Genomic DNA, 72,089 nt, shown 5'->3' with positions numbered 1-72,089 from the left:
TAAAGTGTGGGCCCCATTAATGGGTTGTCCTATGGCTACATATGTTTGCATATATACAGTAAAGAAAGCTTTAACACACATGCTGTTGAATTGAAGATGCTTAATAAAGAACTTTAATGTTGAATTTGCAATGCTTATTATTATTTTGAAAGCTATTGATAATTAATAATGTGCATATTTATGTAAAAAATTGTAGAATGTTAACACATGAAATGTGGTTGTTTTACTAATTCAGTGCCACCCTAACAAGACCAGTAGGCTTGCCTTATGTCTAATGACACTTCTTACATTGTGATGTTGCATGCGGTATGGGCGGGGGGTGATTAGCGGATTCAGGACCCACGAAATGTGAAATGTGATATGAGGGTGCCACCAAAGGTATTTCCACCTGCCGCATGCATATATTTGAAATGCAATGCTTAGTAATTTTTAGTGCCTGCAATAAAACTACTATTCCTTTTTCAAGAAAAAGCACTGATTGGACAATAATTTATTGGGTGTTGTTTTTGCATGCCAGCAAAATGTGATTGCTAGCCTACACCCCCTTCCCTGAGTAGGCCTTGGAATGCTCTACTTGGACTGCCCTGCTTTGAAATAGTCAAGGGCTATGACGGGGTACTTAGTTCACTGAATTTTTTGCATGTATCATAAGAGAGATATTAGGAAATGTATATGTTATTGTTTACACCTATGATTTACAGTCAAATATAACTTGAGGCTGCATCTTAACAGAGACCAATGCAATGTGGTTCTTTGTAGTCAGGATGAAGTCTATTCTGGAATGTGCATTGTGGCTTGAAGAATAAAATGTGAACCTGTTTATTTGGACTGAAGTGTCACCAGGAGTCAAACACCCAAAAGAAGACCTAATATGTTGGAGTGCAGTTGTGGGTCAATCATATTCAGAAAGAATTTTAAGGATTGCTGGGCTGAATTGTGAGATCAATATTACAACGTATGATAAAAGAAACCTCACAAAGAGATGGCTCAGGTAAAAGTTGTTGAAATACTGAGGGATAGTCACTGTTGAGTGCACAGATATTGCAAATTGTAAAGGAGCATGTTTGTTTTATTGGTCGAGCTACATAGTCCATCTACAGTGATTATCATATTTTAATTTTCAGCATAGTAGTATTATCCTTAACCAACGGGGCAGCCACTCAAATTGGAATGTCTTGTGTTAAGATTCCAATAATTGTAAAAAACAATTAAACCAATTTATCTGCCTCAATTTGTCTAAGGTGGGTCTCATGAAAACACAGAATCTCAGGGGGATAGACCACATCTCTCCTTCTATTTTGCATCTCTTATTACCAGACCATGAGCCACTGACTTCTTAGAATTCTCAGAATTCTTAGATAGCTTAAATGACCATTTCTTCCTTCTTCAAAAAGCATGATAGCTGAAGCCCAAAACAATTATTTTTTGCTGCAGAGCCAAATCTTGATCACTGTGACCGTTTTCTGTGTGCATACCCTCACCCAATCCCCTCCCTTTTTTCCACAATCATCCCAAAATGTTGCCTTTCTGTCTCTCTTCCTTCAAACCAATTGAGCGCCTATCAGGGACAGCATGAACTCCCCAATTAATTCACTTAAGAGGTACAGGGAGTAGGGGTGAGCGCAAAATCCGTTCCGCTCGCGGATTTTGCGAATTTTCGGTAAATTCGCGATCCGCGAACTCCTGCGAATTTACCGAGAATTCACAAATCCGCGAGCGGCGGATCCGGGGGCAAAAGTTGAAGCCTGGCCTGTTGTAACTATTTTATGATGGCGCCGGCAAGCTGCCAGCACCATCCTAAAATAGTTACAAATTAGCTTCAACAGGAAGCTCTTATAGATAAAATAAAGCAGGTGCTCGAGCAAAATTCGCCCATACCTAACAGGGAGTACAGCACCCTGCGAAAAGATTAATCCAACAATAGCTGCTGAAGAACCATCTTTATCCCGCCTTCAAACCTTCTTGTGAGAGAACTCCCCTCTCATTCCCTCTTTATCTGTCACCCTACATCTGAAAAATTTCCTTTTGACCATTAGTGTAGAAGCTATCAAACTTTCATGTCCATTTTGCAAATATAGGTTTGAGAATCATATCTGATTTTCAGTTTGTCTCATTCTAGGAGAAACATCTGGGCCCCTATAGACTGAAGAGGAGGAATCAATTTCTGTAGATTCCATTGGCATTTTACGATACAATGGAATAAATTTAGCCCCCTGTTTTTATAGGCTGGACGGCTCAAACAGCGTGATAGACTAGTTGATCAAAAATAAAATTAACAATATCAATAGGAGTAGCATGTAGGTAAGATTTGTCTTGAGTGAAAATTAGCTTATAATAAGGGGGAATTATGTGCACACAGGGTTTCTCAATCTATGTCCCAATCATTTGTCTCTTGGAAGGTCTTCTGAAATAGCTGAACAATGCCTCAATGTGAATCATGCCCATCAACTGCATTTGGTAACCTCAGCACCTGAAGAGTGTTATGACAGATTCAGTTCTCCAAAGATTCCATTTTTTCAGCTAGATCACTTGTCTTCTTTTTCTGTTCAGTTATCTGCTGTTGCATGTTATAGCTGAGATCTTCTAGCTTTCTGAGGTATTCCTCAACTTATTGGATACGAATACAGAGGATAGTCATTAGTTTAAAGCCATTATGCACAGCCACTTGCATCTTGAAATAGGCTATACTATTCAATTAGGCTATTGCAGCACAATCCTTTGTCAACTCTTTCCCAAAAGGCCTCTACAGTTCACACAAATAGGTGAGTATCAGTTGTGATCCGGCCCCTACATCCTTTACACCTATTACCTGACATAGTTGTAACTTATCACAATTAGACTTTGTTAGAAATGGGAGTCTCCAGTTGGCACAGGTAGGTACCTTTGTCCAATAGGGACCCTTGCTTCTAGTCAGTGTAAGGGGATACACACTCTAGTGCCCACATGCATCATTGAGAATTGCATTTGCAAACGGTGCGAATCGCAATTTTCGGCCGTTTGCAAATGCAATTCTCAAATTTGGGATGCATCATGCTTTTCGCAATTTTAGGAATCGCAACCATGTTGCGCTTTCTAAAATTGCGATTGCATTTAAGAAATCGCAATTTGAGATTTCTTAAATGCAATGCATGAACATTTTTAATTTGCGAATTCGCAAATAGGAAGGGGTAAATTAGCATGAAGTTGACCTTCATGCTAATTTGCTAAATCTTTCAAAAATGCACAAAATGCATTTTTTAAAGTTTCATGTTACACACACACATGTCCTTGGGACATGTGTGTGTGAAACTTGAACTTAAAGTTACATTTCAGGGGTGCAGGGGGGGTCCTTTGGACCCCCCTCTGCACCCTTGAAAATGCATTCACAAATTGCGATTCGTAAAATGCTAATCCCAATTTGTGAATGCCTTCCCCAACTATTCCTATGGGCCTCTTGGCCCATAGGAATCAATGGGAAGGGATTCCTTAATTGCGATTCGTAAATTGTGAATCGCAATTAAAGAATTTTTAGAAATCGCAAATAAAAATGTGATTTTTTGAAGCATAGCAATTTGCGATTTCTTAATTGCGATTCCTTAATTTTCGCAATTAAGAAATCGCAAATGCTAACTTTGATGCATGTGGCCGTAGATAACCACTGCTCACCCCGTGGGTAGTTTAGCACGAGCAGACAGGCTTATTCCAAAGGCAAAGAGTAAAGTATTTGTACTCAAAACATACATTAATACAGTGATAACATCACAAATGAACACCACACCAGTTTAGAAGAATAAAGTATCTTTATCTAAACTCAACAAGACCAAAAACAACAAAATTCTAGGATAAGAATATGACTTTTCAAAGGTTTCAAGTAACTGGGTCCATAGAAAACTATGGATTTCATGATTCGACACAAAGTACCTGTAGATGCGTCAAAATCCACAAGGCCAAACAGTCACTGAGAGGGAAAGCATCAAGAAACAAAGAGATGTGTCAGTTTCTGAGTCCTTGGGGTGGCGATGCAACAGTTCTGCTGCACGTAGGTGAAGTGATGCGTTGAATCTAGACTGTAGGGGAAAGTTGTGCATCGACTCCAAGACGATTCAGGGTGATGTGTCAGGAAAACTTGACGCACAGCTACAATGTGTGGAAATCCAGGAGGCGTCGACGATCGATGCGGTGTCAACAACTGGCGCTGCATTGGTTTCTTCAGCTGCGTCGGTTCTTGCATCAGGCGCTGTGTCTGTTTGAAAGTGGCACAGCGATGCTTGGAGATTCTTCTTGCATGGCAGTGCTGCGTCAGGAAAAACAGCCGCAAGAAGAGCAATGCATCGATTTCTTCAGTTCTTCTTTTCGTCCTAATCCCAGCAGCGGGGACAACATCTGGAGGCCCACAACTGAAATAGGCACCTCTTGGCAGGTCAGAACTCTCAGCAACAGAGTTCAGGGGAGCTGGAGGTGAAGTCTTTGTGTCCCTGAGTTTTCAAAACAGGAGGCCAGTGCACACTGATCATTGGATATCTTCTTCAAGCAGGTTCTCAGCAAAGTTCCAGTCTTTGTCCTTCCCTTTGCAGAAACAATAACTGCAGGTCAATCCCACTTAGCACACAGCAAAGGGGCAGTACTGCTCCTAACAACTCTTCAGGTCTTCTCCACAGTAAAGGATCCTCTTGAGTCCAGAAGTAATCTAAAGTTCTGTGGTTTAAGGTATTCTACTTACAACCTATTTTGTCTTTGTTCTCTTTGTGCACGGATCTCTGAACCCAGTTCAAACCAGTTCTGTACGACAGGTGCAGTATGACCACCGAGGATTTAGACAGCATTGTGCAAGGGAGACAGGCCTTATTCAGTTGGAAGGAAAACTCCTCTCACTACTCCAAATTCCGCCACAGTCTATTCAGCTCAGCTCTGAGTCGGATGTATGACATTACAACGCATGCTTTTACCACGCATGCCTTTACAACGCGGTTTTTACAACGAAAACCTTTACAACGCATAGTGCTTTGGAGTGGTGGATAGTGAATAGTTTAATTTACTATTCCAACTCCAGTCCCCGTGGACACTAGGGAAGGTGTTGGATAGTAAATTAAATGTATTCCCTATCCTAGAGCGACCCCAGCGCAATGCGTTGTAATGGTTTGCGTTGTAAAAGTTGCGTCGTAAAGGCACTGCGTGGTAAAAGTTGTTTTGTAAAGGATGTTTGCCCTCTGAGTCATCTAGGAAGGGCCAGGAACACATCAAGCCCAGCCCCACTGCAGTGGCTGTCTACAGTGAATGCACATCCCCAGACCCTGTCACTCCAAAACCAGATAGTCAATCCACAAACCGGCAGAGGCACACAGAGTGGTTAAACAAGAAAATGCCTGCTTTCTAAAAGTGGCATTTTCCAACACATAATATAAAAACGATCTTTACTAAAATATGTGTTATTAAATTATAATTTCAGAGAGCCTAAACTTTATTTGTCCATCAAGTCCAAATAGGAAGTTATACTTCTAAGATGTTACAAAGTACCTCCTATTCTATCCTATGGGACAGATAGCTTTTCAATCATGAAAAACGAAATTGGCAGCATTTCACTATTGGGACATGTCAAACACACTAGTAGATGTCCTACTATTCACATACACTGCATCCTGCGCAGAGCACTACCTTGGGATCTGCTGTCCCCCGTCGAGAGAGGACGTGGCCACGCGGCCCTGGCTGATCCCGAGGAATCAGGCCCCCCCTTTCGGCTTATTTTGTGAATCGATTTACGCCCTTTGCACCACGGGACCCGACTGCTACATTGAACCACCCTAAGATCCTGACCCACCTAGGGTGTGCCCTACCGCGCTGCCCTGGGGACAGGATCAACCACCATTTTTAAACTATCTGCGACCACAGTATTGTCTCTACTCCGATCCTGGCTCCTATCACTGTCCCTCACGAATCTTCCCTCTCCTGCCACACCTGGGAACCCGGACTTGTTTCAGTAGAATCTCTGATCGCGTTGACTGCGGTTTTTAGGTGCTATATCTCCATATCACCTCAACTTGTTTTTTCATCTGCCAAAAATTCTCTTTATCCAGTCTGTACCGTCCATAGGAAGAAAAATACCTTTATCTACTAGGAACACCTGGGACCTGCCCTGCTGCGAACCTTCTAACCCTTCCAAAGTTTATTCCTCAATGTAAAAAAATGTCCTTTGACATTGCCTGAGTTTCTTAAGAACCTTATTCTTCACTCAAAAGAAAAGAGTGTGCATGTCCCCACCCCTTAGTCCTCCTTGCTCTGATGAAGGTGCAGCCTTAATAGGCTCTGCATTGAAACGCGCGTCGGCGTGACCTACATGGATGGCCTCTAATGTAGCTGTTATTAACTCACCCTACCCATCTTGTTTGGCCTCCATGTTGTTAATTTAATCCTAGCAGTCCTACATTTATCATCTGCAGGCTATAATGTACCTGCATCATTGTTTTGTGTGTGACTGTATTATTATAGTGAGTGAGCTTGTGAGTGAGTGTATGTTTTAGTGAATGACTGGGGTAGAGTGTGGGACACGAATAAATGTTAGTTCTTGTGTGAAGTCTACTGTAATGCAATGCTGCCTATTTGTTTCTTATTCCATACATGTATTTATATATGAATCAGATTCTAATTCATAAATAAACTCTATCTTTTCTAAAAAAGTTGTATTCGATTTGTGTGATGTTTTGCTGACTCTGATACGATCTACTTTGTCACCACCCCCATATCATTAGGATCCCTTTTTGGGACCTATTAATCAATATTGGCAGGGTTCTTTTGTTCTATTCAGGCACTACCTTGGGCCTACCATAGGGGTGCCTTACATGTAAGAAAAGGGAGGGTTAGGGACAGGTCGACATGGCAGTTGAAACTGTGCACAGACACTGCAGTGGCAGGTCTGAGATACCATTTCAGGGCTACTCGTTTCGGTGGCACAATCAGTGCTGCAGGCCCACTAATAGCATTTGATTCACAGGCCCCGGGCTCAAACATTGCACTCTACTTGGGACTTCTCACCAAATCAAATAGCCAATCATGGAAACACCAATCTATAAACTTAATTTACCCAGAGAGCATATGCCCTTTAGCACAGATTAGCAGTGCTACAGTACCCAGAGTCCTAAAGCCAACAACAATATGTCTGGAAAAAATAGGAGGAAGAAGCAAAACATTTGGGGATAAGCCTATAAATATGGCCAAATCTAACAGACTTATCTAAACTTAAGCGTGTGAGCTCTACAGTGGTATCATCAAAAAATAGGTTCCTCATCAGTTTGCGAACCAAAACTCAACTTCATAAAGTTTGCTCAACAAGACCTTCTGTCTAATCAGTTTGTTGATCAAATTTGTGTCTTTCTATCTAGACTCTGCTGCTCTCTCTGTTCCATATTACTTGTCAGATAATTGATTAAAAAATTGCAGATCATATTGACTATGTATGCCATAAACAAAAAGCTCCCACAAAAAAAAAATCCAAGCTGAAAGGAGGAATCTACTTTGGACATGCAGACCAGAAAAGATCACATTGCAAAACTGCATGACCCTCTATTAACCCTTCTCCTCTGCATTGCTGTCTTTTCACTTTCTCTATCTGTAAGTATGTCCTTTACTTTCATCCACTTGAAAACAGTCCGATACATATACACACCATGCATTTTTTTTCCTTTGACACTGTCACTATTTCAAGAGGTGTGCTCCTCCCTCACAGCCTATCCCATAGAAGCATAGTTATAATTGGCACATATGTGTTCATTGTTCTGAACTCTGCAGATAGGCCAAGGACTAGAACTACTTTATGATACAGTGACCGATACTGTCAGAAGCTCCCACTGTCTTGAACCCCAGATTAAAACCTATCATTCCAAGTCATGAGCACTCATACACACATATAACTCACTCAGACACCCAGAGATAACTCAGTTCGCAGCATGTGCCTTACAAGCCTCATTTTTTGGAAGAAAAACACAACTACAGGAGTATACATGAGAAGAAAAAATACTCTTAGCAAATAGGGCTGCACACCATCCCACAGCGAATAACAGTTGTATAATGTAACAGGGACTGCATCACAGACACTAAATAGTAAGGGTTCTTACACACGTTTTTGACAAGGGGTCTGAATTTCACTTTGTAGCTAAGAACATAAAAATAGAGCCCAATAGGGACCCATTTTAATGTATTTTTGAAATGATTGCCAGTGCTCAGCACCAGCAAAACTCGCCCTACTCAAGGCCCTGGGTGTCCTGGCGCTGTAGGAACATACCGGCCCGGCACCTCTGGGCAGCATTCCTTTGATCCTGAGATTGCTATACTTGTATAATTTGTATAATGTGCTCTTTGTTTTAATCCCAACTGTTACCAAAACCTGGTATTGCTGTCTCTTTTCCTTGTTTCATACAAATTCCTCTCCAAACGTTTGCATGTTAATCACCTCAGCAACTATTTTCTCATACTATTACGCTTTACCCATGGCTATCTGGATGGTACCCACCAGGCTCTTCGGGTCATCCCTACCTGGTGTTGACACTACTTCACTTGTACAATGTTACTATAGGTTCTTATCCCAACTGTTATCATGATTTGTTTCTGCCATTCTTCCCTTTCCTATTACTTATTGCAACTACCTGTTTTTACACCAACTGTATCCATCCTTCCCAAGCTCATGTATTTTACCTCTCAATCCTGTGAAGCCTCCGATACCTTCACGGGTATGGTTCACGCACTATAAAACTCAAATAAAAAAATAAAAAAATAAAAAATGGAGGATAACAAATGTGTCCAGAAGTTTACGAAGCTGATGCAAAAGTCTAGTGGATCTCTGTGTTGTTATAATTTGGACTTGGGCTTTCCAGTTTTTCATGTGCAGTAAAGAATGTTAGGTGGATCACTGCAATGGGGTTCCACTGATGAGGTGATCGAGTTGGATGGCAGTTGGAATGGTCATTGGTGAGAGGTGCCTGGCTTGAGAGACACACTTTTTACCTACCATTGAAGTTAAAAAGAATTATTAGTGTTGTGTGGTAATTACGGCAAAAATATTTCTGGAGGCGAGGGTGGGATACTTGTGAAACTAGTGAAACGTGATGTTGAAGTTGTCAGAGAACAGCCTGTGTCACCTCGGAAGATAAGGAACACGGTCTTGGTAGCAGCTACATATGACTATGATCAGCACAGAAGTAAGTGATGCCCCGAGCTAGAGAGGATTCGTGTTAATTGGAGAAGTGAATTGTTTTATTACCATCCCCTCAGATAAATAACTTTTTCTTTAAGCACAAGTCTCCCAGCGTTTCAAGTCTGTAGGTCATTGGCTATGTAATGGGGTTCTACTGATGAGGTCATCGAGTTAGGTGGCAGGTGGGATGGTCATTGGTGAGAGGAGCCTGATTTGAGTAGACACAGGTTGTTCACCTGCCATTAAATTAAAATGAAGAATCACCAGTGTTGTTGTGTGGTAATTACAACAGAAGTGTATTCTATTTGGAGACAGTGACTGCAAAAACACAGAGACCATCCATCACGAGTGAAATAACATACAGGAATAGCTAAGAACAGAAATAGGAGCTTAGAGCAAGTGAAGGAACACAGGAGGTAAACTCACTTCTCACAAATATTGTCATTGTTATGCACAGTGCGATGACCCAGACACATACATTTAAAGAGGATATGTGCTCTGACTGGAAGCCAGTGAAGCTTAGCTAAGAGTGCTGTTACTGAGTAACTGCATTTAAGGCCATGATGCAGCCAAACAGCAAAGTTCTGAACAATCTGCAGATGATTAAACATTTGTTTTGGTAAACCAAGGTATCTGGCACTGATATAATCTAATCTAGATCAATGGAATTCTGATTAAACGTTTTCTTGCACTCAAAATGTATGAAAGGAGGAATATTCCGGATCGTCTTCAAAATCAGGCATTAGGTATTTGATTCAGGGGCGTAACAAACGCCCCTGCAGCCTGCGGGGGCCCTACTCTCTTCAGTAAATGAAGGGGGCCCGGGCCCCCTCAGCTCTTCGGTGAGAGCTGTGAGAGAGGCTTGCGCTGAAGCAAGCCTCTCTCTCTCCAAAGCAGGTGCAGGCTGTCTGCAGCCTGCTCTGAGCCCCTCGCCCCCTCCCTCTGACTGAAGAGAAACAATGTTTCAACTGACATTGTTTCTCTTCAGTCAGAGCCAGAGCCAGGTCCGGGACAAGGGTGGGGCCCCAGAGACAGCATTCCCCACAGGGCTCTGCTCCTCTGAGAAGTATCAACTACTCCCACTTCCCACCAGTGCCAGTCTCACACTGTCACCTGTGCCAGCTCCTCCCATTTCCCACCAGTGCCAGCCACTCACTCTGCCACCAGTGCCAGCCTCTCACTCTGCCACCAGTGCCTCTCACACTGCCACCAGTGCCTGCTGCTCACACTGCTACCAGTGCCAGCCTCTCACACTGCCACCAGTGCCAGCCTCTCACACTGCCACCAGTGCCAGCTTCAGCCACTGCCTACCCATGCCAGCTTCTCACACTGGCACCAGTGCCAGCCTCTCACACTCCCACCATTGGCAGCCTCTCACTCTGCCACCAGTGGCAGCTTCTCACACTGCCACTAGTATCAGCTACTCCCACTTCCCACCACTGCCAGCCTCTCACACTCCCACCATTGGCAGTCTCTCACTCTACCACCAGTGCCAGCGTCTGACACTTCCCACCAGTGCCAACCTCTCTCTGCCACCAGTGCCAGCCTCTCATACAGCCATCAGTGTCAGCCCCTCCCACTTCCCACCAGTGCCAGCCGCTCACTCTTCACCAGTGCCAGCCTCTCACTCTGCCACCAGTGCCAGCCTTTCACACTGCCACCAGTGCTTGCCGCTCAGTCTGCCACCAGTGCCAGCCCCTCACTCTGCCACCAGTGCCAGCCCCTCACACTGCCACCAGTGCCAGCTTCTCACTCTGCACCAGTGCCAGCCTCTCACTCTGCCACCAGTGTCAGCTGCTCACTCTGCCACCAGTGTCAGCTGCTCACTCTGCACCAGTGTCAGCCTCTCACATTCCCACCATTGGCAGTCTCTCACTCTACCACCAGTACCAACCTCTCACTCTGCCACCAGTGCCAGCCTCTCACACTACCACCAGTGCCAGCCTATCACACTGCCACCAGTGCCTGCCGCTCACTCTGCCACCAGTGCCAGCCTCTCACTCTACCACCAGTGCCACCCTCTCACTCTGCCACCAGTGCCAGCCTTTCACACTACCACCAGTGCCAGGCTTTCACTCTGCCACCAGTGCCAGCCTCTCACTCTGTCACCAGTGCCAGCTTCAGCCACTACCCACCAGTGCCAGCCTCTCACACTGCCACCTTTGGCAGCTGAGCTCCTCCGACTACCCACTAGTGCCAGCTTCAGTCACTACCCACTTGTGCCAGCCTCACACTCTGCCACCAGTGACAGCCTCTTACACCACCAGTGCCAGCTGCTCACACTACCCAGTCAGTCAAAATATCTTTATTCGACTCAATTAAAAGTCATAAAAAACACTACCCATGTTTGCTACACTCCTGCCCAGTGCCAGTTCCTGTACAGTGATGCCACCTATACCACACTGTGCACCAATGCCCAGCAGTGCCAGCTCCGTGCACTGCCCTCATGTGTACGTCAGTCCCCCTCAGGTAGTTGATGGAAAGGTTTAGACTCCTTGGCCAGAATTAATATGTGTTCACTGTCTCGCAGCTTATCTTTTTTAGCCTACGTTTTCACATGAAATCCCCTTAACTCTGTGCTCAGAATGCATTTGAAAGGTACAGTCAAAGCGCTATAACTTAAGATGCCTACTTCATTCCATAAACTTCTCACTACACAAAAGCCAAAGCAATTATCTCCATTAAGTAGGCGCAATTAGGCACACGGCTGTGAAATTCATTGGGGCCTCTTCGCAAAGGTAAGTTTACACATGTACATTTACTCAGGGCACAAGTCCTAAAAAAAGAATTGGGGTGGTGCTGTCATCTTGACAGGAAGTGACGTCATGAAAGAAGCTTGCACGATCAGACTCATTGCCTCCCCTCGCTCACTCCTTAGATGCGATTGCATCAGAGAAGCCAGCACGAGAGCAGCGTTCTGAATGAGCTCCGATCTTGCCCCAGAGAGGCCAAAAAGTGAATGCGTGGCTCCATTCGCTCCAGTTATCAAGATCCCGGTAAAATAAGTGGGGGGGCGCCGTCCACCCGCGTGGTACCCCGACTCGAGCCCTGCATTTACTCCTGTAAACCCCTGCACCTAGGTGTAAATCTAAACCTATTTGCCGTCCAGCATTTACTACTGTAGAGTCTAAAATAACTACTAGTAACTTTTCGCTCGTAGGTAATGATTTCCACCACTGTAGTGGAGATCTCCCTATGAGGAAGTATAGGGAAATTATTAAAGCTTATTTTTAATTTAAAACAAAAAAGGGAAAATATTGAAATATAAAATATAAATGTAAATTCATTTAGGATATTTATAATAAATGTAGATGTAATAAAATAAAATGTTGCAGCTGGAGAGACAGTGGAGAGAGACAGTAGAGAGAGACAGTGGAGAGAGAGTGGAGAGAGAGAGAGTAGAGAGAGAGTGGAGAGAGAGACAGTGGAGAGAGAGTAGAGAGAGTGGAGGGAGACAGTGGAGAGAAAGTGGAGAGAGAGAGAGTGGAGAGAGTGGAGAGAGAGAGACAGTGGAGAGAGAGTAGAAAGAGAGAGTTGAGAGAGCGAGTGGAGAGAGAGAGAGTGGAGAGAGAGTAGAGAGAGAGAGTGGAGAGAGAGTAGAGAGAGAGAATGGAGAGAGAGAGTGGAGAAAGAGAGTGGAGAGAGAGAGTGGAGAGAGACAGTGGAGAAAGAGACAGTGGAGAGAGAGAAAGTTGAGAGAGAGAAAGTGGAGAGAGAGTAGGGAGAGAGAGAGAGAGTGGAGATAGACAGTGGAGAGAGAGAGTGGAGAGAGCATGGAGAGACAGTGGAGAGAGTGAGCGAGAGAGAGTGGGGAGAGAGCGAGAGTAGATAGAGAGAGAGAGTGGAGAGAGAGAGAGTGGAGAGAGTGGAGAGAGAGTGGAGAGAGAGTCGAGCGAGACAGTGGAGAGAGAGAGTGGAGAGAGAGTGGAGAGAGATTGGGGAGAGAGTGGAGAGAGAGACAGAGAGTGCAGAGAGAGAGAGAGTGGAGAGAGAATAGAGAGAGAGTGGAGAGAGAGTGGAGAGAGAGTGGAGAGAGACAGTGGAGAGAGAGTGGAGAGAGAGTGGAGAGAGAGTAGAGAGAGAGAGAAGGGAGAGAGGGTGGAGAGAGAGGGTGGAGAGAGAGGGTGGAGAGAGAGTGGAGAGAGTGGAGGGGGGTAGTGGAGGGAGACAGTGGAGAGAGAGTGGAGAGTGAGAGAGAGAGAGAGTGAGAGAGTGGAGAGAGAAAGAAAGTGGAGAGAGAGGCAGTGGAGAGACAGTGGGAAGAGATTGGAGAGAGAGACAGTGGAGATAGAGTGGACAGAGTTGAGAGAGAGAATGGAGAGAGAGAGAGAGTAGAGACTGACTGACTCAGAGACTGAATACTGACTGACTAAGAGACTGACTGGCTGAGAAACTGACAGAGAGAGAGAGAGAGACTGGCTGACTGAGAGAGTGACTTACTGACTGACAGAGAGAGAGAGACTGATTGAGAGTGAGACTGACTGACAGAGAGAGAGACTGACTGACTGACAAAGACTCACTGACTGAGGTAGAGAGATACTGACTGACAGAGAGAGAGAGACAGAGAGAGAGGGGCAGAGACTGACTGAGAGAGATAGACTGATTGACTGCGAGAGAGACTGAATGACTGAGAGAGACTGACTGAGAGCGAGACTGACAGAGAGAGACTGACTGAGAGAGTGAGAGAGAGACGGATTGATGTAGAGAGAGAATGACTGACTGAGGGAGCCTGACTGACTGGGAGAGAGAGAGACTGACTGGGAGAGAGAGAGAGACTGACTGACAGAGAGAGAGAGAGACTAAGAGAGAGAGAGACTGAGAGACTGACTGGCTGAGAGAGAGACTGACAGAGAGAGAGAGACTGACAGAGAGAGAGACTGACTGAGAGAGAGGCTGACTGAGAGAGACTGACTGAGAGAGACTGACTGACAGAGAGCGAGACTGAAAGAGAGAGTCACTGACTGAGATAAACTGACTGAGATAAACTGACTGAGATAGAGAGAGACTGACTGAGAGTGACTGGCTGACTGCAAGAGAGAGAGAGACTGACTGACTGAGAGAGAGAGACTGACAGAGACTGAGAGAGAGACTAAAAGAGAGAGAGACTGACTAAGAGAGAGACTGAGAGACTGACTGACTGAGAGTGACTGATTGAGAGAGAGACTGACTGGGAGAGAGACTGACTGAGAGAGAGACTGACTGACAGAGAGAGAGAGAGAGAGAGAGAGAGACTGGCTGACACAGAGAGAGAGACTGATTTACTGAGAGAAACGGACAGAGAGAGACTGTGGGAGACTGACTGACAGAAAGGGAGAGACTGACTGACAGAAAGAGAGAGACTGACTGAGAGAGAGACTGACTGACTGAGAGAGGCTGACAGAAAGAGAGAGATAGAGAGACTGACAGAGAGAGAGAGACTGACAGACAGAGGGACTGACTGAGAGAATCTGACAGAGAGAGAGAGACCGACTGACTGACAGAGAGAGAGAGACTTGCTGACTGAGAGAGACTGACTGAGAGAGACTGACTGACTGAGAGAGACGGAATGACAGAGAGAGACTGAATGACAGAGAGCGATAGACTGACTCACTGAGAGAGAGAGACTGACTGACTAAGAGAGAGAGACTGACTGACTGACGGAAAGAGAGAGATAGAGAGACTGACAGAGAGAGAGAGACCGGCTGACTGACAGAGAGAGAGAAAGAGACTGACTGACTGACAGACTGACTGACTGAAAGAGACTGACTGACTGAGAGAGAGACTGACTGAAAGAGAGAGACTGACTGAGAGAGAGAGAGAGAGAGAGAGAGAGAGAGAGAGAGAGAGAGAGAGAGATAGAGAGAGACTGTGATGGAATTGGTTTCAAAGTGTGTATGAAGCTATGCAATTGTCTACTAATAAAAACGTATTATCAAAATGTGCTCTTTGTAGTTACATCTGCTTTTGAAATACTGCATTGTCGCATTGTCTAATGTTTTAAAACGGAAACGAGAAGGAGCAGTGGATGTACTTTTGTCAAAACTGAACGATGAGTGGGCCCGATGTTGTATATCATGACAGGAGTCTGCATCAGGAAACCCACCTAGAATTCGGCAAACTTCCCCGGCCTACTGATGGCAGGGACCCTGTAATGAATTGACCACCACCTATGGTAGCCTGCTGGCAGACAAAGCCCAACCGTTAACTCTACCATCCAGTGTTACTTATCACTGCTGTATTGGTGATAGTGGCGTAACAATCGCCCCGCATCCCCTGTAGTATGGCGGGTCGCTGGCCTGAGAGCTCTAGACTGGCACGGACAATGGGGGGGGCCCCTCCATGTAGTTTGCAGGGGAGCCCTCTCAAGTTTCGTTACACCACTGATTTGACTGTATTCACTTATGGCAAAACAGAGCCCCTCACACCTCAGATGGCAGACTCAGTCGCTGACGTGAAGATCATTGCTCATCTTCAAGGACAAGTTTTTCTGAGCCACCCTAGCTGCTGCATGATCAGTAACTGTGGCTCACACACCACTAGGCATGGCCGGGGACGTGCAATTATATGTAGGGAAGAGGATTTTAAACTTAATTCCAGTTATCACTTGTAGCCTGTAAAGAGGGTTTTGGACGCTTTGAAATGGTGTAATGGCTTTTTATGTCCAACACAAAACACATAACAGTGTTTGGAGCTACCAACTAGTGGTGGAACAAGGAGAGGTCAGACTTTCAATCAGGGCAATGGTCGAGCGTGAGCTCACAATCACCTCCATTAACCTTGTCCTTAGGCTGCAGAAGGATAGTCAAACAGTAAAATTTCATTTGCTTAGTATTGATTTGAATCTACCTTTTGAGGCTGTCTGTGACAGCTGGTGATGCTGCATGTGTTTTTATTCTAACTAAGCACTACATGGAGAATGCTAATACATTGTTAATTTGGGAAGGCCATGAACTATGTTCAGATTCTATATTTCCGGAAGATCATCAGTGTCGCTACATTAAAAAGACATCTTTTACACCACCTAGAAAAAATGATCTGCATACATTTTGGCAGGCTTAGCCTGACAAAATCTGCCAGGGAATACTGTGGGAATGTGCTTATTATCACACAACTTGAAATTCGGATCTCTGAGCAAACTTCTGTTTGCACATGGGTCAGCATTTAATCCCCAGTTTATTATCGGGTCTGAATATTACACCTTTTAAAGCCTTTACCTGAGACAGCCTTTGCTGTTTGTGAAAGATCATGTCAGAAAAAACAAGCAATGGTAACCATAATAGGTCCAGTCTTGGCAAGAGAGTGGTGATAATATTTGTATTGCAAGCTTATGCAACATAAATAGAAAGGCAGAAAATATATTAAACATTCAGCAGGCTACATTAAATAAAAATTTGAAATTTAAAAGAAAGTAGACATTGCATAAAATAGGACAAGAACAATACTTTCTAGGCAAGTATGTGTAGAACATATATACAAACAACACTTTTTAGTTTTAATGCACATAACAGGGAAGTGTGATTCTTACTGGAGCAAAGAAAAGGTAACATTGTATTTGAATTACTGAAACATGGAAATGAAGATCAAAAAAAGGATCAAGAATGTAAAGGAAAAAGCTTTGGCAAATTAAAGCAATGCCCCCCCCCCCCCCCCCCCCCCCCACCCCTAACAGTAAAGTGATCTTCGTTTTACATGGATGAGCACAAATGACCGTTGAAAATGCAGTCACTTGCAGTGCAGGAGAAAACATGGCTGAAGTAGGCTGACCTATGACCATGACCTATGGTGCTGTGGGTGGAAGCAAGATATGAATGACAGCTGAACAGACGAATAGATGAACACGGGAGGCTCGAAGAACATCTATACTTTTATATGTGCAACATGCATTCGTTTTACATATGTATGTTTTTTACCATAGGTATGTATTCTTCAGGCTTTCTATGACATGGTGCTAGTGCCCAGAGTAGACCTTAAAAGAGAACAATTAGCACAGGGGGTTCGTTTGTTCCCTTTACTGTTTACTGATCAGCCTCTTCACAGCAGCGTAATGTGTGCTTGGAGTTCTTTTGTGTCACTCCGCCAGGGACGCTGCACGGCGGTTCCCCCGTTCTAGTCGCTCTTCTAAAAATAACAAGTCAAATAAAATAACTGTGTCACGGAAGCAAATTCCAAATGCGATACTCTCTTTAGGCGTGGGAGGATAAGTAATTAATATTGAAGTTTGAGGAAGACCTGTGCGCTTCACCGAGTAGAGACCCACAATTTGAGATCGGACAGCCGTTCCCATGGAATGCTTTTAATTGTGAAACGACTCCTGGTTTGGCTTTCAGGTTGTGGCCATTTGCATTAGAGATACAGGGGCAAAATAATTACCGGGGCCGTAAGCAGACAATCTGTAAATATTATTGTCACCAAATCGGACGTACTGTAGAAGGTTAATGGCCTAACACAGGTCACAAGCTAATGTTATAGACACACCCGGAGAACCAGAGCCCACTTTTTCAGATGCTTCTGTGACCACCTGCATATTTACATTGAACCTCAATATCGGCTTTTGGTTTGTTTCTGTTTCCTATTTAGAAGGTTAAGGGATCCGATGTATGGGTGGTGGTGAAAACACGTTTTGTCCATGATCACAAATTAGAATGATATGGGGAAGCAGGGATTTTTAAAAATCTAAATATCTTGGTTCAGTCATAGACAAATTATCTGATCGACCACATCTCTGCCCATTTACATGTGTAAGACGGACATACTTCAAGGGCATGGCGATTAGGAAACTTGATCGAGAGATTTAAACATTTAAACTTCATGTCCTCATTGGTCCCCTGGCAAGATCACTCTTTGACTTGAAAGCTCACAGCTGGAACTTGCACGATCTGGGAAATTCGACTAATTTGAATTGCTGCAAGTCTGACGTATTCTTCCATCTTTACAAGGTCAGTAAATTGAGTACCAATAAATTGAGAATTATTTTCATCCGTTATTTACAGTCGTTAGAAATGGCAGTGGTTTATGAAAAGACAAGTTATAATCTGTAACAGATGTGCTGCTAAGAGCCACGTTCAGAACATAGTGGACCAAAGTGCCATACATCGGGCCGAGTATATTCCAAAAGACTCCCATATTTGTCTATCTATGCGTTTCGACACCTGGCGGTGTCTTGATCACACGATACATTGCGTTGTCATAGATGTGCATAAATAACGTTAATCATAAACATAGAAGAGGTACTGCATTGCAAACTGCTCAGTCAGTAAAACATAGTCGCCATCTTGGGACAGGTTGAGAACTGTAATACTCCTTACATTTTGTTCTATACACTGAATAAAACCTGTGAACCCTGTCATTGCTATAGAAAGTAAATCACGTTCGTGAGTGTCATGATTTACTGAATTTAAACAGCAACGTGAAAAGGTGCGACCGAAGATCCAAATACGAAAGTGCACAAATCATGGATTGGCATGTTAGCTAAAATTTATGTAATCCTAACTTCCGCTGACTGTTCAACAATAATCATATTTCTTGACCTGCATGGTAATACAAATAAATTCAACATTGTTAGATTCTCGCGGTCTAGTGCCACCGACCTCATTAACATACGAAGCTTACTTCTTATTTCCATTCCCTGGTTTGCTTTCAACTCGGACTAGTGCCCAAAGTGTCCTCAGTCACGTGCACCCATATATTCAGTAGAGAGTTATGAACTCGGACTAGTGCCCAAAGTGTTCTCAGATGGCCGGCCGACCCAGCAGTTATATCTACCTTGCCATGTGGCCGTACCAAGCAGTGTCCTCTAAACAATTTTTAGACTTGAATCCTAAGTATAAAACAGTGAAAAAAAGTGCCATACAAACAGATAAATAAAGGTTGCTAGACAAAAAGTGATAATTAATGAAAAATGAATGTTTCTTTCAGTTTAAAAAAAAAGTGCCTTTTCTACGTTGCAGATTATCCAACCTACTGCCTAAGACGGTGCAATCTGTTGAAGAAAAGGGTAGGGAACCGTGTATGTCCAAAAGTGATGGTGAAAAGGTCCCTTCCTTTCCTCCTGCAAAGATTAAACAGAAAGAAAAGATTACATGTTAAACACAATCTGCTAAAAACATGTACAAATATATACATTAGAACATCACATTTACATATCTAGAAATTACAGCAGCATATACAGAGTGTATTTAGTTTGCTTGAAGATGGGTGGCAAGTTCCTCATCTAAATTGTGCCCTCCCAGGGAATTTCGTCTCGAGCTCCATTATCCATTTGGACTCTCTTTTTCTCAGGGCCAGTAGTCTGTTACCACCTCTCTTGCTAATATTCACCTGTTCAATTGCGTAATACTTCAGCAGAGTGTTGTTAGACTGGTGTTTTTTGAAAAAATGGCGTGCTATAGGGTAATTGGCATCAACATTGGTGATTGCCCGGAGATGTTCTTGTACCTGTTTTTTCACCATGCACACAGTACTACCCACATATTTCAACTGGCACGGACATTCTAAAACATATACAACAAAGTTGGTACTGCATGTCAAGAATTGTCCTATGCTGTAGTTTCTGCCAGTACCAGGTATTTCCACCTCTTTCACCATTGTGCTAGATTTACACGCACAACAGTGACCACATAGGTAGAACCCCCTGAGGTTATGTATGGTGTGACTCCCTGTGGGACTGATATCACCCTTCATAAGGATGTCTCTAAGACTTCTACCTTTACGGTAGGTTATAGAGGGTCTTTCCCCTATGGTAGGGCCTCTGATGTTGTCTGCTTGAAGGATTTTCCAATTGTCAAACAGCATTTTACCCACTTTCCTTGAATTTTCATTAAAAGTGGTAATCACTCTGGTGACAGGTTCAGTTTCAAGAGTTTTTGGTTTGGTCTCAAGAGTACTTTCCCTAGACCCCTCTTTTACTTTGTTCAAACCAGGGAATGGAAATAAGAAGTAAGCTTCGTATGTTAATGAGGTCGGTGGCACTAGACCGTGAGAATCTAACAATTTTGAATTTATTTGTATTACCATGCAGGTCAAGAAATATGATTATTGTTGGCCAGTCAGCGGAAGTTAGCATTACATAAATTTTAGCTAACATGCCGATCCATCATTTGTGCACGAACGTGATTTACTTTCTATAGCAATGACAGGGTTCACAGGTTTATTCAGTGTATAGAACAAAATGTAAGGAGTATTACAGTACTCAACCTGTCCCAAGATGCCGACTATGTTTTACTGACTGAGCAGTTTGCAATGCAGTACCTCTTCTATGTTTATGACTAAACTTTATTTATGCACGTCTATGACAATGCAATGCATCGTCTGATCAAGACACGGCCGGGTGTCGAAACGCGTAGCGATATCATGGAATAAACTGGTGATTATCAACTCTAACTCTGAGTGCGCATTCTTTCTGGACTGTTGAACTTTATAGAAATATTTACCGGCTTCGGCTCTGCCTGCAATGCGCCCACTGACAATGGGACTGATCTCAGAAGAACCCTTTGTTGTGCTAGAATTTACTGAGGGATCGTTTGCTGGCCACATCGAAAATTGGTGGACCTTCACCAGGAATCCAGGTGGCAGGAGTAGAGTTTGTGCGCCCTGACAGCACTAAGGTAGGCTCTGTGCCTGGTTGCAGCCGGATCTGGGGGAAGACGCGTGAACTGTGTGGTTCGGGCGGATTCCGGTGGGGCGGTAGCGCCGAGTAACAGGGTTTTTCCTTACACACGTGCTTAGGGCTGAAACAGTATATTTCGGAGGTTACAGGAAGAGCATTTGGTGTACCTCGTGGGAAAGGCTTGCGGGTCTAATTCCTGTTCTCCGTAACCAAACCCCACCGACACCTACTCCAAATTGTTAATGGTGGCATCAGGAACTGCCTATTCGAGGCAGGGAGTGGAGGATAATCACCAGGCAAATAACAGGAAGCTGGAAGCTTGCTTCCAGTTTTTCTCTATGCTCCATAACGTGCAGGATCACGAGGATTAAACACGGATATTTATACAGCAGTTACAATATGGATGAAGAGGGTGCAAGGAGAAAAGAGGCACAAGTACTGTTTGCGAGAGCCCCAGGTAAAACAACAGGGGCTAAAATCATAGCTGAAAAACCTGAGAATGACACTTTGAAAACTTCACTAAGACGCTATGAAAAACTGAAAAAGCAAGAAGCATCTAAATGGTGGGAGGCCACCTCATTACAGGACTATGTGGAGAAAGAAATGGTTCCACGAGGCCTAAGAATATATATAACGCCTTCACATGAATCACGATATCCACAAATGTTGGAGGAATGGGCAACTAACTCTTCGAACAGTTCCAGAAATATGCTTTGCATTTTGATCAAATACGCCTGCGAGGACCGGGAAAAGATCCTGGCAGAACTAAAAGAACTCGAAGAGGAATTTAAAAAATGTTCGGAACAAGACAAAATCACGAAATTCTTGGAAGATTTAAAAGGAAGAATGAAAAAATATGAGGATGACATAAAATATCGTAAGCAAAGAAAACTGCATAGAGACTGCGGGGGGACTATGAAAGTGGCAGGATACTAACTTATAGTCCAAAATATGACCATCTTTATAAACAACAGATCAACACCAATAACGAACCATGTCCTATAGGACTTAATGAGGACCAACAAAAACAAGCACCTACAAGTGACTCAGACACAGATGCTTCCATTCAAACAATCAGTACTGTTTCAGATGTAATAATAACCAAAAAACAGGCTACTTTTTTAGACGAATTCAAAGTTCTCAGGTCCCGACGAACGAAAGAACAAACTCGAGAAAGAGACCCAACACCACAGAAGAGACAGGGACGCGGTCGGACTCGAGGCAGGGGCGCTCCAAAAGAAGACGTCTCAAAATCAAACAACGAAACAACAAACAAAAAGCCGGTGGGAAACAAACGCGGTGGCTACAGAAAGGTCAAATAATGATAGACATAGAAACGGTAAACAGAACAATTATTAACTTGTCCTCCAGGTGTCTAAGTGATGCTGAGAAATCAACCCTCTGTTTAGGATTATCTTTTTGCCCTACAGAACTGCTCAATTACTCTAACACCAGAGTTGACATTTTCAAGTTTATATGCAAATTAAAGCTAAAAAAGTGGCACACATTGTACAATCACAGGCCTCCTAACATGGAAAGTGAAAACTCTAATACAATACAATTGGTTGTAGGTGATAATGAAACATTTCAAACTGTGTATGAGCTGAGTGATGTACCCATGAGGATTGTAGAAGAAGCGGGGATGCAAGACCAAAGTAATATCTCCTTTGATAGGGCAGCTTGTACACATTTTAAACCAAAATCTGTATTTTATCTGACCATGCCTCATGATAGTATTGATACATTCCATGAGGTTATTACTAAGGCATTGACTAAACACAAACACAATACAGGAAGTAGAAACAAACACAACCTTAATTTGTCCAAATCCCAACGGGACCTGATCATCACCCTACCAGGTGATGAGACGATCATCATCAGACCATCTGATAAAGGGGGAAATATTGTTTTATGGGGAAGAGATTTGTACACTGAAGAAGCGTATAAACAACTTGATGATGCCAACTACTATTGTAAAAGCAACACCATTGAACATAATCAGAGTATCACTAGCACCTGGGAAAATTTCGCCAAATGGCAGAATGAAGGTCTACTTACAAGGCATGAATACTGCTTTCTTAAGAAAGATTACCCGAAGTTACCCATCTTATACCTTCTACCCAAGGTGCACAAAGATCTTTGAAACCCCCCGGAAGACCCATTGTGTCATCCCTGGGGAGTGTAAATGAAAATGTCTCCAGATACATAGACCATTTTCTCAGAGAATATGTTGCCACACTCCCTTCTCACATTGAGGACACCAAATACTTTCTAAACAAAATTACCAACATGTCATGGGAAGAGGGGCTCACACTCATCATGATGGATGTGAGCTCACCTTATGCCATCATAGATCATGAACAAGGAATCAGCGCATGCCTGCACTTTATGAAAAGTAGAGACATAGCATACTTTGGGCACACGCACATGCTTCTAGAGATGATTAGGATATGCTTAAACAACAATAGCTTCATGTTTAATGGTGATCTCTACAAGCAGGTGCGTGGCACAGCGATGGGTTCTAGCTTTGCGCCAAGCCTTGCGAACCTTTTCCTAGGTAAATGGGAAGAAGAGATTCGTAATGATACCAACCTCAAGGCAAAATTTAGCAAAGTAAGGTCATGGATCCGCTACATAGATGATTTGTTTGTAATATGGAGTGGGTCGGGACAAGAAGCCAGAAACTTTGCAACTAAACTGAATCTGAACCCCTATATTATCAAACTCACTCTCAACATGAGCACTACTAGCATAGAATTTCTTAACACTAAGATCATGGTACAGCAAGGTCGTCCTACGGCAATACTGCACAGAAAGGAGACATCCGGTAACAGTCTCTTACATGCTAACAGTGCTCATCCTGACAGCCTTAAGTGGAGCATACCTTACGGTGAATCTTGCGAGCAAAACAGAATTGCAGCAATGACAGTCTCTACGAGATGGAAAATACTAATATGCTCAACAGGTTCCGTGAACGTGGGTATCCAGAGTGGGTTCTGAAGAAAGCTGTGAAGAAAGTAAAAGAGATCTAGGGAAAGTACTCTTGAGACCAAACCAAAAACTCTTGAAACTGAACCTGTCACCAGAGAGATTACCACTTTTAATGAAGATTCAAGAAAAGTGGGTAAAATGCTGGTTGACAATTGGAAAATCCTTCAAGCAGACAACATCATAGGCCCTACCATAGGGAAAAGAAGATCTATAAACTACCGTAAAGGTAGAAGTCTTAGAGACATCCTATTGAAGGGTGATATCAGTCCCACAGGGAGTCACACCCTACATAACCTCAGGGAGTTCTACCCATGTGGTCACTGTCGTGCGTGTAAATCTAGCACAATGGTGAAAGAGGTGGAAATACCTGGTACTGGCAGAAACTACAGCATAGGACAATTCTTGACATGCAGTACCAACTTTGTTGTATATGTTTTAGAATGTCCGTGCCAGTTGAAATATGTGGGTAGTACTGTGTGCATGGTGAAAAAACGGGTACAAGAACATCTCCGGGCAATCACCAATGTTGATGCCAATTATGCTTGCTCATTGCACCATCAGGATTCAAGCAAGCCGGGCCGAAGATGGCTGAAATGCCAGAAGCCGGTCCCCGGAAGCTTGTTTCCTTCCCAGTATAAGAATTGGCTTGGTAGTTTGGTCTGCCCTGTTCCCATGATGCACTGGGCCAGGGTCAGACTAATTTGCATATAGCCAAGTTCTGAGCTGGGATGGTGCAGTGAGCTAAAAAACGGTGATGGATCAAGCCCTGATCTTTGGACTGGGTAAGAGTGGTCTGCTTAATTCAGACACTCTGTTCATCACCACCCCCTTTTCTAAATCATTTTTGTCCACCATAAGCGTGGAAGGGTATACTCAGATGTGAGTCCCTTGCTCATTGCACCATCAGGATTCAAGCAAGCCGGGCCGAAGACGGCTGAAATGCCAGAAACCGGTCCCCGAAAGCGTGTTTCCTTCCCAGTATAAGAATTGGCTTGGTAGTTTGGTCTGCCCTGTTCCCATGATGCACTGGGACAGGGTCAGACTAATTTGCATATAGCCAAGTTCTGAGCTGGGATGGTGCAGTGAGCTAAAAAACGGCGATGGATCAAGCCCTGATCTTTGGACTGGGTAAGAGTGGTCTGCTTAATTCAGACACTCTGTTCATCACCACCCCCTTTTCTGAATAATTTTTGTCCACCATAAGCGTGGAAGGGTTTACTCAGATGTGAGTCCCTTGTTCATTGCACCATCAGGATTCAAGCAAGCCGGGCCGAAGACGGCTGAAAAGCCAGAAACCGGTCCCCGGAAGCTTGTTTCCTTCCCAGTATAAGAATTGGCTTGGTAGTTTGTTCTGCCCTGTTCCCATGATGCACTGGGCCAGGGTCAGACTAATTTGCATATAGCCAAGTTCTGAGCTGGGATGGTGCAGTGAGCTAAAAACGGTGATGGATCAAGCCCTGATCTTTGGACTGGGTAAGAGTGGTCTGCTTAATTCAGACACTCTGTTCATCACCACCCCCTTTTCTGAATCATTTTTGTCCACCATAAGCGTGGAAGGGTATACTCAGATGTGAGTCCCTTGCTCATTGCACCATCAGGATTCAAGCAAGCCGGGCCGAAGACGGCTGAAATGCCAGAAACCGGTCCCCGGAAGCTTGTTTCCTTCCCAGTATAAGAATTGGCTTGGTAGTTTGGTCTGCCCTGTTCCCAGGATGCACTGGGACAGGGTCAGACTAATTTGCATATAGCCAAGATCTGAGCTGGGATGGTGCAGTGAGCTAAAAAACGGTGATGGATCAAGCCCTGATCTTTGGACTGGGTAAGAGTGGTCTGCTTAAATCAGACACTCTGTTCATCACCACCCCCTTTTCTGAATCATTTTTGTCCACCATAAGCGTGGAAGGGTATACTCAGATGTGAGTCCCTTGCTCATTGCACCATCAGGATTCAAGCAAGCCGGGCCGAAGACGGCTGAAATGCCAGAAACCGGTCCCCGGAAGCTTGTTTCCTTCCCAGTATAAGAATTGGCTTGGTAGTTTGGTCTGCCCTGTTCCCATGATGCACTGGGCCAGGGTCAGACTAATTTGCATATAGCCAAGTTCTGAGCTGGGATAGTGCAGTGAGCTAAAAAATGGTGATGGATCAAGCCCTGATCTTTTGATTGGGTAAGAGTGATCTGCTTAATTCAGACACTCTGTTCATCACCACCCCCTTTTCTGAGCCAATTAAGCTATAGCATGCTATTTTGTTCGAGAAACACCAGTCTAACATCACTCTGCTGAAGTATTACGCAATTGAACAGGTGAATATTAGCTAGAGAGGTGGTAACAGACTACTGGCCCTGAGGAAAAGACAGTCCGAATAGATAATAGAGCTCGAGACGAGATTCCCGGGAAAGCACAATTTAGATGAGGAACTTGCCACCCATCTTCATGCAAACTAAATACACTCTGTATATGCTGCTGTATTCTTTTCTTTCTGTTTAATCTTTGCAGGAGGAAAGGAAGGGACCTTTTCACCATTACTTTTAGACATACACGGTTCCCTATCCTTTTCTTCAACAGATTGCACCATCTTAGGCAATAGGTTGGATAATCTGCAACGTAGCAAAGGCACTTTTTTTTTAAACTGAAAGAAACATCAATTTTTCATAAATTATCACTTTTTGTCTAGCAACCTTTATTTATCTGTTCGTATGGCACTTTTTTCAATGTGTTACACTTGGGATTCGAGTCTAAAAATTGTTTAGAGGACACTGCTTGGTACGGCCACATGGCAAGGTAGATATAACTGCTGGGTTGGTGGGCCATCTGAGAACACTTTGGGCACTTGTCCGAGTTCATAACTCTCTACTGAATATATGGGTGCACGTGACTGAGGACACTTCTGGCACTTGTCTGAGTTGAAAGCAAACCAGGGAATGGAAATAAGAAGTAAGCTTTGTATGTTAATGAGGTCGGTGGCACTAGACCGCGAGAATCTAACAATGTTGAATTTATTTGTATTACTATGCAGGTCAAGAAATATGATTACTGTTGACCAGTCAGCGGAAGTTAGCATTACATACATTTTAGCTAACATGCTGATCCATGATTTGTGCACTTTTGTATTCGGACCTTCGGTCGCACCTTTTCACATTGCTGGTTAAATTCAGTAAATCATGACACTCACGAACGAGATTTACTTTCTATAGCAATGACAGGGTTCACAGGTTTATTCAGTGTATAGAACAAAGTGTAAGGAGTATTACAGTTCTCAACCTGTTCCAAGATGGCGACTATGTTTTACTGACTGAGCAGTTTGCAATGCAGTACCTCTTCTATGTTTATGACTAAACTTTATTTATGCACGTCTATGACAACGCAATGTATTGTGTGAACAAGACACTGCCGGGTGTCGAAAAGCGTAGCGATATCATGGAATAAACTGGTGATTATCAACTCTAACTCTGAGTGCGCATTCTTTCTGGACTGTTGAACTTTATAAAATTATTTACCGGCTTGGGCTCTGCAGGCAATGTGCCAACTGACAATGGGACTGATCTCAGAAGAACCCTTTGTTGTGCTAAAATATATATATATTGCCAGCAGGCGTCATCTAATCGTAGAGAGGCCAGCTGGGTTTAAAAGGTGGGCATTGAAGGCATTTCTTAATCTATTGGGCATTTGAAAAAGTCAAAATGACGAAGCGCGTCATGCCTGGAATGCTGAATAAAGCGCGATTTTGACCTGCTGAGCTGGTGTGGCTTGTTCTTTTCCTTTGGAGGGGAACTTGGTTTTGGATACATATATGAAAAAAACATAGGTTTCAGGCCTTATATAGTTAGGAATTAGCATTTAAAAAACCTTTGAAATTCACTGAAAAAAACATAGGTTTCAGGCCTTATATAGTTAGGAATTAGCATTTAAGAAACTTTTGAAATTCACTCAAAAAACTATATGTTTTAGAGGTGTTATAGTTAGCTGGACATTTCACTCATACAAAACCATTGAAATTGCTCCTACATAGTTAGTTGTACTAACTATATTTTGCGCTTCCGCAATCCACTGCTGATGATGTCACATATTACATCATTCATGACAAGGCCAGTGACATCACTGATGACATCTCAAATGACATCACTGATGACATCATCCAGTGAATGTGGTTTGCGTCGTTATTTAAATATGCATTATATATATATAGCAATTTGCATTGAAGAATGAGTGGATATATAAAAATAAATATTTGGATGGAGGATTTAGTAGCAGTGTAATCGACTGTTTACTTTAACAATTTATAGTGTCTCACTAAATATAGTGGATAGTGAATAAACTGTGTGAATATCTGTATCACTTTGTCAGTTGTTGTGTAAACTGGTTCTCCAGTTGGTTACTAGCTATGTGAAAGTCTATATTAGTTATTGATCAGTTAACTGAGTATTTGTATGGGAGAGTGAATGTGTGTGTGGTTCGGTGGGGGTGTGTGACAGCCCAAAGATGTGTGAATAGTTGATTCAGTAGATATATGAAGTTAAAACTACATGTTCTAACAGTTGTTTGGGTGAGTGAATACCTTTATGGGCATGGTGATGAGCAAATATATTTCTCAATGGTACATGTCCAACAAACTTGAAAAATAAAAGGCAGTGTATGTGTCAGTTGTTGTATATAAATAAGTATACATAAGACTCAATCATTGTGTGAGTGACTGTATGGATAACTGTATACTTGTAATAAAGATTTTATAATACACTAAGTATGACTTACTATCTAAATGAATAGAAGAAGTGCTGTTTGTATAAGTGTGTAGCTAAGTAAGTATGTATGATCCATTGTTTGCATAAGTGAGTAAGATAACTTTATATGTGAATAGGTTGTGTGCTGGTGTGTAATGTCGATATAGGTGTATAAGTATTTTTGATAGTGTTCTATTGTTCATTGACAGCATGTATGAGTGAATCTACAGGTAAGTGATTAGATGTGTGTACACATCTAGGAATCACTGAGTGGGTTTTTAGATACTTGTATTGCTGTGTCAATGGATTCAAATATGATACTCTGTATTTTACAAAGAGTGATGAAAGATTTTACTAGTGTATGGAAAGGTGTATGTGATTGTCACGTGGATGATGTCATCAGTGATGTCATCAGTGATGTCATTTGAGATGTCATCAGTGATGTCACTAACCATGTCATGAATGATGTAATATGTGACATAATCAGCAGTGGATTGCGGGTGTGCAAAATATAGTTAGTACAACTAACCATATAGGAGCAATTTCAATGGTTTTGTAGGAGTGAAATTTCCAGCTAACTATAACACCCCTAAAACGTATAGTTTTTTGAATGAATTTCAAAGGTTTTTTAAATGCTAATTCCTAACTATATAAGGCCTGAAACCTATGGGTTTTTCAGTGAATTTGCAAGGTTTTTTAAATGCTAATTCCTAACTATATAATGCCTGAAACCTATGTTTTTTTCTCTGAATTTCAAAGGTTTTTTAAATGCTAATTCCTTACTATATAAGGCCTGAAACCTATGTTTTTTTCAGTGAATTTCAATCGTTTTTTAAATGTTAATTCCTAACTATATCAGGCCTGAAACCTATGGTTTTTTCATTAAATTTCGAAGGTTTTTTAAATTACAATTTTTAAATGTATTAATTGTTATATTTTTTATACTGATTTACTACATTTTTGCAGGCAAGTGATCAGAGGGCACGCCCCCTTTTTACAACACTCTGCAGCGCAGCTTCCTCTATGGGACCTCTGGATTGAATAGGAATTAATTCCCCAACTTAAACTGTGCAAACGCGCACTGTAGAGTGTTCTAAATTGGGGGATTAAGTTCCCTTGCATACTGCGGATTCCTGGGGCCAACTAGCCCACCATGAGCCTCCATTATGCGCCAGGGGGCTGCTATCCTTTTCCCCGGGGGCGGCGGTCCCCAGGGCAGTGTAGGGGGGATTGGGGCCTCCCATACTTCTTTATCACTATGCCCCCGCGATTTTGTCCCCCCCGGGGGGGGGTAATTTGAAAAAGAAAAAAAAAACGGGTTAAAAAAAAAGAAAAATTGGCCTTGGGGGTCCTTGTGGGACCACCTGGGCAGGCCTAGGGTGTCAGGGTGTTTCTACCCTGCCCCATTTTTGTGTTCTACACGTTTGTTTTTCTGCTTCTTGTGCCTCGGTCTACCGAGCACAAGATGGCTGCCAACACTTCCTGGTTTGAAGTGTTGAAAGCCAATGAGCATGCAGCTCCTCCTTTTTAGAACTCAAAAAGGGGACAGGGTAGAAGCACTTTGACCCCTAGGCCTACTCGGGGGGGTCCCCCAAGGCCTCCCCAAATTTTTTTGGGGGGGAAAATCGCGGGGTGCGCGTACCCTGCGATTTTTGGGAAAAAAAAAATTGTCTTGTCTACCGAGGCACAAGATGGCTGCCATCAATTTCTGTTTTGGAGTGTTGACAGAAAGTGGCAGCGAATCAGCATGCAGCTCGTGCACAGGAAGGAACATGTACGGCGCGCGCACGGTGCGTGCTTATTGATATATATATTTTTTCTCTTTTGATTTTCTCAGGAACTACTGGAGGGATTTACACCATCTAAGCAAAAGGGTGAATCAGACTCTACCATTTTGCCAAATTTGCGGTTATTCCGTTCACCGGTTCGGGCTGTAGCCGTGTCTAAACGTCCTATGGAAATTAACATGGGGAAAACACGTTTTGGGACCCCCTTTTTTCTCGGCCCCCGCTTGACGAATCTACCCGAGACTTTCAGGGAAAAAGCAGAACGGGCCATCTTCTTTGAGAAATTCGCGAAGATTCAACAACTGGCGCCAAAGTTATTCCCAATAGAATGTTGCAAAATTCCTATGGAAATTGGTCCTAACTATATATACCTACTGGTGACCACCAGTAGGTAATATATATATATATATATATATATATATATATATATATATATATATATATATATATATATATATATATATATATATATTACCTACTGGCGGTCGCCAGTAGGTATATATAGTTAGGATTTTTTCCCTATGGGATTTCTGAAAATTCTATGCCTAATAACTTTGGCGTTTGTGGACGGAATTGGCTGAAATTTTCAGGAAAATGGCACATTTTGTTTCTGAGCAGCTCCTGGAAATTTGGGGGGGGTTTGTCAAGGGGGGGCCGAGAAAAAAGGGGGGTCCCAAAACGAGTTTTTCCCATGTTAATTTCCATAGGGCGGTTGGACTCACTTTTAGCCCGAACGGCTGAATGGATTTTCACGAAACTTGGCAAAATTGTAGGGACTGTTAGCCCGATGTGCCTTTGCTAGGTCTCAATATATGTGCTTCAGTGCATTTTGAGAAATTAACGTTTAAATCAAGATATATATCTGTAACAGCGGTCCGGGCAGCGATCCGGTTCGCGTACTTTTCGCGTAACGGAACTTTGCGCACGGAAAGCTGATTGGCTCTTCGGTGTTTGTCAACATTCTAAACGTTCCGGTGCAGCCGCCATCTTGTCTCTCGGTAGGATCGAGAGACAAGAGGAGGCCAAAACAAAGGGGGAAATTTCCATAAGGGGGCATAGTAGATCCTCCCTGACCCCCTAGGTTTTATGTGGAGGTTTTAAAAGGGCCCAGCAGGGTCAAAAATTTTTTTTTTTTTTTTTTTGCGCGATGAGCGCCTAGTACGCGAACCGGAAAGCGTTCTGGGCAGCGTACTATAAGGATAATAGAATGATACTCTTTTTAAAGACTGTATGTTAATTGTTTGTTGTTTTTGTTGTTTTTTTTTTGTTTTCTTTATTTTTAAAGTTTTTTTTTTTATTTTGATTGTTTTTTATAATTTATTAAACTTTCTAACATTTCAGTGTCTGAAATGTCATTATTTTCTTGAAATATTGTTTGCAATCTGTGAGGTTGTAAAATGTTCTCATTTGCAAGGAGGGCATCTACTGCTTGGACACATTGCAGCAGTTCATTATCCAAGCTTTCATCCATAAATTCCATGTCAATTTGTTCAATCAATTCCTGGCTGCTCTCTTGCAGGTCCATTTCAAAAGAAACTTGGTTTTCGCCTTCCATTTTGCCTGAAATTTGGATTAAAAAAATATATATTAGTAGAGATAGGGCACTGTTGGGATTAATTTTAGATAGGCAGTTTTTATCAGTGAATTTATCTTTTGGCAGTGTATAGTATCAGAGTGGAAATAGGACTATAAAAAAGTGTATGTGATTTAACCAAGACAAGTCTAACTCCATTCATAACTATAACAGAGAAGTCTATCTAAATACATAACTACTACAGAGGGATAGTATATATCTATCAGAAAAAGTCTACCATATTAAGTTATAGTGCACAATATACTTCAGTTTTAAAAATAACAACTTACCTTTAGAAACAAGTTGAAGTGTTTGGTAGCTATTCAAATGTGATGTACAACAAGAAGTAGCAGTCAAAATGGCTGTGTTTTCTTTTCTTCCTTTATATATATTCAGGTATATAACCAATCAAAAGTCAGGTAATAAAAGTAGAAAATGAAAGTAACATTTTCATTGGTTGTCAATTCCAACACTTCAGATGTGTTTTGTGAAGTAATTTACCTCACGGTATTTAGAGAGGTCTACAGGCTAAATGGCTAAATGGAATTTCAATCAAATTTGTGAAAATGAAAGGGATTGGTATGTAGTATGAGCTAATGTATATTTGGTGAGAGTGTCTCCAGTCGTTTTTCTGTAAATTACTTTCCCACCTTTTTTATTGGACCGCTTGTTATGAATGATGTAATAAGTGGGCATGTTTTACTACAATGGTAGGTCTTCACTTTTATTATCTCCTCTGTATTCTTCAACAAGCATAAATTTGATATGCAACCCTGAGTACGGTTCACCTTAAACAAACTTTTAGAGAGGACACACCTTGATTCTTTCACTTTCTTATGTATTTTGTTTTCCACAATTATATCCTTTTACTTCTCTTCTTAGGTAAATAAATCTATTAAACACCATTTCTGGTTTAAACCCTATAGCTGTCTTTCTTTTTACATCACTCTGTGTTTTCTTCTCTTGTAATTACTCCTTTATTTTTAAAAAAAAAAAAAATTTGGGGTTAGCTCCCGGTTCGCGTACCGGAGAGCTAACCGGAAAGCGAACTAAAAAAAAACAGCTTGCCAGAGTGTTACACTTTCTAGCAATTTTTGTAAAAAGGGGAGGTAGTTCTGAAAAGAACTTTTTTTTTTTTTTTTTTTTTACTTTTTTGAACATTATTTCATTTTTTTGGATTTTTTGAACACTTTTTTGTTTTTTTTGTTGTTTTTTTAAAGGGAATGAACAGAAAGAGGCATTGAAAATGGCTCAACAGGAGCAAAAAAAAAAATTAAAAATTCTTGCGTTTGGAACATTGGTGTTTCTCGAAAGCCAGATTAATCAATTTCACACTCATGTTAGCGCATGAAATTAGTGTTCCACAATACAAGCATGTCAGCTTTAGATGCACAAAATTTTTTTGTATGTTGGGCACTGTTTCGTTCGCCTCGGCCACTGACAGAGACAGATCAGAAGATGTTGAAGGCACCGAAGTTGGGGGGTTTTGTTGCAGTTCACGCATCTCTCCACGACTGTAGTTCATTGGATGCCACCTCTGCATATGTCGGTGCATTGTGTGATTTCCAAAGCTGTATTTTTTATTTGTTCCTAGGGATAATTTTTTTTTGCAGATAAGGCACTTAGCATATCGTGCATTGACTTTTTTTTCTCCAGAAGGAATGCTAAAAAATTGCCATATAAAGCTTTCTTTCCGATGAGATACCCGGGGTAACTCTTGGACAAATTGTGGTCCCTCTTCTTCCTCTTCCTCTCCGTCTTCTTCTTCCTCTTCCTCCTCTATGTTTCCAATAAATTGTGGAGGGGGTCCTCTCTTCCTATTAGGAGATGGGGGTGGTGGTGGTGGGGGTGCAGAAGCTGAAGCTACTATTGAAGCCATCACAGAAAAAAATCAGGTCTTCCTTTCACAAAGTTGAAAGTCAGAGTGAGAAAAAAGGTGGGGGCTTTCATCATTTGGGAAAAGAAATAGTTCTAAACCAATGAAAAGTGTTATTTTTAGGTCACATGACCTAGTCTTACATCATTAGGAAACCAAAAGTGAAATGAACCAATGAAAACTTTAATAAACAAGTCACATGACCTGTTCCGCTCACGTTACGCGGAGCGCGCCGCGCCTCGAATCGCTTCCGGTTCGCGGTCCGGAGCACTTCCGGGAGCGCTAACGCGGCGCGTCATAAGACGCATTACGCGACAACGTGATACGTCGCGCTTCCGCGACGCGTCACAGTTGCGCTAACGAAACGTTTACCGGTTCGCGTACTAGATCGCGGCATCAAGATGAGCTAACGGAAAGCTTCCCGGTTCGCTTACCGGAAGCGTAGAAAAAAAATATTTAAAAAAAAATTATCAATAAACATCTAAAATATATTTTTGGATTTAAAGAAGAATACATTTTACAGCTACAAATGTTAGCTTTTAAAAAACCAATGAAATTCACAGAAAAAACCATAGGTTATAGACCATATATAGTTAGGAATTTGCATTTACAAAACCTTGAAAATTCACTGAAAAAACCATAGGTTATAGACCATATATAGTTAGGGTTTAGCATTTACAAAACCTTATTTTACTCGCATAAAACCATTGAAATTTCATATATAGTTAGTTGCACTAACTATATATCGCGCACCCGCAATCCACTGCTGATGATGTCACATATTACATCATTCATGACATGGTCAGTGACATCACTGATGACATCACTGATGACAACATCCAGTGACTGTATGTTTCTGTAAAGTGTAAATATGTCTTACATATTGAAGAATGAGTGGATGTATAAGTGTCTGGATGAAGGATTTAGTAGGTGCATGACTGACTGTATGAGTGAGTGATTAAATGTGTCTCACTGAGTGCATGGGTTAGTGACTAAACTGTCTTAATTTGTGCATCATTATGTCTGTTGTTCTGTAAACTGCTGCATGTGTTGATCAGTAGCTATATGAGTAACTATATGGGTTATTGATTGGTTGCCCAAGTATTTGTATGGGACACTGAGTGTGTGTGTGGGTGGCTGGGAGGTGTATGACTCTGCATAGATGTGTGAGCAGTGGATTCACAAGATGTATGGGTTCAAAAGTGCATGTGGAAACAGCTGTATGGGCGGTTGACTGTGTGCATGAGTCTATTGGTGAGTGAATGGATATCTTTGTGCTACATGTCAAAGTAAGTACATATGTAAAACACAGTACATGTGAGAGTTGACATATATAAATAACTGTGCATAAGAGCCAGTGAATGTGTGAGTGGCTGTATGGATCATTGTGAACTTGTATCAGGGATTGTATAAGAGAGTAAATGTGTGTTAGTATATGTTTGAATAAGTAAGGTGTGTATAACTGTATAGTTGAGGAAATGGAGGTGTGATTGATTCTTTGCATGACTGACTAGGTGTGTGAGTAACTCCATGGATGAGTGACAGTCTGTGAGTGTCTGTTTACACTGATTGTATCTAAGGTTATATTAGAGTCTGAAGAGGTTCATTGTATTATCACATGAATGATATCATCAGTGATGTGATCAGTAATGTCAAATGAGATGTCATCAGTGATGTCATCAGTGATGTCATTTGAGATGTCATCAGTGATGTGATCAGTAATGTCATTTGAGATGTCATCAGTGATGTCATCAGTGATGTCATTTGAGATGTCATCAGTGATGTCACTGACCATGTCATGAATGATGTAATATGTGACATCATCAGCAGTGGATTGCGGGTGCGCGATATATAGTTAGTGCAACTAACTATATATGAAATTTCAATGGTTTTATGCGAGTAAAATAAGGTTTTGTAAATGCTAAACCCTAACTATATAAGGTCTATAACCTATGGTTTTTTCAGTGAATATATATATATATATATATATATATATATATATATATATATATATATATATATATATATTCACTGAAAAAACCATAGGTTATAGACCATATATAGTTAGGAATTAGCATTTACAAAACCTTGAAAATTCAATGAAAAAACCATAGGTTATAGACCATATATAGTTAGGAATTAGCATTTACAAAACCTTATTTTACTCACACAAAACCATTGAAATTCGCATATTTTTTATGCATCTGCCAAACCCTGACCTCTTAATAGTGCACTGTGGTGGAAATGATTTGGGCACTATAACTGGGGTTGGTCTGGAAATGCTTTTAAAGGACACCTTTCATCAATTGATGACACTTTTTCCCCAAACTTCCTTGGTATATTCCAATATATGCCAAAGACAGAAATAAACTGGTCCAACCAATTTTGTCCACAATTTGAGAAATCACGGAAACATGTGAATAAATCTGTTTCTGCTTACATGAGAGACTATGGAATGGGTTCAATAATAATTTTTTTTTTTGTCTATTTTAATCCCCCCTCAGAAAACCTAAAGGGTCAGGAAGTGTCTACCGTGCCCCCTTCTACCTATTCCGGACATTGTTTGCCCTCCATCTTGTGTCTCAATTCTACCGAAACACAAAATGGAGGACTCCCGTAACGCTGCCGGTACGCGTACCGGTGCGCGAACCGGTATGCGCCCGATAAAAAAAGGTGGGAAAGTAATTTACAGAAAAACCACTTGAGACACTTTCATCAAATATAGAATAGGCCCTACTACATAGCAGTCCCTACCATTTACCCAAAATTTGATGGAATTCCATTGAGACATTTATGCTGTAGGCCTGACTAAATATCCTGAGGTAAATTACATGACTAAAACACATATGAAGTGTTAGAATTGACAACCAATTAAAATGTTACTTTCATTTTCTACTATTATATCATGACATTTGATTGGTTATGTACCTGAATATATATAAAGAAAGAGAGAGAAACACAGCCATTTTGACTACTACTTCCTGTAGTACATTTGAAGAGCATTTTCACTGACAAATTAAACTTCTTTTTGAAAGGTAAGAAGTTATTTTAAAAATTTGAAATGAGAACTATGGTATGGTAATTTGTGAAAACTTTTTCAGATAGTTACATACTGTCCCTCTGTAAGAGTTAGAGAATGAGATAGGCTTCTCTGTTATAATTTTGGATTGAGTTAGGCTTCTATGGTATAATTATGAATTTACTTAGTCTTCATCACAGGCACTTTTTAATAGTTCTACTTCCAGCCTGAATCCATACAGTGCCCAAAGATAACTTCACTGTTAAAAACTCACAAGTACCTGCCTGAACTTTAACCCAACAGTAACCTATCTCTACTGATATATTTATTTTTTATGCAATTTACAGCAAGAAAATGGAAACACAACAGAAAGAAAATATTATTTTCTTTCAAATAAAGATTGAAAACAATCCAAATGAAGAAAATGATGAAAATGACTTTTTGGATGACACATTAGACGAAGAATTAATTGAATGTGTAGAAGAATATGAATCATGGAATGAAAAGGAGGACATACCTGATAAATTGATGTTACAAATTCTTTTAGATTTTGAAAAAGCTGAACAATAAATTTAAATTTTAAAATTAAAAATTGTTTGAGACATTATTCTTTTTATATGTAAATTATGAAATAGTACCAAAATAGATATAATATAAAGTGAGACTTAAAAAATACTGTACAACTTTTTTGTGTTACATAGTAAGTTTGCTCATAGTTACTTCCTTTCTCCAACTATATTATCTCCAATGTGTATTTAACGGATGTATGACGTTACAACGCAGACCGTTACATCGCAATTTTTACAACGCAGGATCCATTACAATGCATGCCTTTACAACGCATGTCATTACATAGCAGATACTATTACAACGCATGTCATTACAACGTAAGTATAGGTAAGTATATTTTTATTTAAAAATGTAATTAAGTTAATTTAATTAATGTAATGTAATTAATTTATAAATTGTAATTAAATTAAATTATTTTAAATAATTTAATTAATTTGAATTAAATTAAATTAAAAAATGGAATTAATATAATTAAATTAATTTAATTTATTTTAATTAATGTAATTTAATTAATTTTAAAATTGTATGTAATTTAAATTAATTAATTTAAATTAATTAATGTAATTTAATTAATTAATAAATTGTAAATAATATAAATTAATTAATTTAATTTTATTTTATTAATTTAATTTAATTAATTTTAAAATTGAAATTAACTTAATGTAATTAATTTAATTCAATTAATGAAATTTAATTCATTTATAAATTGAAAATAATATAATTTAATTAATTTAATTTAATTTAATTAATTTAATTATTTTAATTTATTTAAAATCATTTTTTTTTAAAACTGAACCCTAAAAATACCCCTGTACCCCAAAATCCAAACCCAGCCCTAAAACCTAAAAATACCCCTGTACCCCAAAACCCAAACCCAGCCCTGAAACCTAAAAATACCCCTGTACCCCAAAACACAAACCCAGCCCTAAAACCTAAAAATACCCCTGTACCCCAAAACCCAAACCCAGCCCTAAAACCTAAAAATACCCCTGTACCCCAAAACCCAAACCCAGCCCCAAAACCTAAAAATACCCCTGTACCCCAAAACCCAAACCCAGCCCTAAAACCTAAAAATACCCCTGTACCCCAAAACCCAAACCCAGCCCTGAAACCTAAAAATACCCAAACACCCCAAAACATATACCTCAGTACCCCAAAACATATACTCCTATACTCATACTTATTTTTAAAATTACTTAAATTAATAAATTTAATTTATAATATAAAAAAACATAAATAAATATATTTATTTATAATTAATAATAATTAAATTAAGAAAAAAATATTAAATAAAATAAAAAAAATTATATACTTACCTATACTTACGTTGTAATGACATGCGTTGTAATAGCATCTGCTATGTAATATCATGCGTTGTAAAGGCATGCGATGTAATGGAACCAGCGTTGTAAAAGTTGCATTGTAATATACTCCCGTTGTAAAAGTTGCGATGTAACGGTGCAATACCGTATTTAACATCTCTTTATCATCTCCTGCCTCCATATTGTTTCTGCTTTCCAGACAGACTATGGTATGAATTCCATATACCACAATAACTTCTGTAACAACATGCAAGATATCTACAAAGGAGACGGTGTTTATTTATTTTTAGACTCTGCATTGGTACCTATGTGTTGTTACGTAAATAAAAATAAACAAAAAAAACCAACAAAAAGAACAATCATTAAACATACAATATTTGAAAATGCTATCATTCTTTTTTCCCCATATTACGCTCACAGGACCGCTTCCCGGTGCGCGTACCGGGCGCTCCCCCAGCAAAAAAACGAAGATTTATTTTTTTTTTTGCCCCGCGGGGCCCTTTTAAAGCCCCCACATCAAACCTAGGAGGTCAGGGAGGATCTACTCTGCCCCCTTATGGTCATTTCCCCCTTTGTTTTGGCCACCTCTTGTGTCTCGATCCTACCGAGACACAAGATGGCGGCCGCTCTGGACTGTTTAGAATGTTTACAGACACCGGGGAGCCATCAGCTTTCCGCGCGCAAGTCGCTTGGCGCGCCCGGAGCGCTCCCCGGTGCGCGTACCGGGGCGCGCTTACAGATATATATATTTTTTTTAACCTAAATTACTCAAAATCCACTATTGCACATATCTTGAGACCTATCAAAGGCACATCGGGCTACCAGTCCCAACAATTGTGCCAAGTTTTGTGGAAATCCATTCAGCCGTTCGAGCTAAAAGTGAGTCCAACCGCTCTATGGAAAACTCAATGTTAAAAACATGTTTTGGGACCCCCCTTTTTTCTCGGCCCCCACTTCATGAAACACCCCCAAACTTTCAGGGGATGCTCAGAAACAAATGGTGCCATTTTCCTGAAAATTTCAGCCAATTCCGTCCTTCAACGACAAAGTTATTCAACATAGAATTTTCAGAAATCCCTATTCAAAAAAATCCTAACTATATATACCTACTGGCGACTGCCAGTAGGTAATATATATATATATATATATATATATATATATATATATATATATATATATATATATATATATATATATATATATATATATATATATATATATATATATATACATATGTATACATATATATATATTGTTAGAAATGGGATTTCTTGCTGGCTAAGGTTTGCGCCAAGTCAGGCAGAAACCACCACTCTAGTCAGGGCAAGGGAGTCACACGCCAAGATAACCCCTGCTCACTCCCTTGGTAGCTTGGCACGAGCAGGCAGGCTTATCCCGGAGGCCATGTGTAAAGCGTTTGCGCGCGCACCCAGCAACAACACCCAAGGCCCACCACAAAGGAAACTCCACACAAAGGTATATATAAAAAATAATCTTTGTATTATACCACAAACGTTAGGTAATAAATATATACCTTACAAGGTGGCACGGGCAGAATTTACAGGGGACACATGTACAGAACAGGGCCACATGGACCACTGTCAGAAATAATCACTTTTAGAATTAGCACGTAGAACATAATCATACTGTAGTGCCAAAACTCACATATAGCACACAACCAGTACTCACTGGTAACAGTTAAGTACCCCCTACGCAACCCTAACCACCTTAGGAGAATGCCACGCAGATAACCAGGACCTCTCCAGTAACACCTGTACTAAAAAGAACAACCACCTAAGTATAACAATACATTTAGGGGTATAGGCATGAACACATTAGACATGATGAATTACAACATTCAGAGGTGTAGGGAAGAAAACACATGATGCATAAACATACATTCAGCGGTGTAGGGAAAAGTACATGATGCATAAAAACACATTCAGAGGTGCAGCACAGAACAATTGCGCAGAAATCCCATAAGCCACAACCTGTGACTGTCCCCAGGCCAACTGACCTCTCATGGGGCTAGAAATCCCTGTGTCCCAAATTTCAGGGCAGGCTGCACAGGCAGCCACTAGAAGGAATGCGCAAGACCTAAACGATGCAGCTGCCCACTAAGTGCTGGGCAGATGTAGGGATTGAGCCTGGCACCAGCGTGCCTCCTGGCTCTAGGTAGGGCTCGGAAATAAAGACGAGCTCCCAAGAACACGTGGGAGTCTGGAGCCTCTTGTGGGTTCTGCAACAAATGTGGGCCCAGGACGTTGGAGCCTCTCACTCTGCAGATAATGGCCCTCAGGAGCATGGGAGTCCCCCCTCTGGGGACTCGGAATACAAAAATCCCCCCTGAGCCTCGTGGCTCCAATTACAATGTCTCCGTCGTGGGAGCGTCCCTCTGTCAACCGGGGCCGCTCTAGGTAACAAGGAAACTGCCCCAAATGTTGGAGTCCCCCCCTGGGGACTCGAGAAGACAATGGCGCCGGGAGCCCTTTGTGGGCTCCAAAACACAAGCAGGAGGAGAGGGGCGGGCACCGGCAACGTGCCCCGACACCCTCTCTTTGACAATAAGCCCAGGGACCCCACTCACCGGCTGCTCAGGGGTGCTCCTCTCTGGGACACTGTCTCCCACTCACCCAGTCCCGCTCCTGGGGCCCGGATTATTTCACAGGCGGCAGGTGGCAGGCGGGGCTCTCACTCGGGAGAGCCTCGCCGGGGAGGAAGGACGCTTCTCCCTCTCTGGTTGGTCTCCAGGTGGCTGCGGGTCTCCTTACACGCCAGGAGCTCCGAGTGAACACACGCGCCCTCTCTGTGCACCCCGGGGCTCTCCCTCGATCTCGGGGGCCCTGGGTGCCAGTGCCACCTCTGCCTGTCCGTCACCGGAGCATGGGGTGGCCTCCCGTCGGCTTTTGGTTTCTTCTCTGCTTCCGGGTCCAGCCTCGGGCCAGCAGCCAATCGCAGCGTGGCCCGGGGAATGACATCACGGGGGTGTCCCGGCCGGCCGGCAGTGATTTCAATCGCAGCACAAACGCGGGGCAAAGCAAGGGGTAGGCACCCTTGGAATATTAAGGGGCCGATTCCGATCCGGTAAAAAAAATCCCCCGTACGCATCGTATTCGTAGCCGATTCCGTACGATTCGTAAAAAACCATCCGACCTGCGTAGTACGATCCTCTGGCGCATATTCCCGTACGAATATCAGTCATCCGTACGAACAACAGTCGAAGCCCCCGTACGACTCTGCGTCGGAAATGTAACCGTACGATTTGTAAACCTGCCGTACAACCACACAAGTACGATCCAGTCGGGGAACCCTGTACGCGATTCGTACGGGCCAAATTAGTCGCGCATGAAGATGGATTCGTACAGGATCCCATGCCTCACAGCAAGCGCAATCAATACATACCACACGTGTACCCCTCGCGCAAGCCTACGCGACCGCGACCCCCCCCCCACGGCCCGTACTGGATCGCACGCCCAAGTACCGCACGCACACCCCCCCAACAAGCGTACGCGAGCCCCCGACCCGCCAACGGCCCCTACAACTCGATCGCACGGCCAAGTACCGCACGCACACACCCCCAACAAGCGTACGCGAGCCCCCCGACCCGCCAACGGCCCGTACAACTCGCTCGCACGCACAAGTACCGCACGCACACACCCCCAACAAGCGTACGTGAGCCCCCCCGACCCACCAACGGCCCGTACAACTCGCACGCACGCACAAGTACCGCACGCACAACCCCCAACAAGCGCACCCCAGCCCAACGGCCCGTACAACTTGATCGCACGGCCAAGTACCGCACGCACACCCCCCAACAAGCGTACCCAAGCCCCACCCGCCAACGGCCCGTACAACTCGATCGAACGGCCAAGTACCGCACGCACACCCCCCCAACAAGCGTACCCGAGCACCCGACCCGCCAACGGCCCGTACAACTCGCACGCACGCACAAGTACCACACGCACACCCCCCCAACAAGCGTACGCGAGCCCCCCGACCCGCTAACGGCCCGTACAACTCGATCGCACGCACAAGTACCGCACGCACACCCCCCAACAAGCGTACCCGAGCCCCCCCACCCGCCAACGGCCCGTACAACTCGATCGCACGCCCAAGTACCGCACACACACACCCCCAACAAGCGTACCCGAGCCCCCCCGACCCGCCAACAGCCCGTACAACATGATCGCACATCCAAGTACCGCATGCACATCCCCCCAACAAGCGTACCCGAGCCCCCGATCCGCCAACGGCCCGTACCACTCGATCGCACGGCCAAGTACCACACGCACCCCCCCCCAACAAGCGTACGCGAGCCCCCCCGACCCGCCAACGGCCCGTACAACTCGATCGCACGCACAAGTACCGCACGCACACCCCCCCAACAAGCGTACGTGAGCCCCCCGACCCGCCAACGGCCCGTACAACACGATCGCACGGCCAAGTACCGCACGCACACCCCCCAACAAGTGTACCCGAGCCCCCGACCCGCCAACGGCCCGTACCACTCGATCGCACGGCCAAGTACCACACGCACACCCCCCCAACAAGCGTACCCGAGCCCCCCCGACCCGCCAATGGCCCGTACAACTCGATCGCACGCCCAAGTACCACACGCACACCCCCCCAACAAGCGTACGCGAGCCCCCCCGACCCGCCAACGGCCCGTACAACACGATCGCACGGCCAAGTACCGAACGCACACCCCCCCAACAAGCGTACCCGAGCCCCCGACCCGCCAACGGCCCGTACAACTTGATCGCACGGCCAAGTACCACATGCACACCCCCCCAACAAGCGTACCCGAGCCCCCCCGGCCCGCCAACGGCCCGTACAACTCGATCGCACGCCCAAGTACCACACGTACACCCCCCCAACAAGCGTACCCGAGCCCCCCCGACCCGCCAACGGCCCGTACAACTCGATCGCACGCCCAAGTACCGCACGCACACAACGCCAAAACCCAAAACACCACAACAACACCAAACATGTCTCCTGTGTACACACCATTGAGTAAGAATGAACTGGTCACAGCTAAACAGAGTTCAACACTGACACCCACCCCATATATGACACACCCAACCAATTCAAAATAAGCCACACCCACATCTTCACCTATAAAAGGCTCCACACATACAACCCATCATCCTTTGCAACATACCCATTATAGCAAAGAAACTGAGAGCACACCAACAATTGCAGCCACATACCTTCACACATACACCCTATCACATCTACACCCACACCACCCCCTTCACAATCACAACCACACACCCTCATCCATACACACCATCACCACCTCAATCACATACACACCACACCATGGGCACACCCAAGAATCCAAAGTTCACCAACCCGGAGATGGAGATCCTTACCGATGAAATCATCAGAGTCGAGCCACAGCTGTTTGGCACATTGGTCAGACAGACCAGCATGGCAGAAAAAACTCACCTGTGGGAGAGGATCATAGACCGGGTAAATGCTGTTGCACCCATCAGGCGCACCAGGGCGGATTGCCAGAACAGGTGGTACCATCTGCGGAGGATGGTCAGGAGGAAGATGGACCAGGAGTACGCCGCTGCACACCACACTGGAGGTGGTGGTCCCCGCAGACCTCCTGTATACCATCCCTGGGAGCAAAAAGTCATGGAGCTGCTGGCACCGGCGGGAGTACACGGAATAGCAGGAGCCGTTGAGCCTGGTGAGTGTACAAGAAAAACATGTGACAGGGGTGGACTTACAACAGTGCCCAGCAGCATGGGGTGGGTGGCCATGAGTCTCAGCATGACTAAACAACAAGGGGATTGATGCAAGGGGGAGGCAGAAAGGGTGGAAGGTGGAGGGTAGGAGGCTACTCCCATCCCGTATGTCCCAGGGACACACCCAAGCACCATGCCCAATGCACAGGGATAGGGAAATATCACACAAGATAGTATACTACAGTTGCCAAACAATTTCATGTGGTGGACACACCTTGCGCAATAAACAGACCACGCAGTGTCAGCCTAAAAGGCCATTTCATTAGACCAGAACTGCGAATCTGAACATAACAGTAACATCAACATAATAATAACAACAAACCCCCACTCACACTGCCCCCTCATTCGTTTCACTCGTCCCACTTCATCACCAAGCCCTAGAGGCTCCAACCACGCTTTATTCTTGCCCCTCAATCACTCGTCATCCAGCCCCACTCCTTGCGTCGTGCCATTCACGCATCTATCCACCCTACAAACTCCCCCCCCCCAAGGGATGGGTGTGCCCGCTCTTGACCCCCTTGTCCCTTAAAATCCTGCCAACCTGTGAACCCCCTGTAGGGTGGTTCACTGCCCCCCCCCCCTCAGGGCTGCCCATCCACCACACACACACCATTCACTCCCTGCGACACCAGATAGCCTCATTCCACAACTTGCTCACCACATCTCTCATCATGTAGTACGCATTGCCCAGCTGGGACAAGTGCACCCCGTCATCTCTGAAAACTAACGGCTCCTCCAGTCGTATCCCGCCATGTGCAATAACCTTAATGTCCTTGTCCGCACAGTACAGTCTCATAGCCCTATTGAGCTTCCTCCGAGCCTTCTCTATGGCTCCGTGCTTCACAGCCCCTCTCCACAATTTTCTGGGGACCAACTCCGTCCAGGCAATGCAGGTCCCCGCAAGCCTCTATTTCAAAACCTCCAGGTCCCGCTGCATGAGTTGTAACAATGCCAATGCAGACAGTTGCACCAGGTCGTTCTCCTCCAGAAGAATGATCAACAAATCCGCCCATCCCCTCTGTGGGACCACTTTTTGCAAGCCAGGGCAGTAGTGCCCCCCATCGCATTCCACTTCTGCCCCACCATTGCACCTCGTGCAAGTGTCTTTTCAGTCCCAGGTAACGGCCGTAAACCTGCTGCTCTGCATATTTGGATGCCCAATGCACGAAGGAGTGCCCAACAATCCAAGTCACTGTCCTACCGCCCGGTCCACCCACGCAATCTACGAAGAAAAAGATGTTAGAACAAGAAAAACAGTCCAAAACAACCAACATCCTGCCTGGGACCATCCTACTTCCTCACATACCTCTCACAACAGCGCAACTTCCATCGCCCAATCCTCCTAATCCTATCCCAGGACCAACCCAACCTTGTCGCCGCAGTTGCAGCCCCAATCCGGAAAGAGTGGGTCCCAAAACCAGCCTCATCCATGCCCAAACACCTCAAGGCCTTACTCAACACGGCCAACAACTGGCCCGCCGTCACTCTCGCGCCATATGCATGACAAAAATTCTCCCCACAACGCACCCCCCCTGTCCCCTGGAAAGTTCGCCGTTCCAACACTGGGCAAACCGCCACGCCAGACTCTTTCAACCACAACCACTTGCCTCTGCCCAATTGATCCGTCTTGGAGCATCGCAGCCAAATACCCATGCGCCCCTCATCCACACGAACCTCCTCAAACAACCTCCCAGCCCCACTTCTCGTACCCAAAAGCTCAGATACCCGGAACGCCCCGAAAAACATCCACACCATGCGCAAGCGGAAAAGACCCACCTCACCCAGGTCATAACTGCATTCCGGCAACACCCCCACCAGCCTGACCAACAACTCAAACGTCACCGCCTCTCTCAGCCTACCCCCACCCACCCCACTTTCCCTGCCCCAACCCTGCAACATTCTGGCCAGAATCACATCCTTAGTTGGGTCAAAGCCCAGGAACAAAACACAGTAGAACGATATCCCTGCCAACTTTCCAGATATCGTAGCCGCAGTCAAACCCCGATCCATGCAAGCCAACACGTAACTCCTCAGCCCCTGTACCACAGTTGACTCCCCACTCACTACCCCATCCACCGTCCAGCCCATGAAAGTGCTAAATTCAGACCATGCTAAACGATAAGTCCTCCTTGTGGTCGCAGCCAGTGATCCTTCCACCAGCCCAATCATCCTCACTCCCCCAAGGCCCAGATGCCGGCCGGCAGCTCGGTCTTGCACGTATCCGCTCCCGCAATGTCATTATTCGCCCCAGGGACATGCTTAGCCCGAAACACCACATTCAACTGCAGACACACCAACATGAACCTCCACAACAGTCGCAGCACCCTCAGGTCCCTTGCCCTCTGATGATTCACCAGCCCCACCACCGTCATATTGTCGACGTGGAAGAGCACTGACCTATTTTGAAATTCCTCCCCCCACACCGCCAGTGCCACCAGCAAAGGGAAGAATTCCAAGAAGGCAATGCTCCTGGCCCATTTGATCCAGGAGGCCGGCCAGCTCTCCGCACACCACCTGCCATCCCACAAGACACCAAACCCCGCTGACCCAGCCGCATCTGAGTAAATTTGGCATTGCCAGACCGCCCTTTCCTCATCAAAGTTCTAAGACACACCGTTGAAGTCCTGCAAGAAGGTAACCCATGTCCTCAAGTCCGTCCTCACACCCATGGAGATCCTGACCCTGTGATATGGAAGCACCGCCCCGACATGGCCATGCCGAGCCGCCTGCAGAACGTCCGCCCTGCCCGCACCACCCTACACGCAAAGTTCAGGAAACCCAGAAGCTTCTGCACTGCCCTCAAAGGAATCCGCCGTTCCCCCACAGCCCACTCCAAACATGCCAGAATCTCCCTCACTTTGGCCGCTTGAAGGTGCGCCAACCAACGCACCAAATCCAGTTCTATACCCAGGAAGGTGAGGCAACAGCTGGGACCAGCCGTCTTCTCGGGCGCCAGAGGCACCCCAAAATGCGAGGACATCTCCTGCAACCACGACAGGGCCCTGCCGCAATCCCCGGTCTCCGCCCGTCCCAGGAAGAGGAAATCATCCAAGTAGTGAGTGACTTCACGACACCCACTGACTCGCACCAAGACCCACTGCAGAAAATAGCTGAAGAGCTCAAACAGAGCGCAGGAGATGGCGCACCCCATGGGCCAAACCTAGTCCACGTAGATGGCCCCCCCAAACTGCATGCCCAAGAGCAAAAAAACTGCCGGGTCAATAGGCAGTAAACGGAAAGCAGACTTGATGTCACACTTCGCCAATTCCGCTCCCGTCCCACACACCCTGACCAGGTGGATCGCATTGTCCACCGACGCGTAGAGCACTCTCGAATCTTCAACTGCAATAAAGTCCTTCACCGAATGGCCCTCCGGCCATGACAGATGGTGAATCATCCTGAACTCCCCTTCCTCCTTCTTCGGCAGCACCCCCAACGGGGAAATGATCAGGTCCCGCAATGGCCAGTCAGTAAATGGCCCAGCCACCCTTCCTTCCTCAACCTCCTTCCTCAACTTAGCAGACACTACCCCCGGCAATTCATTGGCAGATCTCAAATTCTCGGCCCAACGGCGCTCCCTGGGACCCTGGTAGGCCACCCTAAAGCCCTCAGTGAAGCCCCAGAATCGCCGCGCCGCAGCCTCCTGATCCGGGTAGCACGAGAGCCATGGGGCCATCGCCTCTACCCTAACCGGTGTAGGCGCCCTTCGGTCCAGGTTGGCCTCGCCCCCTGGTGTTCCCCCATTGCTCCGAGGAGGTGGCGAGTGTGAGGCACTGCGTAAGGGCATGCTTCCCGCAGCAATTTTAGCACTCGTGCTTGAATTTACAGGGATACCTGGAACAATACCCCCTATTGTAACTCCAACAGGCCCCCGTGGAATAACCCCCCTGCTTGGACTGCTGCCCCAAGACAATGGTGCTGGGCACTGTTCCACCCCTCGCCCCGCCTTGGGCCGGACGCGGCGGAAAAGACCGACACACCACCGGTAGGCCGCTGGCCGTGTGAGTGGACGCCGTGGAGTGCGACAACGCCATCCACTGCATCCAAAGCTCCTGATCCACCTCCCCCCAACACATCTCGGCATTCGCGCTAATCCTTGCTCGAAACTCCTCATCATAGCTTAACCAAGCAAAACCTCCGAACTGCATCTGTGCCTTGCGAATGATATCCATGTACTCAAAAAGTGCAATCGCCCTGTCCAAATACCTCTGGCAATAAACACTGGCATAGATCAAGAAAGCTGGCGTCCAATTCTCCATCGTCACCGGCACCCTAGGGCACCTCGTCAGCTCCCACTCCTCCTCTTTAGACCCCTCCATAGCCTGTACCTCCCTATGGAGCAACTTAAAGACATCGACAAACTCATGTTTCCAGATCCGCTCCTTGAGTTTCTCCGAGAGATGCGACCCCAGAGGCATCGCCAGCCCCATATATGGGAGCTTCTCAGGCACCTTCACTTCCTTCTCATCCTTACCATCCCCTTTGTCCGTCTGCACCCCCAAAGTCACCGACTTACCATCCACCTCCTTACCATCCCCGGGTGGATTGCCCGATGGCCTCACCGCCTCCCGCACTGAACCATCCCCCACACCCACCGACCTGCAAGTCCTCTTCCGACCTTCCCCCCCCCCCCGCGGGGCGTCCTCCCAAGCTGCCCACCAGGCACCCTCACCTGTGAGTGCCGAGGTCCGCTCCTGGGGCCGTCCTCTGGACTCCGTCACCTGGACTGCCGCCGATCCGGCCATTGTCTTTGTTGCCGTTTTGACCTGTAACACACCAAGGTCGCCGTTGCCCGCTGCGCCGCCTACGCCTTCCAAGTCATCCCGCACCTCCCCGTCTTCCAGCTCATCACTCTTGGCACCATAATCCAACTCAAGCACCGGTTCCAGATCCACACCCACATTGTCCACCTCCTTCACCGCACGTTTCACACCTTTCTGCACACCTCCCCGCCCACACACTCCAGATCTGCCACGCGTTGCAGGTGCCCGAGCCCTCGGTGGAGGGACAGCCGCCGCGGACTGCCCTACTGCTTCCGTCTTGCGTCTTGGAGCCATCTTGCGCCCCGCCAGGCACCCCAGGGCTCTGCCGACAGCCGCCGGCTTGGATCCCTGCCCACCCCTCAGGTCGCTCAAACCTGAGCGGGCCCCAGCACCATCGGGCCTCAAAGCCGTCCTGGCCGTCCCTACACCTGCCATACCCCCCCTGGGGGGGTGGACCTGCACTGCCTTCCTGTCCCTGACCCTCCTAGACTCCTCCTCCCTCTCCGCTTCCCTTTCCTCCTCAGAGGTTGGGGTGGGAGGGCCCTCAACCTCATGGCTCCACACAGCCCCCACCCTGGCCCGTGTCTCCTCGGCCCACCTGACCTCCTGAATCTGCTCCAAGATCCTCTCTCCCCGGGCCCTGTCCTCCCAGGAAGCGGCACCCCAGATCCGAGGAGGAGGGTGCAGGCAGTAGCCCAAAAAATCAGCCCCCTGGGGGAAGAAACCCACCTGCGGAAAACCAGGAACCCAACCAGGCCCGGCAATGGGAACCAGAGTGGGGGTCCCACTCCGGCCCCCCAGGTCCCCGACCGCCACCTGCCTCGCCATGGCCGGCGTGCCAGGCCTAGAGCCGGTGGACAGGTCAATGTGGGCCTCCTCTTCCAGCCCTTCAGACTCTCGCAAGGCGTCCCCAAGCACATCCTCCCCAGGATCATTGAGAGCCGGCTGCTCGGAAAACCCAGGGCCCCCCACCCGATGTTCCCGCCTGCTCCAGGGCAGGCCCAGACAGGCTGTCCGCCTGCCCCTCACCCTGCGTAGCGCCGGCCGGCACCAGCAGAGGCCCTTGGGGCGGAAGCGCGGGGGTGCAGCCCTCACGGCCGCCCCTGAGGCCCCAGGCAAAAACTCAAGCAGAGGGAAGGCCCGCGGGGGCAGGCTCCTGCGTTTCCAGCCTCGCGCCGGGTCCTTGGGCACTCCGCCCCCCCTCCGTTTGTCAATCCGGGCCTGCAGCGTCCTGCTCATCATCCTGGCAGGCCACCACCGCAGCTTTAACCCCGGCCGAGGCAGCGCGCGAGCCCCTGGTGGCCCCCACCCAGGCCTGGACCAAAACCCCCGGCTGGATAAGGTCTTCCCGACCGGCCCTCGCGAGCAACAGCAAGGCCTCCCGGACCTGTATTGCGGATACCCCCGACAGCTCGCCAAAAACCATGCTACAGGCTTGTACAAAAAAATACCCAGCTGGCGTGAAACAGCTCCGGACGAACTCCTACCCAAACCTGACACTACGGTCACTCCAAGAATAACTAGCCCTAAACTAACCTCCTTTTGATCTCCCTCCCGATGGTGCCAGGCGCAGAAAGAGGAAGTTCCCTTCCTCCCCAGCGCCTAAATACCCACCCCCTGACTCCTCCCCTTTCCCTACCTGGCCTATCCCCTGCGCAAAAGACCCCGGGGGAAGACTAGTCTGCGACTCTGCTTCCCCCGGGGCCCGGCATTCCAGAGAAGCAACATTTTGTGGCACAGTAAGGCAGTGAAGCGAGCAAGCACGCACAAACAACCTGGCTCCATCCCTGTCTCCCTCTCTCTCCCACTACCACTGTCGCCCACTCCCTCTGTTGCCCTCTCCCTCGGTCGCCCCCTCCCCCTGTCGCCCCCTCCCCCTGTTGCACTCCCTCCCTCCCTCAGTCTGCCTCCATCCCTCTGTCTACCTGCCTCAGTCACCTCACCTCAGCCCCCTGGGCACGCAGACAGTTGCACCCAAGCACTGCACAGGCATTCAAAACACCATAGACATGAATGTCCAGGGACAGCAGTCATCTACTAATAGCCTGCAACACACCCACCATTTGCAGTGGACAATGTACTGTGTTAGGACACACATTTGGGAATGGTCTGTAGTACGCAATGGGCACAGGTGTAGGCACCACAAGTCTCTCATGTGATCACTGCAAACACAAACACCAGGACAAGGTCACACATCCTGTGCATGAACCCAAAATCACAAATATGCCAGCATGCCACATCAGGGGGCAGCCAAATTATTAACGATGGAGGCTTGCTAATCACACGCAAACTACTGACATGGCCTGTCATACACACCCCTTACAGAAACTCATCACCTGGGGACAAGCATAGGAGTGCAACAATGTCACAATTGTCATGTATCACAACTAAACACTCACTCATATGAATATGCATACAAGTAAGACATGCACATTGCAGAAGCTCCAGTCCATTGTGCCTTCCAAACAATGCACTTGCCCCATCTCATGACTGATGTGGATGCACGTAAGTAACAACATGGACATGGGTATTGACAAGGTGAAGAGTCTTAGAGAAGTGACACGTTCAATAGCAATGATCAATAAGTGTGTGTACAGGTCCAGGGGTGTTGGCATTGTGTGGCCATCACAGAACAGCAAAATACATCCAATGTAGTTGATGTCATGCTAATTTATGATGCCCTGTCTCTTACATCAACATGCTGCATCTAAACTCTGTGCATGCTTGACGCAGGCATAAGGATTTTCACCATATCCTGGATGTTGCGTCAACCTGAGCAATGCTTAACATGTGTTGTGCCGACAATACAAGACACAGCAATGGCTGTGTCAGTCACTGACAAGAGAATGGAAGAATGAAAAATACCCCTGAGTACATGTCAATTTACTACCACTACATGCACAACTGAACAATGACAACAATGTAAAGCATGTGGAACAATGATGCAGATAATGGATAAATAAACAATATGTCACTTGATAGCGCCTTAACAGTGTCTCTCTCTCCCACACACAGGGCAACGTGTGGAGCCCAACCCACCCCAGGGGGGAGAAGGATCCCAGTCCCAGGCTCAGCTGGACACAGACCCCACCGACAGCCAGGCCACTCAACGCACTGTGGATGACCCCAACCAACCTGGCACCTCTGGATCCCAAACACCTGCAGCAACTGTACCAGAAACTTCTCTGCCAACCACCGGAACCATTCCCAACACATCACAGCAGACAGGTCAGAGCCTTGCACATGATCCATCAGAGGGCCTGTCTGAAGATGAGGGACACCCTTTGTCGGGCGCCCCTGAGGTGGCTGACAACCTCCACTCTGCCAGCACTCGGGGGGCCCGTCGACCGGATGTGCCCACAGGTGCAGGCGGTGCACATGTGGGTCAGGGTGGTGGCAGAGGTGCAAGGCGGAGGCGGGAATCTGGACAGCCAGCTGCAGGGACCGGTATGCCTGAACTCACTAACATCCTGGAGGCATACCGGCGGGACACCAGGGAGGTAGGCCAGCTTGCGGAGGTCCTCAACCAGGTGAAAGAACAGCAGGCAGAGCAAATAGCCAAGCAACAACAACATTATGGACAGGTGGAGGAAAGTCTGGCTCAGCTCTTGACGGTGCATCGGGAAATGAGCCAATCGCTACGTCAGATAGCTGCCAACATGCAGCACCCTCCCTGTGTCACAAGGCCATCAACATCACGGCAAAGTGTGACACCAGCCGCAGGGAGGGGGGAGGCGGAGGAGGAGGAACTCTCTGACGTAGCTTCCCATGCATCGTCCAGGCCTGCACCTAAGGGCCCCCCAAGGAAGGTTGGTCGTCCACGGCTAAGACGTTGAGGGGCAGTGGCCCATGCACAACTCCCAGGACACAGGACCTGGCATATTGCCCCTGGGTGCAACAGTATCCCCTATGCGACTCTCCCACATGGACTTGCTGGTCACAGTCTACCCGATGATGCCAAGCACTGTGGCCTGGACTCTGTTGAGAGTAACTGTAAGGCATCTCATCTCCCCACCACTGAACTTTGGATTCAACCCCTTTATGTACAGCACCTATTCACGTTTCCAGCACAAGATCACCAAATAAATACACTGAACCACATACGCATGTGTCGATTTATCTTTGAACCACAGCATAAAATGTTATGTGTGTGCAAATGTATACAATGCAAGGGTATGCAACAAACAGCAGCAATCCACACACTTGTATCAGATTCCGTGTGAGGACACACATCGGTCAGAAATCACTAACAACTACATACATGGATTGCAAGACACAACTGTGTGGGATAGTAAATGCTGGAGGGGGGTTTGGATGCCAAACTGTTATCACAGCCAGGCCCAGGAGAGTCACATTGAGGTGTACAGATCATTGTGACAAAACTAGTTGTCCACGTAGGGAGTACCTACAATTGTGTCCTAGGATTATGTGAACTATCATCAACATGATGCAGTACTGTGGATGTAATGAATGGCGCAAAGGACAAGGGTGGCAGGACAGACTGTGGGCAATGGGCTGTTGCTCTCTACACAAGCACACCTGAGTAGGTGACCTACCCCTATGTAGCTACAAGTACTAGACTCCTGTTATGGGAGCAACGCATACAGAACAACTACCCACGTCTGACACATACCTACACCAGACTGGGTAAATCACACCACACCCAAGAGATGTGGTCATGGTGTGTGTCCCCTGTGGCAACTTGACTGACTGTGACAGCTATGTTTAAGTGGTGTGACCAGGTTGTGTACTGCCACGTGACTGTTAGCAAGATGATTTTTCCTGCTGTGGTGTTGACAAGGTAACAATGTACAATATTGTGCCTATGGAAGGTGTGTGTGCTGTACACGGCACATGACCTGGTGGTACGTAGACCCAATGTCATGTGAATCTGCATAGTTGTGCCAGTATGTGCTGCACACACAGACACATAAGCTGCAGTGGCTGAGTCTGAAGCATTGTGATACCAGGAGGGTGATTGTCTGGTGTTGTCTGTGTGTAGGGTGGCAGGAGCATGCTCTACAAAAGGATGGAAGGAGGGTCATCCTGTGGGTGTCTGTGTACCTGGATCGTGTGTGCTGCATCGTGCCTGTGCATGCAGCAGCAATGAGTGAAGACATGACAGCAGGAGGGCTGTGACAACTTGCCAAATGGGCACATACCGCAAGGGCATTTGCAAGCCACAGAGTTAAATGTGAATGTGAAGGCAGGAGTGTCTGACTCACTCGGGGTCAATGCAAATAAAATGGCACAGTAATGACCAAAGATCACAGTCACTGTATCAGGGCCCTTACAGACAAGTGGGGCACAGGACACACAGCGTCAGCAGGTGTAGACTACAGCTAGGGTGTGGAAAGCTGAACAGATGCTACAAAGCCATCGACCTTACACAAAATATAGTATTACAGCCTTCCCATACACCATGCATGTGCCCGCTGGACACGTCAACACAACAAGCATAAGCATACTACATGCCAAATACAAAACATGCACATTAGAAGGACATGTCCGTTGACATGAAGGCGGCAGAATCTTAAATATAAACACAAGTCATGCACAACATGAGTTAATAACATTGTGAGCCCATGGAGCACTGTCAAACATACATGTGCATTGGCAAGGACTCAAATTGACACTATTAATGATGTCACCTGTAATGCAGCAGTAATATTGGGTAGAAGCCTGTCAAGGACTGGCCGTACCTTTCTTCATCAGAGTGGTGTGATGCTCAAAGGGTTCCACCTCCAAATAGCCCCTTGGTCTGAGTACAAATGACAGACACAAAAGGGTGATCAGGCGACGGAAGGAGAGGATGGGAACTGCTGGGAGGGAGACCTGAAACAGAGGCAAATAACAATTAGGAGTACATTCCATTGTCACTGCTAATACAAAAACCTCATGTGATACACTGTACCAGTCACACCTGTGAAGTAAAATGACTGGAGACAACATTACATTAGTCATCATGCTATCACATCAGATCCAAGGCAATGACACAGACACATAAAACCTAGGACAGTCTGTGATCCATTAGAGTATTGTGAAACGCTCACAAGTGAGCAACCATGCAATGTGACCTATGTTGGTAGAAATACATTCACTGGCTCAGATGCGGTGGACCTCACAAACAAATGAAAACAGTTGGCAATGCTACTTACGCAGACTGTAATATCTGTTATTGACCATGTGTACCCATAAGGGCCATGTAGGCAATATTTACTTCACCCACAACAGCTGTAAGAATCACATATGATGAGGAAGCTAATGACCTACATGCAATGAAGGCTGTTGGACTTGGCCCGTCTGGCAGGTCCGCCCCTGAAGTTTTTATGGTATATGTAACCTGGGGATGGTGATTCCCCCTCTGAGTGCGTGTGAAGAGAGAGCGACCTACCCTTCCATAGGAATACATGGGGAATGGATGAGTCCTCGGTAGTTCCCGATGCGTAGGGTGTGCAGGGTCAAGTCTGGTATGTATGAACTCGTGAGATTGAGTGCTGCGCAACGGTATATGTGGCATGAGTGTGTCTAGTGTAGAAGTCCCCCTTTTAGAATTTGGCATATTTGTGGAATGTGTGCCTGGCGTATGATTGGCTGAGGCTGGCTGGTGAGCCTGGCTCCCAGGATCTGGGAGGGTCTGCCCCGGTGGTAAATGGAGTGTTTAGCATGCTGATGTGAGGGGAGGAGTGAGCCTGGGTCTGCTTGTGGATTGACTGTCTGGTTTGAGTGTCATGAATGAGGCTGGGTTTTCCCCAGACAATGCTGGCTCCACCCCCTGGGGTGCGGCTGATGTTCCTAGCCTGGCCAGTGTAAAGAATCCCCCCATAACCAGTTCCAGCTGGTTCTCTCCCTGCCTGCCCCTTCAGACCAGGAATGTGTGTATGAAAAGGGTGCTGTGACACTCTGGACTTGTTCTTGTTCTTAACTTGAATCTACCATGGGCTGCCGCTGCTTGGGCTCAAGCACTCCTGGACTACTGATGACCTTTTTCCCTTCTAGGGGCTGCTGAGCTCCAACTTTGGTCCTGGACTCTGTTTGGACTGCTGCTCTTCCTCCAGCATTTTCTTCTGACCCCCCAGCGCTTGGGGAGCGCTGTTCTTCCTACTTAGCGCCTGGAAGCGCTGCTTTCTGCCCTCGAGCGCCTGGAGCTCTTCATGGAGTTTACCCGCGCTGGGAGTGCTCTACCTCCCCTGCAGAGCGCCGTAATCCTGTCCTAGCGCCTGGGGGTACTATTTCCTCCAGCCGGTGCCACCCGGCCTTTTGCCCTGTTCTTTGGGGGGTTCTATTCCCCCAGCGAGTGCCTACCTCGCTAACTGCCCTTCTCCCTTGAGGGAACCTAGCCCTCGCCAGTTTCCCCGAGGTCACCACCACCGGCCCGGGTTCCTTCGTGTTGTCTGTCCCGGGCCGCGCTGGGATTGGCCGCTGACCCGGGACTAGCTGCTGACGTCTCCCCGGGCCGCGCTGGGATTGGACGGCGGCCCGAGGAGCATAGGAGGCGGAAAGGAGAGAGCGAGCGAATGCAGGGAGCGGCGGGAGCCTACTCCGTGCCCCTGCTTTCCCCCCAGGAGACTGCCGCTTCCCCCCCGGGGCCCCAGGAGCAAGAGGGAGCCCCAGAGAGCGAGGAGAGACCAGCGCGTCTGCCAGCCGACCGGTGAGTGCTGCAGGAGGGGAGGCGGGGCGTCGGGGCGCATTGCCGGTGCCCGCCCCTCCCCTCCAGCGCGAGCCCACATGCGCTTAGAGGCCCGCAGGGCCCCCAGTGACGCCTGGCCCCCTGAGGGGGGCCCCGCCTGCCCACAGTACCTTTCCCGAGCCCCGAGAGGGACTCCCCCGCTCATCATGAGCCCCGAGAGGCTCCACCATTGCCCCCCTGTTCCCTCGAGCCGGCGTGGCTCCGCCCAGCATCTTTGCTCTGGAGCCCTGGAGGCTCCCTCATGGAGTCATCCTCCCCCGAGCCTGCAAGGCTACATCAAAGCCCCTCAGCGGCCCAGCACTTCGTGGGCCACTGCCACGTTTAGGTTTGCCCCGGGCCCCTTGCAGCCCACTCTGAACATCGAGACTCTAAGGCGCCCTTGCCCCAGGAAGGCCATCTGGCCTATGAGGTGCTATTGACTAATATCAAAGTGATGCTGAGAAATATTCTGTGTTGCCCTGCTGATGGGGGCCTCTGTTGTGTTATGTACCTTGTCCCTTCCCTCCTGAATACCCGATGTCCCATGTATGTGATCCCTGGTCAGAGTGAGTTCTAATGCTAGTTCTAGGAAGCCCCCAGTGGATATGTGTTCTAATGCCAGTTCTATCATGTGCATACCCCTGGCAGGGGCCCCTTGGCCCTGTCCTCTACCTTCTTCCGTGTAACCCCGGCCTGTGCCTCGGGCCCCTTGTACAATGTGTGTTCCTATGTGTCCTTCTTAATACAAAGACTATTTTCATATATACTTGGTGTGGAGTCCTTTTGTGGGAGGCCCTGGATGTTGTTGTTGGTGGGTGCGTGCGCAAATGCTTCACACATGTCCTCCGAGATAGGCCTGACTGCCCACACCGCGTTACCTAGAGGGTGAGCAGGGGTCGACTTTACATAGGAGTGGCGGTCTCTGACTGGCTGTGGCGCAAGCCCTGGCAGGCCGGGGGTCCCATTTCCTACAAAGGCACTCTGTGGCCAGTCTTTTGATCTATCAACATAGCATTACTAAGCTAAACATGAGATGCTGTTAGAAGAAATATAAACTGGAAGTGAAGTTGAACCAAACCTCAATATGATACCCTACCATTGCACATAAATGCTGCACGGGACTCGAGAATCATGTGCATGACCGCACTCCACTGGTGCAACACAATAATTAAGATATGCATCATCCCAACATTGTCATGTCTCAAGCAAAACATACATGGCATCATGTGATTCAAAACAGAAGTGCTACTCACTGTGAAGGCTGGTGGAGCAGTATTTTCAACCTGCACGGAGGTAACGACATGACAGTGACATGAAATAGTGCAACAAGAGGCAATGCATCCATGTCCACAGATTCACAGGACATTTCTTAGGACATGTGGAACATACAGTGGGCAACACCTACACGACATGGTGGAATGGCAACCAAACTGGACTGTCCCACAAGGTGGAGGCGAGGATCCAGTCACATTCAAATGCACACAGTGATGCTGCAATCCCCCACAGAGTCCGTGTTTGAGAGCTCTGACACAATGTCAAACCATGGTATGTGCAATGTTGCAGTGGCAATGTCTACACACATTGATGCATCCACCAGAGTATACAACTACAACAGATGACTGTCAGATGGGGTGACTATCCTGTCATGGGAGTGGGCATACATATAATAAGTAACATATTGTTGTTGCATGTATTCATGGTCGCACTACATGCACATGAACATGTACCACACGTTTCAACACATACCAACGCTAAACAGCCTCGTATGTGTCCTTACCCAAAATGACTTCTCCACATGTCCATGCATGCTCCGTTGATTAGGCTGACATTGCAATCATCTTCAGCAATAGCAGGGTGACCACAATGACCCAAACGGACAACAGGCAGGGTGAGGTGTGGATGAGAGTGGCACACAAGGGGTCAAATTCTGTACAATGTCATTCAGACAATGTCCTGTACAATATCCAGTTGTTGTAGTACACCTGTACATTCCAAGTACACACATAGCACGTATGTGTGTTGCATTACATCTGCACCTGTGTGACACAGCACTACAGACATCCAAGTGACATTGCATACAGTCTGCTGCATACACATCATGCTACCCATGCAACTCTCTAATACATGTATTACATATAACCAGCTATGACTCACCATTATGAGAAGAAGTTGCGGATGAGGTGACTCCGGATATCATCTTCTACCTCCTCATCACTGGTATCCTGGGCAAGGCCTTCATCCTCTACGGGCGGATGTTCCAGCTCATCAGGGTCAAGGTAGAGTGGCACGGCCTTCTCCACTGCCATGTTGTGAAGCATGCAGCAAACAGTGAAGATGTCACACACCTTGCGTGGGCTGTATTGGAGGGCTCCGCCTGTCCTGTCCAGGCACCTGAACCGGCTCTTCAGGACTCCAAATGTCCGCTCTATCACCCGCCTGGTCTTTCCATGAGCATTGTTGTACCGCTGGTCTGCAGCTGTCCTGGGGTTGCGTAGTGGAGTCATGAGCCACGGCATGTTTGGATATCCAGCGTCTCCTGCAAATCCACATCATGGAAATGAGTGTGTAATATGATTCAGATGAAGAAGGTGTGACATACTGACATACATAGCCGACGAGTATACTCACCAACAAGACATGCCCGGTGGTTGTGCAGCTGCAGCATCATCTGTGGCACCCTGCTACGCCTCATGATGAAAGCATCGTGGCACGATCCTGGAAAACGTGCAGATACATGTGAGATAATCATGTTGGCAAGACACACCACCAGGGCATTTATCGAGTGGTAGTGTTTCCTGTTGCGATACGCCTGCTCCAGAGCCTGTGGTGGCACCAAACTAACATGTGTACCATCAATTGCACCAATAACATGTGGCATGCGTCCCAGGGCATAGAATTCCCCCTTGTTATCTGTCAACTGTTCTGGAGTAGGGAATGTGATGAATTCATCAAGGTGGAGCAACATCGCAGCCAAAACATCTGTCAATATACGGCTGAACATGGTCTGAGACATCCCTCCCACATCAGCTATGGTCAATTCGGAACGTACCTGTGGCAAAGAAATGGAGGGCTGCCATCACCTTTACCTTGGGTGTCAGCGCCGTTGGATACCTGTGTCGTGGTTGCAGGTGAGCCTCCAGTCTGTCCGTCAGGTCATCTGTCTGTCTGGTGAAGCGATAACGACGGATGCAATTGCGTTCCCTCATGGCTTCCAAGTCAGGTAACGGCCGTTCCAGAGGGGGTGCCCTGCAAAACACATATATTAGGAAATGTGTTCAACTGTCTGACTAAGACAATAACAATGTACATGGCACAAGCAACACTGCTTCAACAAATCTAGACAAGTGTGAGTGTGGCGTGGGAGGCACACTATTGTAACATGTTCAAACTCCCAGCCACTCCTCCGTGAACAGTACAAGACCTGTGGTCTGTGGAATGGGTATGATATGCATACAAAATATCTGATGGAAAGGTCTTATTGAGCATGACAATGTATCATGTCAGTGACACACGGCATGTGAATGTCAGTAGGAGGTTGTCTGCACATCCAGACAGCTTACAGCAATACACACACCACATGTGGCATCATTTGCACAGTTCTGACATAGTCATGTTGCGGTGTGATATTTCCCTAACTATTACCTGAACATCATCATACTGCATTAATGTTTGATTAGTCACAAATGGTCTGTGATGCCATCACACATATGAGCGCTTCATTAACACAAGTGGCATAGTGTGCGTACATTAGAAACCCTGTAATCACGGCAAGGACACAATATGGATGCTCCTACAGAAGATGTACTGAAATTTATGAACTGGTTACTTACCTTTCGTAACAAAATATTATAATGGAACAGTAGTAAGTAGCATGTTCCTGACTTTGAATACATACCAATCTTCAGACAAATTTGCCTCCCTGGATGCCATCTATGTGAGTCGGGGATATTGAGCCATCACTGGATGAAATACGGTGTTGCTGACTGGCATCCTACAAGTGCTTGGCCAAGTATTGCCCGTACCTACAACGCACACTCTGCCAGCAGTTACACAACCATGTCCCACAGACAGTGTGGGAAGCAGACAAAGAGGCATGTGATGTTGTAAGACCTCAGTCCCAGTCTCAGGGAGGATGATGACATCTGTCCGTACTGCTAAGACCTCTTGGATACCCTCTACAGCAGAGATAGGGGGAATGTGGTCTGTGATTTGGCGGGCAGGATGCCCATGCTCTCTGGGGTGGGGTGGGAGGACAGGGCACATGGCCGGTCCAGGGAGGCGTGTGGTCGTCTGACAACGTGCCTATCTACAGCCAAACATGCAGCGTGCCTGTACATGCAGAACAATATAGATACAGTACATTCCTCAGGATAGGCCTGCAGACGCTCAGCGGAGCGTGATTGCACTTGAAGGACCTCAGTGAGGAGGTTGGTCCTCACCGCGGCAACGGGGAAATGATTGGGCAAGGCTATGGCCGCACACATAAACATTACACTGTACGTTGGCCGGTCATCCATTAACAGAATTGGAGTAGAGACATCACCAGTGTCTGGCTAGGTGTCCAGACCACTTGCATGCCCCAGTCCACCTGTCCTGTCACCTTGGGACCGACACTCATGTGTCAGTGGGTCTTCAAGACCCTCCCAATACTCTTTGACACACATTTCATGATAATCAGGCCTGTCATGAGCTGTGGCCGGCTCGTAGGGGTTGAACCCCCCCTGCAGCATTAATGGCGGTATACTGCCGCACAGTTCCCACGCCAGTGCCGTATAGGGTGTGGTATCGGGGACACCACCACCCGAGAACGCCGCAAAGGCTGGCACCTGGGGGACATTTGCCAGTGAGGGTGTGAGGTGAACCAGCGAGGACCAGGATCAACATTCAGATCCTTACGGTCACAGCGGGTCTGGCACAAATGCGCCGCCTGCGTCAGGGACGAAGTGAGTGATGGCGTCACGGGCAAATCACCAGACGCGCAAGTGCCCCCAGACGGGTCCGCTGGGCCAGAATCCGCCGCGTAGGCCTTTGGTGGTGTGAGGGACATCATGGACATGAGGACCATAGGTCGTGGTGCAGGCTACAACGACTGCAAATTTGACAGAGCCGCGTGGGCGGTGTCACCCGAATCCCATGCAGCATTGCACGTGCATTGTGTAGATTTTGAAGTGTGATGACATCTCTTTCACATACATGGGTTACCTGACGACTTGGCCCTGGAGGACTGATGTCAAATCCAGGGGCAATGTCTCAACACCCACGCCCAGGCACTCCTCCTACGTCCAGACCATGAGTCATTGTGCTGCAGGGACAACTGCTGGCATCTGAGCGGCATGTGTGACCAATCACAGCTGCATTCATATGTCTGGTCCCAGCAGTCGGAGCAGCTCTACTTGTCTTGCTTGACGTGAACACTGTGGAGACACCGACGGTGAGGGTCAGTCACCAACATGAGAGGGTTGCAATCCTCACAGGCTTTGAAATGGACATCCCTATTGGCACCGTCCTGAGTCAGACAATCCAAGTGAAATGGTCAGAAGTGATCGTACTATGATCTTGTTTCAAAATTGAGTCAGGTTACACTTATACGGGACCAGCGCCGGTGTTGTTAATACAGAGGACCTGGCGTGAGCACGCTGAGGTCACGTATGAGTACCCAGACAACGTCATCACGGCACACACAACGCCAACAACACACGGTGGGCCGCAGGACATGCCTACCGACACACAAGTGTACTACTGAGCGGAAATTGGCATGTCCAGGATGACACGTGGGGATATTCTAAGGTGAGTAAGATGATACTGTCCTGAACATTTCATATGCAAACAGCAGGCACAATATCACATATGGCACACACATGACGTGGTGACTCAGGGTCATGCTGTGCGTCTATTACACCTCTGTCACAGTGGGCATGTTGCTGTCATCATGTGCCAGTTCCCTGTACTGATTGGTGTGGCAGTCCAGTGTTCATGTGCATCGTAATATGTTGTAGACGTTACGCCGGTGCAAAGTGTTGTATGCATGTGATGCACATGTGCTGAAGGAGTAATGACAAGTCTTGCCAGCTCTTCACACATCAACTGAGGCACTAGGTCACAGTCCCTGTGCTTCTTCAATGTCTGCCACACTTGGGGCATGCTGATGTGAGGATGCCATGCTGATGTATGCATCCACATTGTCAACATGAGGGTAGAGTACATCCCTGCTATGTGATTTCCTGGAGTCACTCTCCCAATGGTGACATGAAGGAGGTCAGGAACGCAGCCTACACAAACGTTCACATGAGCATGTCTGACGCACTGTACATACGCCTCGTTTCCCTATAGCTTTTCAGCCCTACGCGAGCAAACGTACCCCAATGGTACGTGCGTGTGTACGCCTCGTTTCCCTATAGCTTTTCAGCCCTACGGGAGCAAAGCGTACCCCAATGGTACGTGCGTGTGTACGCCTCGTTTCCCTATTGCTTTTCAGCCCTACGCTACCAAAGCGTACCCCAATGGTACGTGCGTGTGTACGCCTCGTTTCCCTATAGCTTTGCAGCCCTACGCGAGCAAAGCGTACCCCAATGGTACGTGCGTGTGTACGCCTCGTTTCCCTATAGCTTTTCAGCCCTACGCGAGCAAAGCATACTCCAATGGTACGTGCGTGTGTACGCCTCGTTTCCCTATAGCTTTTCAGCCCTACGGGAGCAAAGCGTACCCCAATGGTACGTGCGTGTGTACGCCTCGTTTCCCTATAGCTTTTCAGCCCTACGCGAGCAAAGCGTACCCCAATGGTACGTGCATGTGTACGCCTTGTTTCCCTATAGCTTTTCAGCCCTACGCGAGCAAAGCGTACCCCAATGGTACGTGCGTGTGTACGCCTCGTTTCCCTATAGCTTTTCAGCCCTACGCGAGCAAAGCATACCCCAATGGTACGTGCGTGTGTACGCCTCGTTTCCCTATAGCTTTTCAGCCCTACGCGAGCAAAGCGTACCCCAAAGGTACGCCTCGTTACACCATTGAATGGGTTGCACTAGCAAGGGCAATGTCACCTTACTTGTGTAGGTATTTGATTAAATACATAGGGGACATCTAGGGGAACAGTGGACAGATCAAAATGCAACCAGGTTGTCATGGATACTGAATTTTTTGAGCCTCCTACAGGTGTTAGAGAAAATTCAGTTGGGCAAAAGTATACAATGTTGCAAAAGTTGTTGTTCAGCTCAGGCTCAGTTTTCAAACCATGCATATGTGTGTCATGTCCTTATGTGTGAAGTGATTGGATGGAACGTAGGATGCTAACTATGGTGGCCTATCAGACACTACTCCTTGGACTCACAGCCCCTCTGCAGCACAGATATAAGGCAGCATGTGGCTGTGGTAGGGCACTTGCCTGCACAACATTGGTATGGTAACCACAGCTGCTGTCTCTGAATCCTCTGGACCCTGATTGGCTTAGCATGGAGAGGGCACCTGCATTCACTGATGGTGAGTACAAGGCCCTGTTGGATGCCCTCCTGCCTAACTACAGCAAGCTGTATGGGAGACCAGAGGATCAGGTGAGTGATGTGTGCAATACCTTGGAGTGTGCACCTGTTTTGTGTGTGACATTATAGCCACTGTGTATGTATAGTGTCTACATGCAATGTTGTTGGGAGTGAGTGCCAGGGTGTACAGTGTTGTTACTAGAGGCTTATTTGTTGCAGTGGGGTGTGTGACAGCGTGTCACGTGCTGCAGTGCACCCAGACGTAGCATATATTGCTCAGTGAGTGCCATGCTGGGAGAGTGTTTAGCACCCATCATGTCATCTGTAGCCTTTCAATGGCATGTCATGCAGTGGTGTTTGCTCACACGCCACATACTCGGGCCCAACAGTGCTAATGTGTTTATCTTACAATGCCCTGTTATCATCAAGTTTTTTGTGCACATATGTGTGTGTTTGGAACATGGACCAGGTGTACTGATGCTGTTTTACTTTACATTTGTGACAGGTATCTGCCTATGAGAAGGGTGAAATCTGGCTGGACATCGCCAGGGCTGTCAGCAGCGAGGGGGGGCCTCGCAGGAGGCTCCGGAACATCAAAAAGAGGTGGCAGGACATCCGGTGCTGGAGCCGCCGCATCGCCAGAGTACAGCTAAAGCTGGAAGCTCCACGCCGGCATGGCGGCACCCTCCACCTCACCCCCAACATGCTCCGGGTCCTGGAAGTGGTGTTCCCAGACCTCCATAGGCAGTCGCAGGAGGGACAGCAGCAAGTAGTGGGTAGGTTTATGGCTGTTTGTTGTGATGTGTGTCACATGCTCCCTGCAGTGCTCAAAGGCATGGTTAAACTCCCATAGTTTGAGTGTTGTGGTCAGACAGGCACTCCATGCATTGGCCTCAGAATGTCCCCGTTTCTGCAGCTGCTTCTTTACATGCCTTGCCCTAATCCACTTTTGACCTGCGCTTTGGATGATGTTTGTTTTTCACATGTACTCCTATGGTGCAATGTCTATGTATGCATCTTCCTTTGCACATCATCATGTGGGAGGGGGGTCTGTGACACCTGTTGGAACCTTACATGTGGCACCACATGTGCACTCTGTCTGCTGTTCTACATATTTAGGCACTGATCTTGAGTATAAACATGTGTCTTCTGCACGAGTCAGCCTCAGTGGCCTTTGTCCATGGTACTCTTTAAAATAGTCATGTGTTGGCTACAGGTGCACAATGTACAAGTGCAATATTTTGGGCTTATGCATACTCACACTGGGCAGTGCGTGTGTGCATAGTTGCCACATAAGTCAAATGTTCTTTGTAATTACTATTGATGGTCAGTCACACAATGAGGCTTGGGGTGTCAACAGCTGTGATGCCAGTGTGAGGTGATGTTACACTTGGTTCAGGTCCCAGGATGGCATAACATGTCACTTCAGGAAGGACTTTTCCCATGTGACACAAGGTGTAAGGAAATTCAACATGTGCAGGTCTGGGTTTGGGTGGCTGGGTGTGTAAATGAGCTGTGATGCTTCATCAGCTATCCTGTTGTCAGGCAGTCAATCATCATTGTGTCGCTCATGATAGATTTTTCCATTCACTGTTGCTTGTATTCTACTATACATTATGCGTAGTGTCTCTCGCAATTGGCCACAACTAGACTTATCATTGTGCAGTGTTCAGTCTCCTGTGACTCATGATGCATGCCATGTTCAGAAATGAAGCCTAATGAATTGTAGCTGACATGTCTGATGTGTACAGGTGACTGATATGTTATTATTCTTCTCCTTGCCCACAGCATCATCATCTGAATCTGGAGGGGACACAGGCGCGGACCACGAAGAGGGACACACCGACAGTGCCACCTGCTTTGAGGAGTCGGAGGGAGGCAGTGGCACGGAGGGTGATGAGAGTCTGCTGGCCGGACGACATGTGACTGACACATCTTACCATGCCGACAACTCCGAGTCAGACTCTCAGGAGGAGGGGGAATATGCAGCAATGGTCTCTCCATCATCTTTGGCTGGCGTCCCCTCCTCCAGTACCATCTCCACCCTCCCAGTCATTAGTGTCCCTAGGGTCCGTGCTAGCAGCCGTGTCTCCTTTGTTCCCGGCACCGCAGCCCCTGCCCCTGTGTCCCCTGCTGCCCTCAGAGCTGAGACTGTGGACCTACTCCGACATATTGCAGTAGGTCAGACATCCATACTGACTGTCCTCCATGGACATACACAACTGATTACACAGTTGGTGTTGTTCATGGAGGGCATGTCGTTGGCCATGTCTGATCTACGTCGGAGTGTGGCTGCCATAGAGTCAACACTGACGGCAGCAATGTACTCCCAGCAGCCTCTGTCTCCCCCCCATCCTTCAGACCCATCCACCTCTGCCTCTCCCATATCTACACAACATACACGCAGACGCCACAGGTCACACACACCCAGCACACCCACACGTCAGAAAAAGCTCAAAGCTCCACGCACGCAATCTCAAGGGGATGTAGGCACACCCACAGGGAGAGGGGACACAACGCACACACGCATCCACACACCCAGGAGTACTGAATCACAGCCCTCCACCCCCAATGTGTCCCCGGGTTCAGGTGGTAGTTTTTCCACACTGGCTGAGGTGTGCAGCCAGGTTTACGAAGCTACTTTCGTCGCTGCACCAGCCAGTGTGGATGAATCCACTACACCTGCACCCACTCCGCCTGTCCTTCCCTCTCCTGTCCATGCGGTGCCGGAGGATTCCACAGATGGTGCCCCCATAGTTAGCACTGCAGATTAAACGCCATGTGCAGGCAAGTTAGTGTGTGATCACACCCATGGAGGCACATATTGTTGCTCGGACTTTTTTGGACTGGCCATTGGCCTTTAATGAGCAAGGACTCTTATTTGCTTTTCTTTTTTGGAGCAGCTGAATAAAGCATTTATGTTAATTTTCTGAAGTAGAGTTTGTGTGATAATGTCCGTGACTGCTATGTGCCTGGGAGCTGATGTGATGTTCAAATGTAGGTATGTTAACATGTGTCAATCTCCTGATGGTAATGATGTTCACAATGGTATGTTGTTATGTAACAGCTGGGCACTGGTGGGCACTGGTGGGGGTGTTAGCCACACACACACTCTGATGCTGGGCACTGGTGGGCACTGGTGGGGGTGTTAGCCACACACACACTCTGATGCTGGGCTCTGGTGGGCACTGGGGGGCACTGGTGGGGGTGTTAGCCACACACACACTCTGATGCTGGGCTCTGGTGGGCACTGGTGGGCACTGGTGGGCACTGGTGGGCACTGGTGGGGGTGTTAGCCACACACACACTCTGATGCTGGGCACTGGTGGGCACTGGTGGGCACTGGTGGGGGTGTTAGCCACACACACACTCTGATGCTAGGCACTGGTGGGCACTGGTGGGCACTGGTGGGGGTGGTAGGCACACACTCTGATGCTGGGCTCTGGTGGGCACTGGTGAGCACTGGTGGGGGGGTGTTAGGCACACACTCTGATGCTGGGCACTGGGGGGCACTGGGGGGCACTGGTGGGGGGGTGTTAGGCACACACTCTGATGCTGGGCACTGGTGGGCACTGGTGGGGGTGTTAACCACACACACACTCTGATGCTGGGCACTGGTGGGCACTGGTGGGGGTGTTAGCCACACACACACTCTGATGCTGGGCGCTGGTGGGCACTGGTGGGGGTGTTAGCCAAACACACACTCTGATGCTGGGCTCTGGTGGGCACTGGTGGGCACTGGTGGGGGTGTTAGCCACACACACACTCTGATGCTGGGCACTGGTGGGCACTGGTGGGGGTGTTAGGCACACACTCTGATGCTGGGCTCTGGTGGGCACTGGTGGGCACTGGTGGGGGTGTTAGCCACACACACACTCTGATGCTGGGCACTTGTGGGCACTGGTGGGGGTGTTAGGCACACACTCTGATGCTGGGCTCTGGTGGGCACTGGTGGGCACTGGTGGGGGTGTTAGCCACACACACACTCTGATGCTGGGCACTGGCGGGCACTGGTGGGCACTGGTGGGGGTGTTAGGCACACACTCTGATGCTGGGCTCTGGTGGGCACTGGTGGGCACTGGTGGGGGTGTTAGCCACACACACACTCTGATGCTGGGCACTGGTGGGCACTGGTGGGGGTGTTAGGCACACACTCTGATGCTGGGCTCTGGTGGGCACTGGTGGGCACTGGTGGGGGTGTTAGCCACACACACACTCTGATGCTGGGCTCTGGTGGGCACTGGTGGGCACTGGTGGGGGTGTTAGCCACACACACACTCTGATGCTGGGCACTGGTGGGCACTGGTGGGGGTGTTAGCCACACACACACTCTGATGCTGGGCTCTGGTGGGCACTGGTGGGCACTGGTGGGGGTGTTAGCCACACACAGACTCTGATGCTGGGTTCTGGTGGGCACTGGTGGGGGTGTTAGCCACACACACACTCTGATGCTGGGCACTGGTGGGGGTGTTAGCCACACACACACTCTGATGCTGGGCACTGGTGGGCACTGGGGGGCACTGGTGGGGGTGTTAGACACACACACACTCTGATGCTGGGCTCTGGTGGGCACTGGTGGGCACTGGTGGGGGTGTTAGCCACACACACACTCTGATGCTGGGCACTGGGGGGTACTGGTGGGCACTGGTGGGGGTGTTAGCCACACACACACTCTGATGCTGGGCACTGGTGGGCACTGGTGGGGGTGTTAGCCACACACACACTCTGATGCTGGGCTCTGGTGGGCACTGGGGGGCACTGGTGGGGGTGTTAGCCACACACACACTCTGATGCTGGGCTCTGGTGGGCACTGGTGGGCACTGGTGGGGGTGTTAGCCACACACACACTCTGATGCTGGGCACTGGTGGGCACTGGTGGGGGTGTTAGCCACACACACACTCTGATGCTGGGCACTGGTGGGCACTGGGGGGCACTGGTGGGGGTGTTAGCCACACACACACTCTGATGCTGGGCTCTGGTGGGCACTGGTGGGCACTGGTGGGGGTGTTAGCCACACACACACTCTGATGCTGGGCTCTGGTGGGCACTGGTGGGCACTGGCGGGGGGGGGTTAGGCACACACTCTGATGCTGGGCACTGGGGGGCACTGGTGGGGGGGTGATAGGCACACACTCTGATGCTGGGCACTGGGGGGCACTGGGGGGCACTGGGGGGGGTGTTAGGCACACACTCTGATGCTGGGCACTGGGGGGCACTGGGGGGCACTGGTGGGGGGGGGTGTTAGGCACACACTCTGATGCTGGGCACTGGGGGGGCACTGGGGGGAACTGGGGGGGGTGTTAGGCACACACTCTGATGCTGGGCACTGGGGGGCACTGGGGGGCACTGGGGGGGGTGTTAGGCACACACTCTGATGCTGGGCACTGGGGGGCACTGGTGGGGGGGTGTTAGGCACACACTCTGATGCTGGGCACTGGGGGTGTTCTGCTCACCACTTACACTTACAATCACATTGCAGGCGTATGTGCCACACGTCAATTGCACTGGTGTAGTGCGGTGACGTACCGTACGCCCTGGTCGATGACGTAGGTACGGCCGGTCTCCGTATTGCACTGGTGTAGTGCGGTGACCTGCCGTACTCCCTGGTCGATGACGTAGGTACGGCCGGTCTCCGTATTGCACTGGGGTAGTGCGGCGACCTGCCGTACCCCGTGGTCGATGACGTAGGTGCGGCGTATTGCGCTGGTGTAGTGCGGTGACGTACCGTACCCCCTGGTCGATGACGTAGGTACGGCCGGTCTCCGTATTGCACTGGTGTAGTGCGGTGACCTGCCGTACTCCCTGGTCGATGACGTAGGTGCGGCCGGTCTCCGTATTGCACTGGTGTAGTGCGACGACCTGCCGTACCCCGTGGTCAATGACGTAGGTGCGGCGTATTGCGCTGGTGTAGTGCGGTGACGTACCGTACCCCCTGGTCGATGACGTAGGTACGACCGGTCTCCGTATTGCACTGGTGTAGTGCGGTGACCTGCCGTACCCCGTGGTCGATGACGTAGGTGCGGCGTATTGCGCTGGTGTAGTGCGGTGACGTACCGTACCCCCTGGTCGATGACGTAGGTACGGCCGGTCTCCGTATTGCATTGGTGTAGTGCGGGAGTGTGTGGCGCAACATGGGCAGACATTACAATCATGTAATGGAGATGTGCGCGTGTAGCAAGACGTACAGGTATGTAGAACCTCGTTGTACTCACCTTCTGCGCCGTCGTCGGTTTCTCAGTACGAGGTGGTGGGCGTACAGGATAGGGATTACACGGACGATGGCGTCCATGTCCTGCTTGTCGCGTACCGGGGTGCGGGTCGTGCCGAAGTCTGGTTTTACGGTAGTTTTGAGCTGTTGTAGAAAAAGAGCCGTACGGAGTGTGTGGAACACGGATCGTACTTTGTGGTTCGGGAGACGCCGTTTATGTACGTACGGACGTAGCGTCGAGCGTCAGCCGACTGCTATTTGTACGGACTTTCAATTCGTACGGCGTTTTTTACGAGACGTACGGAGTGACGCATTAAGTTGTGATCGTACTTGCACATTCGTACGGGGACGCCTTCGGGTTCGATTCGTACGGGGAAAAACGCTCCGTACAGCAATTCGGAGCGCTTTTTACCGGATCGGAATCGAGCCCTAAATGTTTAAAAAGCGGACAACTGCCAGGGTGGGCACCTGCTTAGGTTATAATAAAAATACGAGCCAAATGCAGGGTGGGCTTCTGCTAGAGTAACAAGAAAGCACTCCCAAGCGTTAGGGGGACAAGTCCAGCGCTTCCAGGCGCTATAGGGAAAATAAAGCGTTCCCACGCAAGGTCTTTCAGGAGATGGGGGAGCCCAGGTGCCAGCTCACAGGGTCCTCCTAGGCAGGGAGGCAATCCCCAGTGGCGGTCCTCCTGGCACCCAGCAGCAGCAGACCCCCCCTCCAAATTAGGATCAGGAAAATAACTACTTGTAAGGGGACACAGCCCCTTTTTATTCAGTAAAATCCTTTGTCTGTGTGCAGGGTGGGGGAGAACCCAGTTGCATCTGGTTTTGGAGCACTGTGATGTGCTCAGCCACCCTTCCTATTCACTGGTCAGGCTAGGGACCTCAGTCGCACCACTGGGGGCGGAGCCAGCATTGTGTGGGGAAAGCCCAGCCCTATTCAGGTCCCAGGTGCACCCCTCCCTCACATCAGAATGCTAATCTCTCCACTCACCACCGGGGCAGACCCACCCAGACTCCGGGAGCCAGGCTCACTAGCCAGCTCAAGCCAATCACACGCCAGCACACTCACTGCACACGCACACCCATGTCTAGAAGTGTCACTTCCACACTAGACACATTCACGCTGCACACATCATTGCGCAGCATTCAATCTCACGAGTCCGCACATACCAAACTCAAGTCTGCACTCCCCACACATCAGGAACTAACATGGTCACATACATTCCCCATGCATTCCTATGGGAGGGCAGGCCAACCTCACTACATGCACGCACTTTACCCTGGGACACAGGGAAAATGTGCGCCAAGCCAGAAATCACAAATGTTAGGTCGCCATCAAAAGCAAAAAAAGTTCAGGGGTGAACCAGCCAAAAAGGCCTGAGTCCAATATATATATATATATATATATATATATATATATTCACTGAAAAAACCATAGGTTATAGACCATATATAGTTAGGAATTAGCATTTACAAAACCTTGAAAATTCACTGAAAAAACCATAGGTTATAGACCATATATAGTTAGGGATTAGCATTTACAAAACCTTATTTTACTCGCATAAAACCATTGAAATTTGCATATATAGTTAGTTGCGCTAACTATATATCGCGCA

This window comes from Lissotriton vulgaris, chromosome 7, assembly GCF_964263255.1.
Source record: "Lissotriton vulgaris chromosome 7, aLisVul1.2, whole genome shotgun sequence".
Classification (NCBI taxonomy): Eukaryota; Metazoa; Chordata; class Amphibia; order Caudata; family Salamandridae; genus Lissotriton; species Lissotriton vulgaris.
Note: the sequence above shows the minus strand (reverse complement) of the source record.